General features: G+C 47.8%; 2 protein-coding genes across 2 annotated transcripts; both read left to right on the top strand.

Moving 5' to 3' along the window:
* Window positions 1-976: 976 nt before the first annotated feature.
* On the top strand, window positions 977-18,522 carry ZAP70 (zeta chain of T cell receptor associated protein kinase 70). Its single transcript, XM_021544303.1, has 12 exons — window positions 977-1,421; window positions 4,641-4,801; window positions 7,346-7,484; window positions 9,757-9,835; window positions 10,260-10,300; window positions 12,498-12,546; window positions 13,064-13,244; window positions 14,654-14,860; window positions 15,449-15,641; window positions 16,640-16,780; window positions 17,867-17,979; window positions 18,399-18,522. Exons 1-12 carry the CDS (start codon window positions 1,020-1,022, stop codon window positions 18,520-18,522), a joined length of 1,830 nt encoding a protein of 609 aa, XP_021399978.1. The 5' UTR covers window positions 977-1,019.
* Window positions 18,523-45,402: 26,880 nt separating this feature from the next.
* On the top strand, window positions 45,403-46,308 carry NFILZ (NFIL3 like basic leucine zipper). Its single transcript, XM_077788726.1, has one exon. The coding sequence runs from the start codon at window positions 45,403-45,405 to the stop codon at window positions 46,306-46,308; it is 906 nt and encodes a 301-aa protein (XP_077644852.1).
* Window positions 46,309-60,948: the final 14,640 nt, after the last annotated feature.

Here is a 60,948-nt window from a genome sequence, read left to right as displayed (position 1 = left end):
CTGTGAGTTTGAAACAACCCCATAGAGAGCCAGCAGGAGAACCTCTAGACAGGGAAGTCTGAACCCAAATAAAACCATTTTGCAAAATGATGCTTCAGGGATGAATTTTCCCAGTCAGGCCGGGCCCCAGCAGTGTGCTGTCACGGCGGGCCTTGTTCAGAATGCTGTGACCTTCCCAAAGAAGTGTCTTGAAAAAGACACCTCGGGGGCACAGGCAGGTCTGTGCTCACGCTGGGTGATCCCAGCTCTTCTGTGATCCGGGTGATGCAGAGGGAGAGACGGGGTTTTTGTGTGGGCTCCAAGGAGAACTGGAGAACCTTCATCGAGCTTCTTCCCCAAAGGAATCCAGGGACAAAGAGCCACTCAGGCAGGGAGAAACAGGGGTTTATATAAGGATCTTGAGAGGTGGGACAGAACACCAGGGCCAATGGGATGAGGGCACAGGGGTGGAGCGAGGCAGAAGAGCCAATGGGATACATGGAATCTGCATGTCGCAGCAAGGCATGCTGGGAGAAGCCTTTTTCCTCACCCTAACAAGGGTGGGTACAGCTATGGGGGGTTTTTCCCTCCAGGGGAGGGTTACCATCTGACGTTCCTCCTCTCTCTCAGCCCCTAAATGATCAGGCTAGCCCAGAGATACGCGGCCTTGAGGGGAGGAACATCAGGAGATGGGCAAAGATTCCCAAAAGAGGCTCTCACCCTGATGTAGTTGTCCAGCTCTTTATTGCATGGTCCGAGGGGAAGAGCAAGGGAAAGAGACCAGACAGGAAGGGGCATCGCCTTCTGAACAGGAAGGGTCAGGGGTTTATCCAGGCTCTGGACAGGGAGGACTCTTTTGGCTCTCCACCAACCCTGTTGGGGCTGGAAGGAGGGGTCCAGGCTTATCTTGATCCAAGTCACAGGGGTCCCGGGGAATGGGGGAAAACATGGCCTGAGCGCAATGTAACGCCCAACTTCTTCCCTGTTGGGCCAGCAGCCTCCAGAGCGCGTGAGCCACCGCGGCGAGCAAGGCCGGGGAGATGCCGGACGCCGCCGCCCACCTGCCCTTCTACTACGGCAGCATCGCGCGCTCGGAGGCCGAGGAGCACCTGAAGCTGGGGGGGATGGCGGACGGGCTGTTCCTGCTGCGGCAGTGCCTGCGCAGCCTGGGCGGCTACGTGCTGTCCATGGTGTGCGACCTGCAGTTCTACCACTACCCCATCGAGCGCCAGCTCAACGGCACCTACGCCATCCTGGGGGGCAAGGCCCACTGCGGCCCCGAGGAGCTCTGTGAGTTCTACTCCAAGGATGCTGACGGGCTCTGCTGCCCCCTGCGCAAGCCCTGCAACCGCCCCAGCGGGGTGGAGCCCCAGCCCGGCGTCTTCGACAGCATGAGGGACAACATGGTGCGGGAGTACGTGCGGCAGACGTGGAAACTGGAGGTACTACGGCTTTCTGGAGTGGATTCTTTTTGTTTGCTTTTCGTTTTTTGCTTCTCTTTTATTTTGCCAGGGTCAGGATTAATTGTGCAAGGCAGTAATTCTTGTTTGGACTCAGATGTTTATTAGTACTTATCTATGTTTCAGTCTCACAAACCCTGAGTTTTGCAGCACTTCACTCTAACAAACTACAAAATGGAGCCCCGTCGCTCTCTCTACAAGGCCTTTTAAGGATAAACTGTTCAATTAAGAAATGACACCTAAATTATTTTTTACTTTTAACCCAATAACCAACCACCCATGGCCCACAATAATTTTTATCCAATTACACAAAACCACCCAAACCCATGGAGAAGAAGGAGAAGGACCAGTCTCCACCCTAAAACCCCCATCTTGTTTTAAATATATTGCTGTATTCTAAACCCTTCAACTCTAAGTTTCTCACCCTGTGATATTCCACACTTCAGTTCAGACTCCACACCCACAATCCCAGTTCTGTCATTCCATTTTGGAAGCTTCTCCACTGGCTCAGGTCAATGCAGTGTTCTCCTGGGGGTCAGTGCCTGTCAGCACAGAAAGGCTGAAATTCTCAGTGACCAGGGTTCCAACAGGGTGGAAAGCCGTGACCCCTCTGGCATTGTTGTGTCCCATTTGCAGCACAGCAGAGTGAGGTTCTTCTCCTTGGAAGGTGATGGTGCTGTGAAGGGTTTGAATCCTGCTCTTTCCCAGTTTCTTTTCCGCACACTGGTCTAAACATCTTCCCAAGCCTTCAGACCCATCCTTGGAACAGCTGGAGCTCACTTTGCTGGCCTTCCTCCAAGTGTTCTTCTCCTCTGCAGCCCATGGGATGCTCCCTTAGACCAGAGTGCTGATCCCAAAAGCCAACAACCCATCCCAAACCCCAACAAACCCATCTCAGAACTAAACAACTTATTCCAAACCCCAACAAACCCATCCCAGACCCCAAGAAACCCATCCCAGAACTAAACAAACCCATCCCAAACCCTAACAAACCCACAAACCCCAACAAACCCATCCCAAAACTAAACAAACCCATCCTAAACCCCAATAAACCCATCCCAGAACTAAACAAACCCATCCCAGAACTAAACAAACCCATCCCAAAACTCAACCATGGAGCTCCAGAGGCACATAAAAACATGACCCCCATGCCATGGATGTGTCCCTAGTGCTGCTGGCAGCATAATCTCCATCCCAATCCTGTGACTGGCTCAGTTGGTCAGAACATGGTGCTAATAATGCCGAGGTTTTGGGCTCCATCCCCATATGGGCCCATTTACTTAATAATTGGACTCGATGTTCCTTGTGGGTCCCTTCCAACTCAGAATATTCTGTGATTTCTGGGAATATCTCTCCATATGAGAGGCACCTGTGCCTCCAAACATTGTGCTGAAGATGAAATGAAACCAGATTTAGGCTTCTGCTCTGATTTTTTTCACTCTTTGGAGTGGAATTTTTGCCTCTCTGGAGGGTTTTTTTTGCCAGTGAAGGTTTTACCTATGAGACCAGGGTAGGGGTGCTGGATCAGGTCTGTGTGTTATTTAAATTTAAAAATAGCCCCTAACAGGTTCTTGCATTTTATTGCAGACTGGAATATCTACAATATATACATAAATCAAAAATCTAAATGGTCCCACTGGCAGCCATGGATTTAATTTCTTTCTGCCTGCTGCTACCTTGGCTTCTCAGACACTTCCAGGGGTCATTTTGTTGTTTCCTTGGAAGGGGCTGCAAAGGGAGGTTTGGAGTCCCCATCCCTGGAGGTGTCCAAAGAATTCCTGGATGTGGCACTCAGTGCTCTGGGCTGGGGACAAGGTGGGGATAGGGCACAGCTTGGCCTCGATGACCTTGGAGGTCTTTACCAACCTAAATAATTCTGGGATTCTATATTTTCTTTTAAATCCTTGGAGAAATACGGCTCAGGCAGTGTCCTTATGGAGCCTTTCTAAATGTGGCCTATTTACACCAACGTGTTTGACAGAATGAGGTGTTATATAGGGTGAATGAGGTGTTCTGTAGGGTTTCTATAGCTGAATGAGGCGTTCTCTGCTAAAATGAGGAATTTTGTGGCAGAATTCTCTCCCAGACCGGGGGATTCTGTAGGCTTTCCCCTAGAGCAGATCTGTGGCCACCTGCAGAGAGCACAAAGGACATCGCCACCTCCTGGCAAAGGGACAGTGAGGGTTTGACACCCTCAGCCTGGGGAGAGGAACTCAGGGTCCCTCCCCCGTGATCGCCAAACTGCACCGACCCTGCCAAGTCCTGGTGAGCAGCCAGGAGGGCAGGGGCACCAGAAAGGTTGTGCCCTCAAAAAAATCATGGAGTGATGGAATATCCTGAGCTGGGAGGGACCCCCAGGGATCATCAGCCCAGCCCCTGTCCCTGCCCAGACCCCCCAACAGCCCCACCCTGAGCAGCCCTGAGAGCGCTGTCCAAACGCTCCTGCAGCTCTGGCAGCCTCGGGGCCGGGACCATTCCCTGGGGAGCCTGGGCAGTGCCAGCACCCTCGGGGGGAAGAACCTTTCCCTGAGCTCCATGCCAAGCCCTGGCACAGCTCCAGCCCTCACTGGGCTCCAGGAGCTGTCCCAGAGCAGAGCTCAGCCCCTGCCCCTCTGCCTCCCCTCGGGAGGAGCTGCAGCCCCGAGGAGCCTCCCCTCATCTCCTGTGCTCCAGCTGAACGAGCCAAGTGCCCTCAGCTGCTCCTCAGACCTTCCCCAGCTCCGTGTCCCTCCCTGGGACACTCTCCAACAGCTTTGGCTCCTTCTGACCTTGTGGTGCCCAAAGTGCCCCCAGCACTGGAGCTGAGGCTGCCCCAGGGCAGAGCAGAGTGGGACAATCCCTCCCTGGCCTGCTGCCCCCAGGACAGGGCGGCCCTTTGGGCTGCCAGGACACAGATCCAACTTGCCACCAGCCTGAAACACGAGGCTGAATGACATCCCACAAGCCCAGCATTAAGATTCCCCACATAAACATGTTGCCTTCCCTCTTCCCTCACCAAAGTCAAAGGACTTCAGCTGGGTTTTAAGGATTAGGTCAGTTGAGACAAGCCAGGAATTCTGCTCTGCAGCAGAACAGGATTCAGCCGCTGTTGGGTCTTGAGACGTTCCAAATTTCCTGTGTGATGTGCCCCAAAAGAGCTGTGCTGAAGCCCTCAGCAGAGCAGCAGGATGGCAGCAGGTCTCTTCTCCTGCTCTTTCCCAGGGGGATGCCCTGGAACAGGCCATCATCAGCCAGGCTCCCCAGGTGGAGAAGCTGGTGGCCACCACAGCCCACGAGAGGATGCCCTGGTACCACGGCAATATCAGCCGGGAGGAAGCGGAACGGAGGCTCTACGCGGGGGCACAGCCCGATGGGAAATTCCTGTGAGTACCCAAATCCCTGGAGTTTTGACCATTTCCCACCCCCACTGCCCTGCTGGGACTGGTTTCATGTGACAGAGAAGGTGCAGCTGAATTTTCTCAGAGTGGTTACAGGTATTTCAAAGCCCCAAATCTGTTCTTCCTCACATGGGGCACCATTGTGTGGATTCTTTGGATATTTTTTCTGTTAAGGTTTGGATTAAGTGTCTGAGAAGGTTTTTTTGTTTAGATGCTTCTTAGTTCTTATCTATGTCATAAATTCATAGACTGTGAGTTTTATAGTACTTGAACAAGCTAAAAAATGGAGCTGTATCTCTCTGTCTACAAGGCCTTTTAAGGATAAACTGTCCAATTAAGAAAATACACCTACATTATTTTTACTTTTAACTTAATAACTACTCATGATTTGTAATGTAGACTTTTTTATTTAATTACATGATACTACTCAAACTCATGAAGAAGAAAGTGAAGAAGAAGGTAAAGAAGAAGGATTAGCTTCTGCTTTAAAACTTCTATTTTGCTTTAAATATATTGCTGTATTCTAAATCCTTCAACTCTGTTTTCCACAGTGTGATATTCCACACTTCTATTCAAACCACACACCCACAATCCCAGTTCTGTCATTCCATTCTGGAAGCTTCTCCACGGCCTCAGGTCAATGCAGTGTTCTCCTGGGGGTCAGTGCCTGTCAGCACAGAAAATCTGAAATTCTCAGTGACCAGGGTTCCAACATCTGCCCCACCATGAAGAGCCAATCTGGATTTTTATTTCTTTCTCTTATTTCAATACCTGTATAAAGTTTGGTTGCTGCTGCACAGGATGGTGAGGGATAGAGGGTTCAGTGGGGGAAGATACTGAAAAACACTGACAGGCTGGCAATGTAAGGCCCAGAAAACACAGGAGAAAGTTTTGCTCTGCATCTCTGCCCTGGTGAGGCAGCCTTAAAATAATTTAATTCTCTCCTGGGTGAGTTAGGGAAAGGAAGGATTAGCTGGAGAACAGTTCAACAGGATCTGGAGCAACAGGACAAGGGGGAATGATTTGAAACTAAGAGAAGGTTTAGATGGGAGACTGGGCAGGAATTGTTCCCTGGCAGGGTGGGCAGGCCCTGGCACAGGGTGCCCGGAGCAGCAAAAGCAGCTCATGACAACCTTGTTCCGTGCTGGCTGAGAGTAATTGAAGAATAACACAATATTTATTATTAATACATATACTGGTTGGCATTAACTAATTAAAACAAGTCATTTAAGAGTTAACTAAAATTCTCCGGGGAGTGGATGTCAGAGCTTTCTCCTGGCTAATCTGAGGAACAGCAGCCCCTGGGTCCCTGGCAGTGCCCAGGCCAGGCTGGGCAGGGCTTGGAGCAGCCTGGCACGGAGGAAGGAACGGGGTGACTTTAAAGCCTTTTCAAACCCAAATGCTTCTGAGACTCTCTGGTTCTGTGAGAGGGGCAGAAACCTGGAGGAGAAAGGTCCCTGCTCTCCTCCTCAGAGGCTGTTGGGAGGTGTGAGTCCAGGGAACCCACTGAACGCAGCTTTAGGCTTTGCCTCAGCTCTGCCGGAATCTTTAGAGCGGAGTTTGGGCCCCTGTGGGGGTTTTCACCTTAAGGGAGATTTTTTTTTGCCGAGGTAGCAGGTACTGGATCAGGTCTGGCATTTAAACTTAAAAATAGCTCCAGACAGCCTCTTGCATTTCATTTTGGACTGGAATAGATATAATTTTATAATATATATTAATATATAATATATATAATATATATAATATATAATATATAATATATAATATATAATATATAATATATAATATATAATATATAATATATAATATATAATATATAATATATAATATATAATATATTATATATTATATATTATATATTATATATAATATAGAATATAGAATATAGAATATAGAATATAGAATATTATATATAAGAATTGTTACTATTATATTATAATATTATAATATTATTATATTATTATATTATTACATATTATGGTGCTATAATAACTATATAAAATAATATATAGTATCATATATATATAATATATATATAATGATAAATTATAAATAAAATAATATATATAATTATATAAAATATAATTATAATATTATATATTATATTATGGATAATATAATTATCAATGCTATATATATAATATATTATATATAACATGATATAACATGAATAATTTTATAATATTGATAATTTATCTATTAGATACATTTAGATATATAATACACATTATTTAGTTATATATTTATATATAATAGATATAATTTAATAATATATATTATATTATAGTTCTATTAGATATATTTATTTATATTACATATATAATTTAATAATATATAATATTTTATATATATATATATATATTTATTTATTTATTTATTTATTTATTTATTTATTTAAAATTTTATGTATAATATATACATAATTTTAAACAGGAATTCAGGGACATCTCTCCACATGCACGTGCCCACTGCTCAGAGGAAAGCCACGAGCTGCTTTCAATAATTGAGGAATATTTTCCTTCCTGCCAGGCTGCGGGAAAAGAAGGAGAACCGTGCCTATGCCCTGTCCCTCGTCTACGGCAAGACCGTGTACCACTACCGGGTGGATCACGACAAGTCCGGGAAATATTCCATTCCTGAGGGCACCAAGTTCGACACCCTCTGGCAGGTACCGAGAATCTGCGGCACCTTCTCCTTGCTTGGACGCGTTACCAATCCCTCCAAATCCTCGGGATCAATGAAACCCCTCTAACAGCATCAGTTTAGTGTCAGGGAATAAGGAGTTATTTTATTCATGGGTAGGGTTTGTGTGCATGGCTGAGAAAATTCTGGCCTCCACACAGACCCTGATCCGAAACTTTGTTACTTAATTGTGCATTTATATTTATATAAAATTATATAAACTAGAAATATTTAGATATAATTTATATATTTATTGATATATATATTATATAGAAATATAAACATATATTAAAATATAAATTTATATACATTTTATATAGAAATAGATATTTATATTGTAGAAACTGTATTTATATAAAATTATTTTATTTATTAAACTTACTTATATAGAAAAATAAATTAATGTTCATTAGTTCTAAATGACATCATAACATTTTGCTTGTGGTTTGATCCCATCACTTAATAATTAAGAATCATCACCATTGATTCTCAGGGGTCCCTTCCAATTCAGAATAATCCATGATTCTGTGTTAATTATCTTTCATTAATTACCATTCTATCCTCTTTTGGTTATTAATTTCTCTCTTTTTCTGCTAGTTAGACTGTATTTTTAATCTTTTTAGTCTTTTTTTTCCTCTAGCAGGGACTCTCCAATGCTTAAACTGAATCTTTTTTAGTCTCTTTTTTGTTTCTGGCTTCTCCAAAGCCTCTTTGTGATCCATAAATTCTGCATTCCAGATGTCCAGCCTCAATCCATCTTTCTCTCCCAGGCTTTGTTCATTGCAGTATATCAGAGTCAGTTTATCAAAACTTAAAATTCCAGTCATTTTCCCCAGCTGTGCTCCTGCAAAAGTAGCTCATGACAACCTTGATCCGTGCTGGCTGAGTTTAATTGAAGAATAACACAATATTTATTAATAATACATATACTGGTTGGCATTAATTAATTAAAAGAAGTCATTTAAGAGTTAAACCATTAACTAAAATTCTCCAGGGAGTGGATGTCAGAGCTTTCTCCTGGCTAGGGCTGATTGAGTGACAACAACCCCATTTTGCCTAATTTTCTGATTTCCCGGGGCTGTTTTCACTCGGAATTTTATTGAAAACAAAGATTTTGGGGTATTTTTATGGCAACAGAAGGGTGCCAGGCTCTGACTGCAGCTGAAATCTGAGCCAGGCAGGAGGGGAAGGGACAGCCTGGTGTCCCTGGGCTGGCTGGGTGTCCCCAGGCTGAGTGATGTCCCCATCCCAAAGTGCCTGGGATGCACGGAACAAACCCTGCAGCTCCTCTGGGAAAGGATCTGCTTTAAATCTCAGGATTTACCCCACACATCAGGGCCCAAAATCCTTCCTGGCTGCCCCAACAACAGCGCTGCACTCCACATGCCCTGCTCAGGCTGCAGATTTTGGCTATCCTTGGGCCTCCTTATGGAATTTCCCAGGCTCTTCCCAGCTCTGGCAGATATCCAGGGATGCCATCACACCCTGGGACACCCCGAAGTGCACAAATAGAACACAGAAACAGAAACAGTCTGCCATAAATCTGAAAGGATTCATTGCCCCAAGCCACAAAAGTTGCAAAAAAAAAAAAAACAAAAAAACATAATCATCATCATCATCGTCATCATCATCTTCATCATCATCATAATTATAATTATCATTATAATCATCATAATTATAATTATAATTATGAAAATATGTATAATAATAACGATATATATTATATTAATGATATATAATATATAATGTATAATATAGATAATAATATATATAATTAGATATATTAAAAGCATGACATTAAATATATATAATAGATAATAATATAATAATATATTATTATAATATATAATCGATTATATATTATATATAATAATAGATTAGGTATCATATTAAGTTTTTTTTTATATATTGTATATAACATATAAATATGTAGGCTTATATATTATAATATCAATATATTATATTATATTTATATTTATATTATATTATATTATATTATATTATATTATATTATATTATATTATATTATATTATATTATATTATATTATATTATATTTTACCTATTACCTATTGCATATTACATACTATATATTACATATTACATGTTACATATTACATATTATACCTTATATCTTATATCTTATATCTGATATATGATATCTGATATCTGATACATTATACATTATACATTATATTATATATTGAGGTTTTTTTCCTTCCTCACAATAATCTCTTTTTCCTCCCATCCCTTTCCCAGTTGGTGGAGTACTTAAAACTCAAACCGGACGGGCTGATTTTCTACCTGAGGGAAGCCTGCCCCAACCCCAACATGCCAGGTGAGCTGACACCCCTCGGTGCCACCCTGGCCTTGGTTTGCCACCAGCTGGTGCCAGCTGGAGCAGTGCCAGCCCAAATTTCCCTTTCCGTGAAGGGAATTTTCCTTTGGCTCCACGTGTCACAAATGTCACTTCAGAGCCTGCCCTGTCCTGGGGCTCAGCTCTGCCAGTCTCTGGCCCTGACCCATGGGGTGCTCCAGTGCTGGCACTTGCCCTGCCAGAATTTGGGAGTAACAGCCACATCCAGACACATTTCCACACCTTTTTAGCCTAAAGCTGTGGAAATTTTTCTTTGGGGGGCAGAGGGGACGTGACCAGACCCACAGGGTTCTTCAAGGAACACGGTCTGGTCCTGGTTGGGCAAAGTGCTGATAAAGTGCTGATAACAAAGTGCTGGTAACAAATCCTCTCTCCTGTTTTGCAGCCTCTGCAGCACCAGTTCCACCCACCCACCCCTCCGTGAGCGTAAGTTTGGGGGAGGCTTTGTTTAACTGGGAACTCAGCGGTTTTAATATTGCTGCATTTCAAGCTTGGCTGATCAAACCCTGCTCTTCAAACCCTGCTTTTGTCTAAAAGCTCAGGAACTGCGCTGGACTTTTATTGAGCCCAGCTGGGATGTTGTTCCCTTTCCAGCTTGGATGTGGGTGGGGAATAGCCGGGCACAGCCGCTGGTAGAGCTGAGAAGGGTTTCCAAGGATGCAACATGTGGGGCTGTCCTTGGGGACCCTCCATCCCTGCCCCGCTGGCCAGGCAGGAGCTGCTGGGATTTTGGGAATGCTCAGCCCTGCTGCTCCCACTGGCCCCCGGCCAGGGCTTTGTGCTGGCCCTGCCCTGGGGAATGGCCCTGCTCAGTCCCCAGCGCTGAGCTGTGCTGAAAGCTGCGGCTCTGGGGTCCCAGGGGGGCTGACTGAGGCCCGGGGGCTCGCCCATCACCCCAGGGCGCTTTCAGAACCCACAGTGTCCTCCAGGGTGCTGGGCAATAGACCCTGAAAGGTCCAAAGCTGTTGGAGAGTGTCCCAAGGAGGAACACGGAGCTGGGGAAGGTCTGAGGAGCGGCTGAGGGCACTTGGCTCGTTCAGCTGGAGCACAGGAGATGAGGGGAGGCTCCTCGGGGCTGCAGCTCCTCCCGAGGGGAGGCAGAGGGGCAGGGGCTGAGCTCTGCTCTGGGACAGCTCCTGGAGCCCAGCGAGGGCTGGAGCTGTGCCAGGCCTTGGCATGGAGCTCAGGGAAAGGTTCTTCCCCCCGAGGGTGCTGGCACTGCCCAGGCTCCCCAGGGAATGGTCCCGGCCCCGAGGCTGCCAGAGCTGCAGGAGCGTTTGGACAGCGCTCTCAGGGCTGCTCAGGGTGGGGCTGTTGGGGGGTCTGGGCAGGGGACTGATGATCCCCGAGGGTCTCTCCAAACTCAGGATATTCCATGATCTATGAACCCTCAGATCAACACTTCCAGAGTGACCTTAGAACCAGGATGTGTTTCCCAGCCTGGGAAGGATTTCAGAGCACTTTCTCTCACCCAGAGCAGACCCAGATTTATCCCCTCAGCAGAGCCGCCAGTGGCAGCGGCTGATCCCTCCCCTCCTGAGCTCTCTCTCCCCTCACCCTTTCTCAGCTCTGATTGTCCCTCTGTGCTTTCAGCTCGGGGATGGAACTGTGCCTGAACAACGCTCCTCCCAAATTCTCTCAGGGATGCTCAGGGTGGGGTTGTTGGGGTGTCTGTGCTGATGATCCCTGAGGGTCCCTTCCAGCTCAGCAAATTGTGAGGCTGAGTGATGTCCCCTCTATTTATTTATACACAAAACAATTTATTTATACACTGCTGGATCCAGTGGTGCTGCTATCAGATTTTGGGGCATTTTTATGGCAACAGAATGGTGCCAGGCTCTGACTGCAGCTGAAATCTGAGCCAGGCAGGAGGGGAAGGGACAGCCTGGTGTCCCTGGGCTGGCTGGGTGTCCCCAGGCTGAGTGATGTCCCCATCCCAAAGTGCCTGGGATGCACGGAACAAACCCTGCAGCTCCTCTGGGAAAGGATCTGCTTTAAATCTCAGGATTTACCCCACACATCAGGGCCCAAAATCCTTCCTGGCTGCCCCAACAACAGCGCTGCACTCCACATGCCCTGCTCAGGCTGCAGATTTTGGCTTTCCTTTGGCCTCCTTATGGAATTTCCCAGGCTCTTCCCAGCTCTGGCAAATGTTGTTCTTCCCAATCTCTTCCAGCTCTGGGATTCTGTGACTGCCATTCCAAGCTGTGCCACCCTGTCACTCTCTGCTGTGGAGACAGTGGCTGTGCAGTGTCCCTGTGTGTTCACAAGGCCACTCTCCCTTACTGCCTCCAGGCTTCCCTCCCCTCCCTGGCTCAGTGAGCAGACTGTGAGTCGTGGCTCAGATGGGGACAGCAGAGGGGACAGAGAGCCCTGCACAGCCCTGGAGAAGGGACCTGCTCAGGGTCCCTGGCTCCGATCCCTGCTGTGCCCTGGGGGAACTGGACTGGAACAGAATGTTGGCTCCAGACCACTCCAATCCCACCCCACCAGCTGGGGTTGTGTTGGGGTGCAGTTTCGCTGTCCCTTTCCCCTCCATTTGCATTGAAGCAATTTCTCCTTTATCCACTTTCTCCTTTATCCACTTTCTCCTTTATCCACCTTCTCCTCGTTTCTTTTCCAGAGAAACCTGGGGCCTCTCAATGCAGACGGATACACCCCAGACCCTGTCGGTGAGCAGCTCCAGAGCCCTCTCCTCCTCACAGGGAACAGGACTGGGGATGTCCCAGGAGCCCAGGGCTTCCCTGGAGCCCTGCTACAAAGCCCCTTTCTTACAGAAGCACCCAGGAGCACCCAGACACTTCGGGGCACTGCACCCACATGGGGCTCCCAGGAAATCAAGCCCTACCCCATTCCTTGCCTTAGCCAGGAAGTGAAGCCCTGTCTTATCCCCTTTTTTCACTACAATTTGCACTTTTCAGTGGATTCAACTAAATTTCAGTGGGTAAAGCCCTGCCCAGGGCTGGCAGGGCTGATATGTGGAGTGGGAATGCTCAGACCCCTCTCTCTTTCAACAACCAAGCCTGGGAGGGGCCCTGGGTTGTGAAAGGAAGGGAGATACCCAAGAGGGACCAGAAATGCTGGAGGTGAAGGTGAATTGGCCAAAAGAGCAGAAAAACCCTTCCCAATCCATGAGGGCCAGCGGGATGGGGAAGGACAGGGTTATAACCAAGCGCTCCTCTTGGGAAGGGGCAGGAAAATCCCGCCTGCTGCCCATGGACACCAGTGTCTACGAGAGCCCCTACAGCGACCCCGAGGAGCTGAAGGACAAGAAGCTCTTCCTGAAGAGGGACCACCTGATGATCGATGAGGTGGAGCTGGGTGCAGGAAACTTCGGCTGCGTCAAGAAGGGAGTGTACAAAATGAGGAAGTGAGTGAGGGTGCTGGGGAAGGGGGAAGGAGAGGGAGCTGGCTGGGTGTCGGAATCTGAGGTATTGATGATTCTGAGGTTGTAGAAAGTCTCTGTCTGTCAGCCCCCTGCCAAAGAATCAGCCAGAATTGGTCTGTGCTGGTTTCAAGGTTGTTTATTCTGTTTATCTCTCACATGTTCTGCTGCCCTGCCCAGCTCTGTCCTGCAGGGCAGCGTGTGGGGCTCTGCCCTCAGTGGGATGTTACAAACATTAAATACCAGAAACTCCCTGGGCTGCATTTACAAGAACGTGCCAATATCTGTCACCTACGTTGGACAGTGTGTCCCCAGCCTGAACCAACAGAAAAATGCCAACACCACAGTGAAACATGGAGGGCATGAAGAAGGAGAAAAAGGACAAGGCTCACCCAATTTCCTCCATCTTGTGCCCTTTGGACCCCTCATCTAGAATCCTAAAATTTTACTTTTGCACCCGTGCCACACTTAATTATTACTGATATCAAACACTCAGAGCTGGTAATTCATCCTGCAAGATTGAAAACTCTTTTCCATGGACAGAGATCACAGACAGTGTCTCTGTCCAGGGGGGTTCCTGACCCCTGCCAGGTTCCCAGACCTGCCAGGGCAGCCAGAGGGAAGCTCTGGATTCCCAAAGCTGGGCTTGAGGTATCCCCAGCTTATCTCTAGATGGGCCCCAAAGTGACACTGGAGTGGATTAGAAATGATCTGGAAGGTCAGGGATGATGGATGTGATGGTTGAGGCACCACGCCTGGAAGTGTTCAGAAAATGAGCAGGTTTTGTGGTGGGGTTTAGTGGGGATGGTGGTGTTCTGTCAGGGGTTGGACTTGATGATCTTGCAGGTCATTCCCAACCTCAGTGATCCCAGGATATTATGATGCTGTAATTCCATGGCTTCCCATTGGTTTTTCCCAACAGCTGCATTGCCTCAGGTGTGTAAGCTGCACCACATTCCCAGGCACACAGCTGCCACTTCCAAAGGGACTTGCTGGGCTCAGAGGAACAACTCCACCTTCCTGAGGCCACCTCTGTCCATGTCAGGCCGAAGCAGTGACACTGAGTTGTGCCACCCTTGGCTCTGTTGCTGTTTGTCTGTGATGGTCTTTACCCACTTGTGCCTCTGTTTCCTCCTGGAAAAATGGCACTGATACCCAGATCTCAGTGTGGGAGGGGAGGTGTCTCATCTCCAGATCAGGGATGTGACTTCTGGCTTCACCCACAAGGGTGAGGTGACATTTTCTCTCCATCCTGGGACACAAGGATGGTGCAGAGCCCTGCCAGAACAGGCTGTTGAGAGGGCAAACTGTCACAGGAGAAGGGATTTCCATTCCTGGCTGTGAGCCCTGATTCCAGCTGTGCTCAGCCCATCCCACGCTGTTCCCCTGTGCAGGAAGCAGATCGACGTGGCCATCAAGGTGCTGAAGAGCAACAACGAGAAGACAGTGAAGGATGAGATGATGAAGGAAGCTCAGATCATGCACCAGCTGGACAACCCCTACATTGTCAGAATGATCGGGGTGTGCGAGGCCGAGTCGCTGATGCTCGTGATGGAGATGGCTTCTGGAGGGCCCCTCAACAGGTTCTTGGCTTCCAAGAAGTGAGTGTTGGATAAAACGTGACTGATTTCCTGTGTTTCTTCTCAAAATCTACTTCAAAAGCCCTGCACCCTTGTGTCACCACTGAGTCAGAGATGACACCCAGTCAGATCAGGAAGCAAAGTGGCAAAAACCTCCTTTATTTCATCCTCTCTTATAGCTTAGTTCACTGCAGGTGGACCTGACTGGTCATTTAATCAATACATTTCACATTATTGGCTAATTAACAAGACACCTATTTGTAAACTATCTTATGAGAAAAACCAGAAAAACAGATTATTAGAAAAACACCACCTGCAGATTGTTTTTAATATTTGGCTATCATTGTTTATCTCCAACTCCCTAAAGCTTCCCAGGCTGATTCTGAGAAAACTTCTCTAGCTTTCTCCCTCTCTGGAGAGAAATAATTTATTCACACCCTTGTAGGTGCAGGAAAGCTGAAAAGAGCAGAAGGAAATCTTTCATGTGATGCTCCAGGGGCTGATGCTTCTGGAGCAGAGATCTCCATGCTCCTTCTCCCTTGCAGCTGGAAAAGTCAGAGGGGAGCACAGCAGGTCCTTTATTACTGAGCTCTCCTTTCACCTCCCCAGGGACGAGATTACAACGAGCAACATCGTGGAGCTGATGCACCAGGTGTCCATGGGGATGAAGTACCTGGAGGAGAAGAACTTTGTCCACAGGGACCTAGCAGCCAGGAATGTCCTGCTGGTGAACCAGCACTATGCGAAGATCAGTGACTTTGGGCTCTCCAAGGCTCTGGGAGCTGATGACAGCTACTACAAGGTGGGTGTGAGCACAGCAAAGGGTCTGGAGCAGGAGCCCTCCTGGCTGGGAGGATGAGAGCCACGGAGAGTTGAGGACCTGGGCTGCTCACAGACCCCTCTGCACATCAGGCTGTGCCTCACTGCTGTGACATTAAAAGGGGCTCTGCAGAGCTCTGGTGACAAGGAGGATGCAGAGGCAGCCAGGGGGATAAGAGGAGCCAAGAGAAGAGAAGGTGATGAGGAGTGAGCCAGGGCTGATCTTCCCAGCAGTGCTCAGCTAAAGGAGAAACCCCACCTGGAATTCTGTGTCCAGCTGTGGGGCCACCAGAACAAGAAGGATGAGGATCTCCTGGAATGAGTCCAGACAAATTGGTCACAGGGCTGGAGACCCTCTGCTCTGGAGCCAGGCTGGGAGAGCTGGGGGTGCTCCCCTGGAGAGGAGAAGCTCCAGGGAGAGCTCAGAGCCCCTGGCAGGGCCTGAAGGGGCTCCAGGAGAGCTGGAGAGGGACTGGGGACAAGGCCTGGAGGGACAGGACACAGGGAATGGCTCCCAGTGCCAGAGGGCAGGGCTGGATGGGAGATTGGGCAGGAATTGTTCCCTGGCAGGGTGGGCAGGCCCTGGCACAGGGTGCCCAGAGCAGCTGTGGCTGCCCCTGGATCCCTGGCAGTGCCCAAGGCCAGGCTGGGCAGGGCTGGGAGAAGCCTGGGACAGTGGGAGGTGTCCCTGCCATGGCAGGGGTGGCACTGGGTGGGCTTTGAGGTCCTTTCCCACCCAAACCATTCCATGATTCCATGGTTTAACTGAGTCCTGGGGGCAGGTGGCAGGAGGAAGGTGGCACTGTGGGCATTCAGCACCTGCACAACAGGACAGCAGGGCCTGGACTGGGCTTTGAAGCTCCCATTTCAGGTGTTTTTTTCAGCAAAATGAGGTTTGACACAAACACCAAGCAGAATTCAGGCACAGGTCCCAGCACTCCGTGTCTCAGGCTGCAAATGTTCCTCCTTGCCCTGCTGCAGGCCAGGACAGCAGGGAAGTGGCCCCTGAAGTGGTACGCCCCCGAGTGCATCCTCTTCCACAAGTTCTCCAGCAAGAGTGACGTCTGGAGCTACGGTGTGACCATGTGGGAGGCCTTCAGCTTTGGGCAGAAACCGTACAAGGTGAGACAGAGTCCTTACAGGGTGTGGCAGGGACCCTACAAGGTGTGGCAGGAACCCTGCAAGGTGTGGCAGGGACCCTACAAGATGAGGTAGAAACCCTACAAGATGAGGCAGGGACCCTACAAGGCAAGACAGAGCTGGCTCTGTCACCCATGGGTGATACAACCCCATTCCACTTAGGAAAAGGCACAAATTTGGGTGGATCCTGCAGCTTTGTGCTCATTTTAAGAGAGAAGAAATAAAAAACAAACAAAATTTTGTTTTCTAATCAATTTCAAATTGATTAGAAGATTTTCTAATCTAATCAATTTCAAACCCAATTTCTTCTAATCAAAATTGGGTTTGAATCAAAGCAGAGTTTTTTGATCCTTCTTCTCTTTGATCATTCTGCTCACTTGAGAGATAAAAAAATCACTTTATATCCACTGCTAGGCCCGTGCTTGGGTGGGGTGGGGTCTGCAGGGTGAGTGGGATGGGGTGGGCAGAGTGGGTGGGGTGGAATTGGTAGGACAGGAGGGATGGGGTGAGTAGGGTGGGTGGGATGGGGTCTGCAGGATTGGCAGGATAGGATCTGCAGGGTGGAAGGGGTGGAGGGTGGAGGCTGGGTAGGATGGGGTCTGCAGGGTGGGTGGGATGGAGTCTGGAGGTGGGATGGGATGGGATGGGATGGGATGGGATGGGATGGGATGGGATGGGATGGGATGGGATGGGATGGGATGGGTGGCTGGGATGGGATCTGTGGGATGGGATCTGTGGGGTGGCTGGGATGGGATCTGTGGGATGGGATCTGTGGGGTGGCTGGGATGGGATCTGCAGGGTGGCTGAGATGGGATCTGTGGGATGGGATCTGCAGGGTGGCTGGGATGGGATCTGTGGGATGGGATCTGCAGGGTGGCTGGGATGGGGTCTATGGGATGGCCTGGCACAGTGTGAGACACCCATTCTGCCTGCTGGGGTGGGACAGTGACTGCCAGGTGTGGGGGGTATGGGACAAAGCCCCACCCCAGGCCCAGCTCTAACCTGCCTCCTCTACCCCTGCTGCCAGCTCTGAACACACTAATCCCTTTCCCCTTGCTCCCATCCCAGAAAATGAAGGGCCCTGAGGTGATCAGCTTCATAGAGCAGGGCAAGCGCATGGACTGTCCCCAGGAGTGCCCAGCAGAGATGTACGCCCTGATGCAGCAGTGCTGGACATACAGGTGAGCATTTCACCACGCTGTCAGTTCCATCAGGGTCCCAAATCCCAGAACGGGACTGGAAATTTGGGTTGGACAGGACCTTAATGCCCATCCAGTCCAGCCCTCTGCCACAGGCAGGGACACTTTCACCACACTGTGACAACACAAAGCAAATGGTGCCTCCTGCCTTTGTTTGTGATGATTCCTCAGCTCAAGATGATTTTTTTATTATCAGATCCCCTCATTTGCCTGTGCCAATCCTGGAAGATCCCCAAGGCTCGGTGTCTTTGACCCTCTCTGTCCCTGAAAAGTCTCAGCTGCCTCCTGAGCCCTGGCACAGCCAGGCTGCAGCTCTCCCCCGGGGTCTCTGTGTCCTCTCGTTGCATCAGGCCAGCTTTGTCCTCTCTGATGACTTTATTTGTTCCTCTCTGCCCTTGCAGATGGGAAGAACGTCCAGGATTTGTGGCTGTGGAAAACTCCATCCGCTCCTACTACTACAGCATTGCTGCCAAGCCCGAAAATGGGCCAGACACAGGGGACAGGGCCAAAGCAGCTCTTCCTTGAGACTCCTTCTCCTCTGCTCCACCTGCCCCGAATGGACCTGGAAAGGCTCTTTGTGAAGTTTTGCTTTAATCTCTCAAATGCTCCTTGGCAGCTGCGGAATGAGGATGAGGGGGACGTTGGTGTCCCCACGGACAGGGACACCCGGCTGGGCCCCCCAGCTCCTCCAGCCTGACCCAGCCCAGGAGTCCAGACTGCCAGAGCTCCTTCCCACCCGATTCCAAAGCTGTCCCAGAATCCCAGAGCTTTGTGCCTCCCGGCTCACGGAGGATGAACCGTGTTGGGTCCAGAAAATCAGGATTTTTTTCCAGATGCCTTAACAAAGAATGCTTCCCCAGGAAACCACCAAGTGCACGTTTCTGGTGGGCCTTGCACGGGGTGGGACACAGCACATGGAGCCACCTCGTGGTGGCCTTTTCCCTTTGGATTAGGGCAAGAAGCAGCTGGTTTGCAAGTGGGATGGGGAGGAGCAGTGGGACAGAGCTGGTCCCACTGGTTTGTACCCCTGCACCTCTCAGCAGGTGTCATCCAGCCCTCCAAGGTGGTTCCCAAACAATTCCAGGACCAATTCCTCAGCTCCTGGATCCCACCTGGCCCCTCTGTGCTGACAAAATGTTGTTTTTCAAGCTTAAAAACTGGTCACCCTATAAATAAACTATTCTATGTTCTGAACATCCCATGGCTCGGATCATTGAACTTTGAGAGATGCTGGCAACTGCTTCAGGCTGCCAAAAGCCCCAAACCCCGCGGGATAAGAGAACCCTCCAATGCTGCATTTTTAGTGTTAGAAAATGGCGTTATTCTCAGCTCTGGGTGTGGATGGGGCTGACAAAACCCAGCCTCCACACAGCCCCCGATCTAAAACCTCCTCACCTTTTTATGCATTTTTAGCAAACAAAGCAGTGAATGTTCATTGCAGCATATCAAGGTTAGCTCAACAAACTTTACAGTTTTAGTTGTTCTTCCAGGCTGTGTTCCCACAAAAGGAGCTTTGCTATATGCTAAGGGCAATTTAAGAATAACACATTCTCTATAATTAATATATTGGTTACGATTAACTAACTAAAGCTTATTTTAATAATTTCATCATTTCCAACAGGCTGACAAGAAAATAAATGTAATTTCTCTCTATTAAGCCAGGATTTCCCTCCTTGATGCTCCCCTTGCCCAACCTGGCAATCTTTGGGCTGGTTTTGCTGCACAGCTGGAAGGTTTTTTTGCATGTTTTCTTGCAAAAAAAAATTGCTCAGCTGGGTCTGGGGTGGATCCCACCTGGCCCGGTGCAGGGGATGGCCCGTGGTGGGGGCTGTGCTGCAGAGAACAGAGGCTGTGAAGGTTGGGGCAGCGGAGGAAGGAGGAGGTGGGAGCCCTGCGATGCAGCAACACGAGAATTTATCTCTCACCATCTCCTGGTAGTTACAGCCACAGAGCAGCTCCCCCCCAGCACCTTGTCCTGGGGGAAAACAAACAGCCTCAGGCCAGGGCATAGCCAAAAGCCTCGGTGAGAGTGGGATTTGGGCTGAAAACAAGGAGCATTCAGATGATTAACCTTTCAATATCTGAATTAATCTCTGTCCCAGCAGACACTGAGCCAGGTTTGGTGAAAAACAAGTCCTAAATTTCCTTGCTTAGACAGAAGCCTCCAGCGACACCAACATGGCATTTTCTCTTTCAACCCCATCCCCTTGTCCAGAATGTTGAATTCTGGATGCATTATCCCTCCCAGCAGAGAGGAAAGCAGGTGTCCAGGAGAACCTGCCTTGTTCTCTGTTTGTTCAGTCACTTAGTGCAGACACGGGGAAAAAAATTCTCCTCTCTGTCATGTTTTCCTCCCAGAGAAAGCAGCTCTTTAGCTGGAAAAGAGGAGGCTCAATGTGTTTACTGCTTGAAAGCCACTGCCAAAACATTTTGTTTAGACTTTGTTTTTCAAGCAAATCCATTTTCGGCTTTGAAATGGTTTCTTGCAATAAATTTTCGGTTCACTGGACGCTGCTATTTTTTTTTTTTTTTTTCCAAACAAGGAAGGAAAGCACCAGAGAAGAATTCCCAGAGAAACTGCTGCTTTATCTGGAGACAGTTTTGAGTTTATCCACACCCTGACAGACAGGACACAAATCCCTTGGGATTATGCCAGAGGACCAAGGGAAAGGTTTCTCCTGCCTGAGCTGGGGAGGGTTTGGGCTGGAAGCTCCCTGTTCCAAGAGCATTGAAAAATATCAGGAATTGCTGGAAGGGGAAAAAGGAGTGAGACAAGCTGGACCTGAAGTCACAGGACTCCTGTGAATCTTTGTGATTCCTGCTTTTGGGATGTGCAGGGTCTGACAGTCACCCCTGAGAGAAATTTCCTTGGAATTGAGACCCTGATCATCCCCACTCTGCCATTCCAGAGGGACTCAGCCCCCCTCAGGGGGAACATCTCCAGGTCTCCAGGCGTCCATCCACAGCAGGGATTTATCCAGCCCTGCCTCTCTTCCTCCTTCCTGCTGCAGGTGGAACTCCCTGCTGGACCTGCAGCCCCTTCCCTGTGTGATCCCAGGGCTCTGGGCTTGGATAAGTCACTGATGAAGGCAGCAGTTGGAGAGCACAGATTCAGAGCTCTGTGGCAGCTGCTGCTCTTCCAGAAACTTCCACAAATCCTCTCTTTTCTTCCTCCCTTCCCTTCTTCCCTGCTCTCATCCATCTCCCTCTGTTTTACCCAAATCTTTGGAATTTTCCACTCTCTGTGTCGTGAGGGAAGGGATGAACTTCACCCCTGAACTTCATCTCACAGCGATAACGTGACAGTGTTGGTACCCATCTGATCATCACTGTGACACCTCATCACATCCCCCAGGCTGATCTAGCTCCTCCCAACCTATCTTATCACCAGCACATCTATCTTATCACCAACACACCTATCTTATCACCAGGACTCCTATCCTTTCACCAGGACCCCTATCCTGGTTATCAGTTGTACACAGCACAAGCACAAAGTGACCTTTCCATTCCTCTCAGGTTTTGTTCAGCAGCACAAAAATGGGACCAAAAGCAGCTCTGGGCTCCCTGACCTCTGTTTCAGAGCCCTGAGGAATTCTCTGAACCCACAGAAAAGATTTTCCAAGTGATTTTCCCTTCACCCACTGGGCTGTTCCCTCCTTGGCCAGCAGTGAAATGTTTGGCAACCACGAAGGCACAGAAAGCTTTGGGCCTGTCAAAAATACACCTCCAAATCTCACATTTCTCCATGGAATTCAGGCGAACCTATGATCCTACACTGTTCCCTCTTCTCCCTGCAGCTCAGGAGATCATCTTGTTCCTAAATTGTCGGAATCTGAGCTATTGATGATCCCGAGATTGTAGAAAGCCTCTGTCTTTCAGCCCTGCTGCCAAAGCAGAAGCCAGAATTGGTCTGTGCTGGTTTCCAGGTTGTTTATTCTGTTTATCTCTCACATGTTCTGCTGCCCTGCCCAGCTCTGTCCTGCAGGGCAGCGTGTGGGGCTCTGCCCTCAGTGGGATGTGACAAACATTAAATACCAGAAACTCCCTGGGCTGGATTGACAAGAACGTGCCAATATCTGTCACCTACGTTGGACAGTGTGTCCCCAGCCTGAACCAACAGAAAAATGCCAACACCACAGTGAGACATGGAGGGCATGAAGAAGGAGAAAAAGGACAAGGCACACCCAATTTCCTCCATCTTGTCCCCTTTGGACCCCTAATCTAGAAACCTAAAATTCTACTTTTGCACCTGTGCCACACTTAAATATTACTGATATCAACCACTCAGAGCCTGTAATTCATCCTGTAAGATTGAAAACTTTTCCATGGGTAGAGATCACAGCCAGTGTCTCTGGGGGCTCTGTCCAGGGGGGTTCCTGACCCCTGCCAGGGTCCCAGACCTGCCAGGGCAGCCAGAGGGAAGCTCTGGATTCCCACACTAAATCCATCAGAAGGACATGAGGCAGGAAGGGTCTGACCTCTCAGGGGTTGTCAGTGGCCTGGAAGAAAATCTCCCATCCACTTTTGCTTGTTTTCCTACTTTTCCCCCACTCCTTTTTATATTCCAAGGCTTTCCCAGCTCAGAGCAGTCAAACCACACCCAGCACAACCAGGGACTGAGCCACGGCCACCCCTGCTCTGCTCCCAGGAGATCCCAGCTGGAATTCTCAGCACCGTTCTGGTGCTCCCAGCATGAGAAGGACACAGAACTGTCCTTGGAACAAGTCCAGAGGAAGCCACGAAGCTGACAAGGGGGCTGGAGCACCTCGGGGTGCTGGGGACAGGCGGTGGGACTCTACTGGCAGGTCCTGCAGCGAGCCAGGAGGTGCAGAGAGCACTGATGACACCCATGTCACAAAGAGAGGCTATTTGTGTCCCTAAGTGCCACCAGGCAGCAGCAGCAGTGGCAGTGGTTTCAGCAGCTGATTCTCTGGGCTGGTTCTTGTGGCCATCACCACTGAGCTTGGGCCACTGGAGATGTGCCCAGACGACAGTGCCTGCTGTCCCCCGGCCTCCTCAAGGCCTCTGCTCTGCTGAGGTGGCACTTTTGGGGCCTTGTTCTTACAACCTGGAGGATTTGTGGGTACTCAGTATTGTAAATGCAGGTGAACCCAATGGGAAGAAATGATGATGTCTGACTCAATTTAGAAGGCTGAATTATTTCTTTATTATAACTATGCTAAAATACATTAATATACATAAAATACATATATATATATCTAAATATATATAAAATACATTAATAAATATATATATATTGATATTATATAAAAATACATACATATATATATATAAACTATATAAAACGAGGATACTAAAACTACATACTACTTCCTCTGATTCTAACTCCAACACAGCTCGTGACCCTCTCTGAGAGCCCAGCCCCAGGTGGGTTGGATTGGCCATCGGGCTCAAATAATCCTCACCAGAATCCAACCAAGCACTCACCCCAGGTAAACAATTCTCCAAACACATTCCACATGGGAAAAACAAGGAGCAGAAATAGAAATTGTTTTCTCTTTCATTTCTCTCTGTGCACTTCTGAGAGGGAGAGAAACGTGCTTGCCACACCCAGGAATTTGGTTCTTGATCTGAGGTCCCCTTGGGTCCCATCCTGCTTCTCTCCTCCACTTCTGTGCTCTCCACCCTGTGACCTCCAACTCTCCCTACTTGTGTCTTCCAACTCTTCCCCCTGTGACCTCCAGCTCTCCCTCCTCCAAACCCCAGCCTGGGCTTGTGGCTCTGGGCCAGCATGTGGGATCCTCAGACTGAGCAGAGAAATAATTGGGTGTCAACAGGTTAAACTACACCTTCAGTAAATATATTTTGCTGTCAAATCAATGAATTAAATTAATTTACAAAGTCGTTGCTGAAGGATCTGCTTCTCTTTGCTGTCCTGATTCATCCATCAGCTGGGAGATGCTGTGGCCACAGCTCCAGGATGGCCAGGGCTGTGTGGGGAGGGGGTTGAGGACCTGGCCAGGCCTTGTTTTGTTTCCACCGAAAGTTCTGATGGAATAAAAACCTTCCCCAGAACTCTTTGGTTGGGCCTTGTCAGCTTTCTCAGGTGGAAAACTCTTCTGTTGGAAAATTCCTGTCCAACCCAAGTCATTCATTGCTGGGGTCAGGGAGTGGGTGTAGAGCACGGTCCTGGCAGGGCTGTGGCACTTCCCACATCCTTTGACGTGATGGAAACAGGGATGTGGTGGAGCAGATCCTTCACCTGATCTACAAAATCCACGTGCCACATCACCCTGGGCAGGATTCTGGCCACATGCAAGCAAAATTTTGGGAAATAGATCAGAATGGCAAATAGTCAACAGCCCTTGACCTAAAAAGAATAAAAAACCCTGTCGAGGTGAGAAGCATCTGAGGTGAGAGTTGATGTCTCCTTATCTTCTCCCAGGGATGGGATGAGAGGAAACCACCTCAAGCTGCTCCAGGGGAGGTTTAGATTGGCTATTAGGTGGAATTTCTTCATGGAAAGGGTGATCAGGCATTGGAAGGGGCAGTGGTGGAGTCACCATCCCTGGAAGTGCTCAAAAAACCTTTGAGAGTGGCACTTGGGCACACGGATTAGTGGTGACCATGGTGCTGCTGGGTTGATGGTTGGACTTGTTGATCTTAAAAGTCTTTTCCAACCTCAATTCCATGATTCTGTCTGGAATTCTGTGATCCCCTGATTTATCCCTTTGCTTTTCTTGTTCCCAGAGCTGTGATTCCAGAAATTCACAGTTAATCTTTTGGGAATTTGCCTCTTTGTTGCACAGAAATGCCTCAATGTAAAAGAAATATTTGCATTGATAAATATTAATAAATTAATAAATCAACTAAGAAATAATTTAATAAATAGATTCATTAATTTGCAGGTTTTAGCACATTTTGCTTTAGTGCAGCAAATCTCACAGAAAATTACGATTTTATTTGCTATTAAGAAGTACCTGTGCAAGAGACACCTTCAGGAAGGAACTCAAGGAGTCTGTGGTAAAAATGTAAGGAAATCACAAAAATAAGGGAACCACAAAAACAAGGGAATCACAGAAATAAGGGAATCACAAAGTCTTGCTCCAGATTTTTAAATTGAAAATTTAACTGGTAGATATTCACCAAAACAAAAAGAAAAATGAAAATACCGATTGGAAAAAAAAGTGGTTGCAATGATTAATAAAAGATAAAACATCTCCTCCAACCAGTGGAAAAGCGGAAAGTATTTTCTTTCATGTGCTTTTGCTTCTACAAAGAAGAGAGAAAAGGATGGAAAAAGTGTCTGATGCACCAAAACTGGGTTAAAAACAGACACAGGAAGGCAGATGCCGAATCCTGCCAGCAGATCCCCAAATTCAGCACCCATTTTCCCAAATGTGAAGCAGCAGAGACTCAGCAAAGAGGAGAAAACGCTGCACAGAAGGCTGAGAGCTGCTATTTAGGGCAGCCTGTTCAACACCGCAGGGCTGTGCTGGCACAGGCACAAAAATCACAACTGAACCGACACTGGGAGGAGCTGCAAAGACACAGCAAAGGTGGAAAAGGGGCAGAGCAGCTGCTAGGAAAGAGCAGAAATAATGACACGGGCTCAGGTACTGAAAGTGGAACGAAAGGAGGAATTTTTGGGGTAGAATATAAAAATCGACTCGCAGCAGGGAATTGAGCAAAGGGGCATGGAGCCTCAGCACAGGGAATATTTCAGAGGTTTTTCCAAGTATGAACTACAGGAAGCAGGTTTTAAAGGGGGTATTGAATTTTAGTTTGCCGTGTTTAATTCTGATTTAATGTAAAATCATCTGGTTTATCTCTGTTATTTTAACTTTAGAAATTAACCAAAAACCTGTCCTCTAGGTTTTCTTAAATGGCTTTCCTAAATCAAGGGTTTAATTGTAACCCTTAATCAAGAATTCTTCATTAGGATTTAGAGATTTTTGACCTTTTTTCTCTGGCAGTAGAACAGGCAAAGGCCATTCCCCTGAAATGGGTCACATTTTCCTCCACATCCAACCTGCTTTGCCCTCAGGGCTCAGAGCCCATGAGAGGATGGAGAAATCCAGCTGGACAGGATGGAAATGGGATCTCACTCTGCTGGAGAAGGACACTCCTTCCGCAGTTGTCCCTTTGTCCCTGGAACCAACATGGAGCAAGATGCCTCAACACAGCCCCAGGCTCAGAAAAGCAAATGTAAAGGAAAATCAGATTCACAAGCAGAGTTAAATGAAGAGGGAATGAAGTGATGGGAATTTGTAGAGGTCATTCTTCCCAGCAAGTCAAGGAAGGAGAATGTCAGTGTTCCCTTGGAGCAGTTTCCAAAGGACAATGGCACTTAGGGCAGATTTAATCCTCATTTTCCCTTCTGGCATTTTTGGGTTGGAGCCTTCAGAGTCAGGAATGACATCCCTGGGGTGCCTGGGAATTGTCAGGTGTGTCCTGGTGCGTGTAAGAAAGGTTTTGTGTGTCTGAAGTCACCCAGGGACAGAGATGGGACTCTGCTGGCACAAGTGGTTATTATGGAATCATGGAATGGTTTGGGTTGGGAAGGACCTTAAAGTTCATCCCATTCTACCCCTGCCATGGCAGGGACACCTCCCACTGTCCCAGGCTGCTCCCAGCCCTGTCCAGCCTGGCCTTGGGCACTGCCAGGGATCCAGGGGCAGCCACAGCTGCTCTGGGCACCCTGTGCCAGGGCCTGCCCACCCTGCCATTGTTTGTGCCCCTTCCTGCAGCACCTTCATTCCTGTCTCCCCAAATCCACAGCATCCCTTCTGCTGGGGAATGGCCAAGGGGACTCTGGGAATCCTGTGGGCAGGAATAACCCAGTGAAAACCCCTCTGCTCCCAAAGCTGCTGCAGTCAGGGAGCCACGGGGCTCTTGTGCTGCCCCATTCCCTGTCCAGGGGTGGGAGGGAATCATCCTCCAGTGAGTAACCAAGGAGTAAAGTGCTGGCACGGCCCAGCCCTGGGGTGACACCGCAGATGTCACAGTGGTTCCATCCAGGAGCTGCTGCCAGCCCTCAAACAATGGCTCGGGCGTGACAGAAGGGACCAGGGAGCTTTCCAGCCCCTCAGGCCGGCTGTTCCCCAGGGATGGGTCCTGCCAAAATCCTGAGCAGGCTGTACATGCCAGCAAATCCATCCCAATTCCAAACCCCTCCAAAAGCACAGGAGAGGGAACCCAGCTCAGGGCTGGAGCATCCCTGCAGCCCAAACCCAAATCACCTTCCCTCGCTGTGTGGATGTTGAAGGTCCCTCTCCAGTTCTGACTGAGTTCCTTTTCTCCTGTGGCAGCTTTTTCCTACAGGGCTTTTTCCTCTCCAGAGCTTTTTCCTATAGGGCAGGCTTTGCTTCAGTTAGGATAAAATGTTATTAAAGCCCTGCAGGAATTGGCAGGATGGGCTGAGGAGCTGCAGACAGGCTCTATTCTTCTGGGCAGCTGGGGTGGGTGAGCACTGAAAATGCCATCGTGGCACTTCCTACTCCCTCCCAAAACACAAATATTGCCTTCTTAACTCAGTGAAATGTTAAAATCAAGGTAAAAAATGATAAACCCCAGCTGAACTGGACTCAAGGTGGTGGCAGAGCAGTGATTTGGTTTTGGGGGTTCAGGGCAAGAGGGTGAGGAAGCGCAGAGGGAGGAAAGCCCCTGGTGCTGAGCTGTGGTGGCTCCTGTGGGCACTGGGGGAGCTGAGGCTTTGAAGATGAGGTTCAGATGCAACATCTCAGCAGGAAAGGTGAGAGACCTTGTCGTAGCTGAGACAGAGACAGTAGAAAGCAAAACTCTCCATTTTCAGAAGGCTTCAAACCTGTTTTTATTACAGCATGCATGCTTTTTATACATCCTTACAAAGCTGATAAGTTTACACTTTACTCATTGGTGATGAGACAAACAAAGTGTTTATTGGTACAGACAGCTGCAGGTTGCTCTTATTTATCCTTCTTTCTTTCTTGGTTTCTGTCAATGACCTTGGTAGAAAATTCTGTCCGGGGTAAACATGGATCCTCTTCTCAAACTTTTCTCTGGCTCACAGAAGTCTTTGTAAAACCTCTTCCACAAGTCCTGACCTTGAAAAGGAGCAGCTCTGAGGGGGCTCAACCCTGCCTTGAGTTAGGAGGGGAAATGGAGCAGGACCACAAGATCTGGACCACGAAAATCCCCTGGGGGAGGTGGGAGATGTTTCTGCAGAGAAAAGTCTGGTGGTGCCACAGATTTGTGGAGCTGCTTTGAAATTCTCAGCTCCTGGCAATGATTATGTCAACAGAAAACAGAAAAACGGGTTTGGGTTTGGAGAATTTTTCTTTGCAACTTTTGGAGGGTTTCTTCAAACAATACATCTGGGAAGTAAAGGGCATTTTGGTTTTTTTTTTTTTTTTGGCTGTGATGTTTTGATTGTCCAAGCTGGAAACCACTGGGGAGAGGGAGAACAACTGAGGGTGGTTCCCCAACTGCTATTATGAAACTCAGTTTGAATTGAAAATTGAGGGTTGCTGTGGAAAATTCTCCTTGGTGAAAATTCACATTGCTGTGCAAAAACTGTTTTGAACAAAATATTTAACAGGGCTTTTTTTCATTACAGACTGCCCAGTGAGGAAGTTACCTGATCACTGAAAATCTGAAATGCAGGAAATCTCCTTTTGCAGCTGGATGTCATGGGCTCATCCCTGTTCCCTGCACTTCCTTGAAATCACTGTATTTCCTTAAAAATGCTTTTTATCCCACTTTTCACAACAATTCATATAAAATGTTGAACTTCAACTCCACTTTTTCAAGCTAGCAAGGATCTTGTATGTCACAATCTCATTCCTTCATGGATAAAAACCATTTCTTGCAAAACTGGCATTTTCTGCAGGAAAATTTCTATATTGCCAGACAAAAAACAACAAGAAAACAAAACAAACCAAAAAATGAAACAAAAACAACCCCCCCCCACCCTTAAAGCATTACATTATATCGTATTGTATTGTATTGTATTGCCAATAAAAAGATGACAGGATGTGTTTTTTCTTCTCAAGATAAAAATCTAAAATAGATCAGAACCTTACAGAAGTCTGTTTCTCTCCATTCATTAGAAGGGTGATCTTACAGGATCTTTCCATATGGAGAAACCTTTCAGGAGCAGAAATCTAAAGTCCAATGCAACCAGGAGTCTCCCAATTTCCAATTTTGGGAGCAGTAAGAGAGAGGAGTTACTTCTAGAGCCCAGCCCTGATTTCCTGGGAAGAAAGATCCTCTCTCTCCTTTGCTCACACTCATCCTGCCAGAATCAGTGTAAAATAAAGCAGAATCAAATAAAATAACAAAGAATCAGCTGACACCCACTGCTGTGAACGAAAGTGGAATCTCTGCAGAGATTGGGATCGGGTGTTGGGCAGGAATTGTTCCTGGCAGGGTGGGCACGCCCTGGCACAGGGTGCCCAGAGCAGCTGGGGCTGCCTTGTGAAGGCTGAGCTAGAACAGAGACTGGCCAGAGCTGAAGAATAAAACAGGGATTTATTCAAAGGATCTCCTCCATGGATCCACCTCGGGCAGCACAAGAGCCCAGCCAGGGCTGCACCCAAAATGAACCAAAATGGTCCCAAAATGCACAACTGCTCACAGGGCCTCTCACTTTGATCAGTTCTGCTCCATTTGCACATTGGAGTTCATTGTCCAATTCCAGCTCCAGCCCAGGCAGTCCCATCCTGCTTGTTCTTCTCTCTTCATTCCACGTTGTTTGTGCTCTTGGGCTGAGATTTGGATCATTTGTCCTTGGTCCCCAGCTGGAGCAGGAATTGTTTTGTCTCCCTGCTCTGTGCAGAGAGCTCAGCATCCCCTCATGTGAAGCCCAGACCCACCCACTAAAGCAGCACAGAACCTAAAACATAGAAAAGCTCCAACCTGAGGCAATACCTGGATCCCTGGCAGTGCCCAAGGCCAGGCTGGACAGGGTTGGGAGCAGCCTGGGACAGTCAAGGTGTCCCTGCCATGGCAGGGGTGGCACTGGATGGGCTTTGAGGTCCCTCCCACCCAACCAATCCATGATCCATGATCAATGCAATGAGGCTGATCATTATTCTGTGGCAGATTTTTCCTTGCTGTTCCTGCCTTGGCGTGCTTTTCCATCCTGCAGGAATGCAGGGATGGAAGAGCTGCCAGAAGTGTAAAACCTGTGCACACCTGAGAACAAGGAACTGCTCTGCTGAGGGTTGGGTACAGAGTGGAGAAGAAATTCCCACTGGGCTTTGCTGCCCTTTTCCTTCTTTACACACCAGCCAGGACCTCTGACACCTGCTGGACACCAAACAGGACCTGGGCTGCACCCAGAGTGGGCTGGAAAACAAAGGTGGAATATTTAATACTTGGGTTTGAATTGTCCCAGTTGCAGAGGAAGTTTTTCTTCACAGAATCATGGAATGGTTTGGGTTGGGAGGGAACTTAGGGATCATCCAGTGTCACCCCTGCCATGGCAGGGACACCTTCCACTATCTCAGAGTGCTCCAAGCCCTGTCCAGCCTGGCCTTGGGCACTTCAGGGGCAGCCACAGCTGCTCTGGAGCAGGAGCAGCTCCTCAAGCTGCACAGGAAACTCAGGGAGAGGTGCTGTGACCCTCAGAGCTGAGGGATCAGAGGGGGAATTGACTTGCTTGGAATCAATTCCTGAAGTGGAGCTGTATTGTAAACGCAGGTGAACCCAATGGGGAGAAATGCTGATGTCTGACTCAATTCAGAAGGCTGAATTATTTCTTTATTATAACTATGCTAAAATACATGAATACACTATATAACAGGAAGATACTAAAACTGCATACTATTTTCTCTGACTCTAACACAACTTGTGACCCTGTTTCGAGAGTCCAGCCCCAGGTGGGTTGGATTGGCCATCGGGCTCAAATAATCCTCACCAGAATCCAACCAAACACTCACCCCAGGTAAACAATTCTCCAAACACATTCCACATAGGAAAAACAAGGAGCAGAAATAGAAATTGTTTTCTCTTTAATTTCTCTCTGTGCACCTCTATGAAAAATCCCGAGAGGGAGAGAAATGTGCTTGCCACAGAGCTGTCTTTAGCACAGATTTTGCTGTGTCCCAACAGTTGATTTGTCATCAATGAAACCTCTCAAAACCTCACCCAACCCTGTTTATTCGTGCCACACCTTGTTGCCAATCTCACTTAAATTAAGGCTCAAATTGAGACTTATTTTATTTTTATGGCTTCATCCACCAAGCCTTTCTCACCTTCCCATTCTTCCTCTCTGTGTCCCACCCCATGGGGGTCCCATGTCACCCTCAGGGCGCTGCTGTCACCTCTCTGGGGCTCCTGGGTGGCACAAAGCCAGCACACAATCCTCCCCTTGCTGCCTGCTGCTGCAGATATTGATGGGTGTGGGAATCCAGAGCTTCCCTCTGGCTGCCCTGGCAGGTCTGGGACCCTGGCAGGGGTCAGGAACCCCCTGGACAGAGCCCCCAGAGACACTGGCTGTGATCTCTGCCCATGGAAAAGAGTTTTCAATCTTACAGGATGAATTACAAGCTCTGAATGTTTGATATCACTAATAATTAAGTGTGGCACAGGTGCAAAAGTAAAATTTTGGGGTTCTAGATTAGGGGTTCAAAGGGGACAAGATGGAGGAAATTGGGTGTGCCTTGTCCTTTTTCTCCTTCTTCATGCCCTCCATGTCTCACTGTGGTGTTGGCATTTTTCTGCTGGTTCAGGCTGGGGACACACTGTCCAACGTAGGTGACAGATATTGGCTCGTTCTTGTAAATGCAGCCCAGGGAGTTTCTGGTATTTAATGTTTGTCACATCCCACTGAGGGCAGAGCCCCACACGCTGCCCTGCAGGACAGAGCTGGGCAGGGCAGCAGAACATGTGAGAGATAAACAGAATAAACAACCTTGGAACAGCACAGACCAATTCTGGCTGATTCTTTGGCAGGGGGCTGACAGACAGAGACTTTCTACAATCTCAGGATCATCAATAGCTCAGGTCCCAGCCACGCTGCTGCTGCTGCAGGAGGCACCTGCCACCCCCCTGTCCCCGCATGTCACCGCCTCTTACGCAACCGCGACATCGCTGCAGCCCCGGGGCTGCTCCGGCAGAAACAAACAACAAAAAAAGTGAAAAAAAAAAAAAAAAAAAAAAGAGGAAGAAAAAAACCAAAAAAGGACCCAGGGCCATGTGTGGGGCTGCGGGGCTGTCACAGGGGCGGGAGGTGAGGGACACTTGGGGACACGTCCCCTCCTCGCCCTGCCCGGGCGCTGGCAGGGCTTGGTGCCATCCTCCAGGTAAGTCCTGCCCAGTGGCGCTGGGGAATCCTTGGGATTGGGGATTTTCCAGGTGCTGGGGGGAGAAGAGGAAACCATTGCTGGGCTTGTCCCCAGAGCTCCAGGACCCGCTTGGGATGGGGCTGGCTCGTGGCAGGAAAATCGCTGCTTTGGAAGATTTTGAAATATTCCAAAAATAGATTTATTTGAATAAATGAATTGAAAATATATTTATTTTTCTATTTTTATATTTTATGGTTTTCTATTTTCTATTTTCTATTATATTTTAGTATTTTATATTTTATGTTTTATTTTTACATTTTATATTTTATATTTTAAGTGTTATATTTTACGTGTTATATTTTACGTGTTGTATTTTACGTGTTATATTTTACATGTTATATTTTATATTTTATATTTTATATTTTACATTTTATATTTTATATTTTATATTTTGCATTCTATATTTTATATTTTGCATTTTATATTTTACATTTTACATTTTATATTTATATATTTATATTTTATATTTTATTCAATAGTTAAATATTGATAATATTCTCCATATTTTTCATTTTTCTTTCTTTTAAAACATCTTCTTATTTTCCCCACCCTTTTTCCTTTTCATATTTTGAAATCTTTTTCTAGCCACTTTTTTCTTTTCTTCTTTCTCACGTCTCCCTTTTTTTTTCTCTTTCCCTTTTTCTTTTACTTTTTTCATCCACCTTTTCCCTCTCTCCCTCCTCTTTGTATTATCTCTTTGCATTCTCTGCTTTGCCCTGCCTGTCCCTGAATTTCTGTCTCTAAACTGGCCCCCAGCACCGTCCCTCCCTGCTGGCACCTGGATACACAAACATTCCCTGTTCTGCCATGTCCAATATCTTCATCCCTAATTCCATTTCCATCCTCAGATGGAAGTGCTGAGATTTGTAGATTTTTTTTTTGTATTATTCCTCTTTATTTTCCTCGTTGTCAAAGCTAGACACTTTTGCTGCCTCTTCTTTCCACTGTGCTTATTTGAGCAGCTAGCATTGTTTTGGATTTCAAAGAAGTTGGAGATTAAATAATTAGTCTGTTGATAAAAAAAACTGTAAAAATTGACATTTCTTGGGTCTTCCCAGACTAAAAAGTCTTAACTGGGCACCCACCCGAAGGTTGGAACCTCCAGTTCCACAGGTGACAAAAGCCCTTGGTTGTAGCAGAGGGAATAAAAGACTTAATTAAAAAAAATATTAAGTTTTATTAATTTTTGGCCATTCTAAAATTGAATTTGGTTGTGCTCTGGCTTCTCACTGGCTGGATTTTTTGGGGGCAGCCAAGGATTTGTTGGGATAAAGGAAATCCAGTTCCTAAGAGTCCCACGTGCCAGTTCTCCCATATTAGAACCCTGCTTATAATAATTATTGCAGTAATTAACTATAGGGTGACTTCTATGCCAGCACAAGTGGAAGGACCTGCAGATATGAGGCAGAAAATATGAATTCCTCCAATTTCTGGCATTTCTGGTTGCCAAATGCAGCAGGTTTCACTTCAAAAACACCGCTTTCAAAATCCTGGCGTCTTTAAGGTTCCTCAGAACTTCAGTTCCCTTATAAAGAGTCTAAACCATCAACTGTACCCAGAAAATATTCCAATCCAATTTGAATTTCTTTACAGTGTGCCCTTAAAAGTTAAATTCAAATGATCCTGGTGTAGGAAATCAAATGTGAACAAGTTTTGGTGGTTTTTTTTTTTTTTTTTCTTTTTTTTTTTTTTTTTGTTGTTTTGTTTTGTTTTTTTTTTGTGGGGTCAGGTTTTTGCTGTTGTTTTCTGCCCATCTGATTTTTAAATCCCCACATTTTTCTTTAATTAAAAGGTGAGACTTCTATAATGAGGCGCCTTTAGCTCACAGAGGCTTCCAGAAAAACAGCAGATATTGGGAAAATCTTATAAATTCCAGATTTTTTTTTCCTGAGCAGCTGTAAAACACCTTGGAAACAATGACACCGTGCCCCAGCCCTGCCCTTGGGGTCCCCACCCTGATTTTTCCTGAGGCAGAAACCTCTAGAACACAGCTCAATTTCTGCTGTTCACAAACTGTTTCTCGCTCTAATTAAGTAATTAATAATTGATCTTTCAGCTTGCCTTGGCTGTAGGGGTGTTTTCACTGGATTTGTTTGAGGGTGGCTCTTACTGTGCTGCCACATCAGTGTGCCCTCAGCAACTGGGGGTGAAATGTCCCCTTAAATTTGGATTTTGGGGAGTTGGGGACTCATCCCATCTCCTGGGGTTCCCTCAGACCTAAAATATGGGGTGGGCGAAATCCTTTTGGTGAAAAACCTGCCCTGAGTCTGCTGAAATTGGTGACAGGCCACAGCTCTCTCCTTTTCCAAAGCTGTGCAATAATCCAGGTAATTAAAATGAGTCAGGTAAGGTGTAATTAATAGCAGAAAATCAGGTAAGGGGTGATTAATAGCAGAAAATCAGGTAAGGTGGAGTTAAGGGCAGATTTTGCCTTTGTGTCTTGAAAAGGAAAAGTATCTTTATTTTCTTGTGGAGTCAAGAAACTCCTCCTGCTTCTGCCTTGTGCATTTTTACTGTGATTCTTAACATTGCAGTAATTGGAATATTGCAAAGATTGGAATAAGCAGGGGATGGAAGAGAGAATTCATTGGTTTTTGCATTTTTCTGTCATGGCCTGGCTTTTTATTTCTGCTGTTAGGGTGCAAACCTGGAAGGAGTTGAGCAGCTTTAGTTGAAACACTCCAGATTTAGCTCGAGTGCACTTTCAGACAAAACCCAAATACTAATTTAGAGCCTTGACTTTATTTAGCCAGCATTTTGAGACTGATAAAGCCCTGATAAGGAGCCTGCTGCCTTGGGCACAGAGGCACCAAGATTTGGGGTTGAAAGGAGAGATTTCAGCTTTCGTGGGTTGCCAGCAGCTCTGTGTGTTACGGAAACTCAGCAGCGCTGACTGTGCCTGAAAAATCTTCAGAAGTTTCATTTATTTCCTGTGATAGAGTGAAAGGGAAACCTCTGTGAGAAGATCTTGATATTAGCAATTAATGAGTGAGAGATGTGATCAGGCTGGGCTGAGGGTGCCTTTGGCACGTGCAGGAGTGGAGGAGGCCTGGCAGCCTCCAGGCCAGGCTGGTGGGGATGATTTGCTTCCTTTCAAAAGGAAGAAGAAAGTTTTTAGAGCACTTCAGGACCTGTGACAGGATTTCTGCAAAAGAACTAAAGGATTGGAGTGTTCATGCTAGAAAAAGATCATAAAATCACAGAATCTCAAAATGAATTGGGTTGGAAAGGACCTTAAAGCTCATCCAGTGCCAACCTTGCCATGGCAGGGACACCTTCCACTGTCCCAGGCTGCTCCAAGCCCTGCCCAGCCTGGCCCTGGGCACTGCCAGGGATCCAGGGGCAGCCCCAGTTTGTAACCATAAGGAGACAATGACAAAGATGCCATCTGCAGAAATTTGTGGTCCTTGAGATGTTCCAGTCCCAATGTGCTGAACATTCAGCACCTCTCAGTGGGAATCAGACAGAGAAGCAAAGAAAGGAGTTTTATTTAATTCCTGCAGAAACTTTTGTAAATGGGACCCTCTAGCCCTGAATTCTGGAAGTGTTTGGCTGGATTAGGCACAGGAAAAGACTGGGAGAAAGACAGGGAGAGCTGGACTTGGTTTCAGTTTGTCTGCTTAAAGCTAAATAATTTCTTAGGGCTGGAATCTGGCTGGGTTTGCAAAATCCCGTGGGATTCACTGCCTGTGTGCGTCTCTGGGGCTCAGGGACAAGGTCAGGGCCTGGCTCAGTTTGGTAAATCAAGAAGAATTTGCAGTAGCTGCTGTGAGGAGCCACTCAAAGAGCAGGAGGATGGGGATCCTGAACATTTTGTGGGCTGTACAAAATATTTTGGGTTGGGCATTGTGGAAGAGATTCATGGAAAGATGAAAGAAGGAAATGGGAAGATCAAATATAGGAGACGGCTCTTTCCTGACTGGTGTTCGCTGGATAGATTTGGAAAACGAGGGGAAGTCCTTGTTTTTATAAGGATTTCTTCTGCTTTTCCTCTGGAAGTGTTGTCATGGACTTGGTGACAGTGGCACTTTTTCAGCTTCTGCAGATCATTTGTCATTTTCAGATGATAAAAAATGACCAAAATGACAGAATTCCATGCTGCTTTTAAATAGGGATTTCTTGTGCCCTCAAGACCTGCTGGCCAGGTATGGTTGCACCTCCAAAAGAGTAGAAATGTAGTTAATTATTTCCTGGTGGTTCTTGACTTCTGAATTGGAGTTCTGGGAATTCCAAGACAGAAACCCCCGACTTCATAGAATCACAGAATAATGAGGTTGGAAGAGACCTCTAAGATCATCAAGTCCAACCCATGCTCTAACACCACAACTAGACTATAGCACCAAGTGCCAAGTCCAGTCTTTTTTTAAACATATCCAGAGATGGTGATTCCACCACCTCCCTAGGAAGATAATTCTAGTATTTTATTATTCTTTCATGGAAAATTTTTTTCCTAATATCCAACCTAAACCTTCCCTGACGTAGCTGAGACTGTGTCCTCTTGTTAAGGCTGATGGCAATTCTTGCTTGAGCCAGCATTTCTGGCCTTGTCTCAGAAAAAAAAACACCTCTTAGGCTATGCTTAATTTTAGATTTCAGTTTAGGCCTCCTGGATTTCAGGGCCTGCAGTGACGTTCTGTGGGGAGGAAGGGACTTACCTTGGGCTCGTGGCCGCCTCTCACTTCTTCCTCCTGCCAAAGCATCACCGTAACCTGTGGGGTAGCCTTCAGATAATAATGAGCTTTATCTCTGCCCATCGATCTTCACTTTTTAAAAAAACCCTATTGTGACAGCACTTTTGGTCACATTCAGAATGAAGCAGATGGAATTTTCCATCCCTCTGGGTAGGCAGAGAGTGGAGGAGGGCGGAAGCCGGGCTGCACTCGCTGCACGTCGCTCGTGGGCATCCAACTGCTCCTCCAAGGAGCTCCTGAAGCTCCTGGGCTCCTTCTCATCTCCTCCCATCGTGAGAGTGAAGATCCAGTGCCAGCAAAAGCTTTCCTGCAGTGCCATCAAGGTAAATGCAGCCACACCCTGCAGGTTCCTGTCTGCAGCCCTAGAGCAGCTGCTGGAAATATCCCAGGAGTTGCCAGGTTCATCCCTGCCCTCTGTGAGGGGCACAAAGGCTTTGTGTGTTCTTTCCTTTCTTGTAGAGGATATCGTGGATGATATCACAGATGATATTTTGAATGAGACAGGTCTGATATGGAGGGGCTGCTCCTGCAATCTGGTCCCTGTGACTGTGCTCGAGTGTGATCTCAGTGAGAGGCAGTGGCAGGAGCTCTTGCACAGGTTGGGTTGGTTGGCATTAGTCAGCTCAGGGGAATTCCAGCCTCTCTCAGCAGCATTTGATGTGAATGAAAGAGCTCAGCTATCTCAAAGAAATGGCCAGGGGAAAAAGAATAATTCCGTTATTCATGCTGTGTGCTCCAGGGGCAGGGTTCAACAAATGGGTGCTGAAGCTGAAGGAAGAGCTAAAGATGTTTGTAAAATGCTCTGTAGCATCCAGGTTGTTTTTCTGATATAATTGTCTTCCAAGGAGAGTTTTAGCTCTTTAAAAAAATAAGCAGAAATTATAGGAAAGTAGCGAGATCTGAATTGTTTTGAGTTTTCATAGATTCATGGAATGATGGAATGGTTTGGGCTGGAAGGGACATTAAATTCCATCTTATTCCATCCCCTGCCATGGCAGGGACACCTTCCACCATCCCAGGCTGCTCCCAGCCCTGTCCAGCCTGGCCTTGGGCACTGCCAGGGATCCAGGGTGGGCACCCTGTGCCAGGGCCTGTCCACCCTGCCAGGAACAATTCCTGCCCAATCTCCCATCCAGCCCTGCCCTCTGGCACTGGGAGCCATTCCCTGTGTCCTGTTCCTCCAGGCCTTGGAAATATTGACTCTCCATCTTTCTTGGAGCTCCGTCAGGTCCTGGAAGTCCATTATTATTTTACCTTCTCTTCTCCAGGCTGAACATTCCCAGTTCTCTCAGCCTCTCCTCCCAGAGCTGCTCCAGCCCTCTGATTATCCTGGCACCTTCTCTGGACTCACTCCAGCAGCTCCATGTCCATCCTATCCTGAGGACTCCAGAGCTCATTTCAGATTTTGGCTGAAATACTTGAATCTCTGATTCCTACATTCTATTGAATCTTGAATCTCTATTTCTAAATTGTCCCAAAGTTAATGCTATCCATCCAAATGATGACATAAAACAGGGGAATAAAAAAGGATTTCTTGAAAATCCTTTCTCAGAAGAAAATAAAACCCCCACATTTATGGATATCTTGCATTGAACATGTGACAGGTCAACTTTCTCGAGCACAGAAGCAACTGAAATGGAGCAAACACTGTGAAAATGTAATTATTTTCTGATTCTGTGATTATTCAGCAGCTCTCACTGAGGCATTTGCAGACCAAGAAATGCAAAACTTGGCCACTTGTAAATGTTCAGCAGCACCTTGGGGCTTTTCAGGGTTTTGCAGCCTTATGGTCTGTCACAGACCCACAGGCAAATTTAGAGGTCAGATTGTTCCAACCTGAGGAATACCTGAGCTGCTTTTGAGGCTTCTTACCCCGAGCAGAGCAGCCTCAGAGCTGTGGCCTTGACCACAGAGCCTGGGGAATCAAGGAGGCAGCTGCTTTGGTAATTTGGGGTGGGTTCCCCGGCTTTAAACTCTCTTACCTCAAGACCAAAAATGCACATTTTATTCTACTGAGCTTCCAACAAACCACCTGTTGTGATTACACCATGGAGAAGGTGTTTAATAGCTCAGAGCTTAAAATTTTAGTACATCAGGAAGTTCATCGTGTCCTCCTGACCTGGAATCTGTAGAGGAAAAGGTGATTTTGGGGATTTCAGCATCCATGGTTAAAGTAATAGCAATAGTAATAGTAATAGTAATAGTAATAGTAATTGATAGTAATTGAATTCTGATCCAGAGAATCTTTCTGGGATCTTGAAATCTGAATTTCCAAGAAACCAATGCAAAGCTTGAGTGATTTTAGAAAAGCTGAAGGTGAAAATGCTTAATTTTGGAAATTAAAAGCCCTGCAATCCATTGCCAGACCTGCAGCAATATTTAATACTTATGGCCAACAATAATTTTGTGTTTTTAAAATAGACACGCATCAAACCGGGGCTTTGGCAGACTGGGCTTGTTTCTGAGTAAGTTTTGGTTTGAGTTTGAGTTTAAAGCTTCCAGTCCTCCAGCAGTAGCTGCCACGGGTCACTGGGTTCTGCTTTTTGCTCCTTTTGTGCCTCTTTTCATCACCAGACCACGTTATTTCCCACTGAGACATAAGAAGTGAGTAAGAGGTGTTCCTCAACAGCTCCTGTTAACCGCTGTGCCGTGTGAATGTCAAATACTCAGGAATATGAGTAATTCGAGTGGAGCCCTTTTATCTTAAACAGGCTGGGAGCTTTAAAGAGCACCCTGAGATACCACCAAACCACAGGGTTAATTTTTTTTCTTACTACTCAGGTGAAGGAGCAGCAGCAGGGATCAAAAGTTGGTTGCTGCTTGCAGTGTTTGTACAGCTCAGTGTCCCCAGGAGAAGTTTTCAGAGGTTTCTGATGTAAATCAGCACCTGGGCCTCATCTTATCACTGTAAGTTCTCATATCAGTGAAAAATATCAGAGTTATCTCATTTTATCAGAGCAAATTCTCAATAACTCCTGTGGGTTTGACATTGATGTGCTGGAGTGACTTGAGATTAAGAGCTGAATTTTGATTTAGTTTAGGAGGAGATAATTTAAAAGACAAAAAATAGGCAGCTCTCAAGCTCCTTTATATTGGTGAGAAACAAGGGCAACTTGGCTCAAACTGAGCAATTTAAACTCCAAATTCCAGATTCTGAGCCCAGTTTAATAAAGGTAAATTCCAGTGATATTCCCATGGATTGGTGCTTATATATCTGGGTGATGAAACCATTGGCATCGGGCAATGAAAATTTGATCCAAAGATTGTCGGTGGGGCAGTGAATTTCATAATGGAATTGTGTGTTTTATGAAAAATAATTGGAATTTTCCTTCCTTTTGCTTGTTTAAAGTCGACCATTTTCACTTCAGAGCCAAGAACAGAAATCTCCAGCTCAGGGAAGTTCTGCCAAGTCACTCTGTGCCTTTTTATATTACATTGATTGTCTGATTTAATTAAAATATATGTAGACTTATGCTTGGATTTTTATTTTTAATGTTTTAGTGATGAATGCTCCTATCAGCTGTGCTTTTAAATGAGGCTTCAAACATCAAATTTTTATTGATTGTTATAGACATAATTTTTAAATTTAAGGATAAACAGGTGCGAAGATTTAAGAAAAATTTTGCAGCTTAGAGAAGACATCAAGAGATGTAGCAAAATTTAGAGTCACACATTAAAAATGGAGGAAACTGAGAATAATAAAATACAGATATGATACTACAGGGATTGAATTTTGTATTTAATCCACGTCATCCTTTCTAATCCCAAGGTAAGACCAGTGGCTCAGCTGTATATCAATAACCACTTGCTGCTGAACAAGGCCTGATCTTTGTCCCTTTTTCGATGACTACATTATCCTGAGGCAAAGAACTCCAAATTTTAGTTGTCTATAAAGATTTTAGTGCTGTATGAAGATTCCCTTTGTTTCTTTGAAATCCACTCTGTGATAATCCCAGTTCATTTTCTTTACTCCTGAGAAATAATGAGTTCAAATTTCTGTTTGGAGAAACTGTTCTGGTTGCCCTTCGCAGGATTTATTTTCATTTTCCTGCATCTTTGAAACAAAAAAGAATAATCTGAAGGTTGAGGGCTTGCCTTGGGCTCGGAGCAAAGGGAGATTCAGCAGCTGATTTCGGGGTAGTTTGATTGCGTATCAGCTCGGGGCGCAGCACTGAATCAGTTCCGCTGAGATCTCGAGCTTTTCCTGGAGGGTTTCGCACACTCTGCTGGAAAGTCCAACTCATCAGAGTCCCCTCTGCTCTGTGGCTCGGGGGAGATAAGGGAAAGGAGGGGAGATAGTGCTGAGCCGAATCTCTGAAGCTGAGCCCTCAAGAGCATTCTTTTAGTGGGAGGAAAAGTTTTTTAGCAAGGATGAGGATCTTTTGAGCAGGGCGATGGAGAGCAAATGCAAACCTCTGATGCAGCACGTCCTCACCCTCACAGAGGTGCAAATTAAAGCAGGGCATTGCACATTTAGCCCTTCCCAGCTGATCAGAGGCATCGTAGAAGTGATCAGGATGGGTTTTACTGCTTATCTTCATGCATTTAACAATCTTTATGTAAATACCATGCCTTGCTTTCGGCCTGCTCGGAGGTGAAGCTCAAAGGCTGCTCTCTAGAGAAGCAGAGCTTCTGAGAGATGCTCTGTGTGAAAAATGCGTATTTTATGATTGGCTTTTCGCAAATGTTACAATGAATGTTATATGTGTAATGTTAAAAAGTGATGCTGTATTAATTCTCTTAAGTAGTGTGTTAAATAGAGTTTTAGGTTCCAGCATAATGTTAAAATAGAGACTATGTATGTGGGGAAAGTTTTTTTAGGAATGAGATACTTGCTTTGAAGAACACATAAATCTTCCAAAGGAGAAGAATTTATGGCTTCTTATCAGAAGAAACTAATTTCTTCAGGCCTTGCTCAGACTCAAAATGATTAAAAAAACAATTGGCATACAACAAAGTTTCTTGTTTTAAATAGAATGTATGCATAACCATAAAAGATATATAAATATACAAGTGTAGTTTTTTTAAAGTAATTCCTTTGCTCACAAGTCATGCTTTTAATAACTTAGTGTCCAAGAACATTCAGGCATCCATAATTCTTTACTTTTTATTGTCTTATAATTATCCTAACTCTAAACTTTATTACTCTAATTATATTACTATTTTTATAACAGGTTTATTATTATTAAACTTAAAAACCAAGTGATTAGCGTTTTTCACACTCTGTCTGAACAGAACCAGCAGACACAGTGCAAAAAAGAGGTGAAAACCAAAGAAACAGCATCATTTTACAAATATTTTGGTGCTTTCTCTCTGGGATGCAGCTAACACAGAGCTCAGCCTGTATTCAGGCAAGACACTGGTAAATCTCTTTTATACTTCCAGCTGCAGAAACAACAGACACCAAAGCACCTTAGAAACTCTTGGTTGCATAATTCACCTGACCAAAGTGCTCTAGTGCCACTGCAAATATTAATATTTCCACCGGAGCCTGTGGGGACGGGCTCGGCGTCACTTTGTGCTCTCTGCTGCTGGAGGCCGCGCTCGCCACGAGCCCCGAGGCTCGTGTGGGCACAGGTGTGACTCTGTGGGCTGCAGATAAAAATAACAGGTGGAGGTGACACTCGGTGGCCCAAACCTTGATGCTTTCACACACCGGCCCCGCTCAGGCTTCATTCCTTGACCTTAAAAGGCCAGACCCTGCCTCTGATAAGAGCTCCTTCCCCTGCCTCCCACTTCACCCCCAGCCTCCTTCCCGGCCTTCCCCAGCGCCAAGGAGGTGGAAATGTTTGATTCTTCCCTTTCCCCCTGGGTTCAGCCCTCACTTCTCATTTTTTCATGTCCATGCGTTTCAAGCATGAGTACTGAAGGGAAGTCCCACCTTGGCATTGTCACTTGGATTAATGTGAGGAAAGTTCAAGAAAATTGGTTTTCAGGAAGGTTCATTGCTCAGGCTCTGTGTCACAACTGCCTATTTTGGGTTCCTTTTCCCCCAGTGCTTTCCAGGGTGACTGAACAGGTAATACTGGGAGCAGTAATCCTGAAATTTCACATAGGATCCCCTTGGGATGGGCACCAGGAGCAAGGGAAGGATGGTGAGAGAACAACTTGCTCTTCCCACTGTGGGTGAGGAGTTTATGAAAAAGCCACCTGTAGATTTTTGACTCATTCAACAAACAACTCACGTCACCTCCAAACCTGAAACATTCCTGCTAAGTGATTAAGCCCTGAAAAAAATGCATTTCTGCCTCCTGACACTGTGAAAAACCACAAATCCACTTGCTGAAAGTCTCCTTTTGATGCTTTTAGGTCAGCAGTAATTCTGATCGAAAGCTGGAGGAATTACCCCAAACTTATTCATGCTAAAGGACATTCTTTGTTTTGATTTGGTTTTGTTCATTCTGAGTTATGCTCAGAACCTTTGTGTACTCTTTGAGATCTCCAGGGCATAAGGAGAAATGAAAATAAATGCATTCCAAATGTATTTAATTACAAAATCTCACTGATTTCTGCAGAGAGCACTGTGGTGGGATTTGTCCTGTTTAAACCAGAACAAAACTCTGATCAAACTGGGCAAACTGGGAGAGGGAACAGATGTGAATTGGTCAGATTTGCAGGTCTGAGTTGTGCAGAGGTCACTGGTGATTACAACTAGTCAGTATTGAAGGTTTCTAAACCTGAATAAATAAATATTTCATCAACAAGCAGTGGAACACTGAATCAAAGGCCTTGAGCAGCATTTTAGGGTCAGTGCTCACCTTTCTGCTGTAGAGTATTTGTGTAACTCTGTGTATGTATGATGGAGCTTATTTAATCCATTCTCAAATTGTTTGATCCTCAAAATCCTCCAGAGATCTTTCCTGCTTCATTTGTTGGGTGCTTGGGATACCTTAAAAAGAGATCTGATTTTCTGAAATACCTTTAAATGGACACTGAGTAAGTTTAGATGGGAGATTGGGCAGGAATTGTTCCCTGGCAGGGTGGGCAGGCCCTGGCACAGGTGCCCAGAGCAGCTGTGGCTGCCCTGGATCCCTGGCAGTGCCCAAGGCCAGGCTGGACAGGGCTGGGAGCAGCCTGGGATGGTGGAAGGTGTCCCTGCTCGTAGCTGGGGGTGGGATGGGATGGGCTTTAAGGTCCCTTCCAACCTAAATCATCCCATGATAGCAAAGCTGTTTCGTAACCCTGCTTCAGCTCCTACCCAAATCCGTGACTGAGGTAAATCAGTTCTTCTCCCTGTGCCTTCCTTATCTCCCAAACAGAGCTAACGTGTCTTATTTCCTCTGTAAGGCAGCTTGAGATGAGTAGGAGATCACTACTAATTTTTATCATCTCGACTGAAGTTACTTAGATAAAGTGTGACTGTTCACCGAGTTGACAAAATGTGTGGGTTTGCTCGGTCGTGCGCAGTTTTTGGATATCCTGGGTGAGATGTGATTGATTGATTGATTCATTCATTCATTGTTGTGCTGACACATCAGAACCTGAATATTTTGAAAACACTAGATAATCTGAATATTTTGAAAAGGTGACTCCAAAATGACAGGAATAAACAGGAGAAGCTGTCCTCACTCACGTGTATGTAACAGAGTGTCTTTGGAAAGTCAGGTGTCTGCTAAGGAAGGCAACAGCCTCCCCTAAATGGAAAATGTAAACCCCCTCCCTCTGAGTTATTATAACTTTGAAATTAAGGGGCTCTCAGGCAAAGATATGGGAGTAGGAATAACAGTTCTTTATTAGGGAAATAATAATAATAAAAAAGATAAAATAAAAATGCAGCAATACAAAACAACCCTGACAGAATCAGAGCAGCCCTGTCAGCCCGTGGGTCAGGGAGGTGGCTCAGCCCCATCCCAGGGGGGCTCAGCCCTCCTGCAGTGCCAGCTGTGCTTCTGCTGGAGCAGGATCCTGCACAAGGGGGGAGTTTTCCTCTGGAGCTCCAGGGCTGGGGGAGATGGGCCTGGGCTCCTCTGGGAATGCAGGGGGGAGAAAGCTGCTCCTCTGGGAATGCAGGGGGCAAAGGCTGCTGTGCTGTTCCCAGGTCAGATTGGATCCAGGTAGGAATGCTTGGCTCCTCTCCTGGGCGGAGCCTCTCCCAGTGGGATGATGGAATTTTATCAGCCATGCAGGGACACTCACTGGCCCATGAACAGAAGATAATTAATAATTAATGGCTCATTAACAGAAGATATCTCCTGGAGGGAGGATTGGCTGTAGGAGAGATAAAGAAACCTGCCCAATGAACAGAAGAGAACTGCCCCACCTCTGACAGATGGGAATAGAATACACACCCCCATTTCCAACCTAAGACACAGAGACAAAAAAAAACCAAAACATTCCGATATTAATTTACCCAATGGCACTAATTAGAGGTAACTAATGAACGTTCTCATTCCAGCAGAACCCCAGCTGCCTTCTCCACTACCATGGAGAACTTCCTGGCCACTCGCAGCGAGCAGGTGCTGCAGCGGGGCCGGGCCCAGCTGCTCCTGGGGAAGGCGGGCGGACACTCCCGGCGGAAGAGGGAATTCATGCCGGACGACAAGAAGGACACCATGTACTGGGAGAAGAGGCGCAAGAACAACGAGGCCGCCAAGCGCTCGCGGGAGAAGCGGCGCCTCAACGACGTGGCCATGGAGAGCCAGCTGGCAGCGCTGAGCCGCGAGAACGCCATGCTCAGGACCGAGCTGCTCTCCCTCAAGCTGCGCTTCGGGCTCCTCAGCCCCGCGCCCAGCCCCTACCCGGGCCGCCCCCTCGGGCTCTACCTCAGGGGGCACCGGGCAGCCTCACCCCTGCTGGGTGTGGAGCCCTTTGCTGGTGACTCCTGCTGCCCTGCCCAGAAGAGTTTTGTGCCCAAGGTGCTGGAGCCAGCTGAGTTTCCTTGCGAAACCTTCAACCCCTCCACAAACATCCTCGGCTGCGACTCCAAACCCATTCCCATGGACACAGGTGGCCTCCAGCAACCCAAAAGGTTTGAGGAATCCTTCAGCCTCAAAAGGTTTGATGCATCCTTCAGCCCCACAGTTTGCTCTCCATTCCTCAGCTACCCCTGCTCAGACAAACACCCCTTCCCCTGCCCTTGGCTGGGCAGTGCCTGGTTCTTGTGCCCATCCTCTGGCACTGCTGAGGCCAGGAAGGAGAGCAGCACCGCGGTGTCGGATGAAGATGACGAGCAACAAGTGCCCAAAACTTCTCCTGCACCCTCCTGCAGCCTGCCCTGCCCCTCAGAAGAGCAGCTGAAGGGCCGGAGCTTTGCTGCCCTCCCGCACAAGCTCCGGATTAAGAGCAAAGCCCTGGGCACTCTGGAGGAGACTGGGCTGGACTCACACTGAGGCAGCACAGGAATGCCTGCTAGGGGGCCAGAGTGAGACATTCCAAGGAAACGAAGGGTTTGGAAGGACCAGGTGAGAGGGAAATGCCTTTTTCTCCAAAGATGGACATAATTTTCCCTGCTCAGTGTAGACGCTGAGGGAGTTTCTGGGGCTGCGTCACTACAGCACAACTGCAGCTGGCCAGGACCCTGTGGTCAGCCCGTGGTCTCACTGGTGGCTCTGCTACCACAGCAAGCTCAAACTGGAGGTGTGAAGGGGCAGGAAGAGGCCAAGACAGGGGGGATGGTCACGCAATGTGACACCACTACAGCTGGTGGGGTTATCAACTACTGTAGTGACCTTTGCTTCATCAACGCCTTCATGCTCACCAAAGTGCCTGAAGGCAGAATTACCTGACACAGGAAACTGTTGATGGAACCAGTTTCAGAGCCCTCAACTGTCTGGAGAAGATAAAAAGAGGTTGTGACTCTGGGAGTTTGGATTTACACTGGCATGAAATGAAAGCAGGACCTCCTGCACTGTATTCCAGTTTACCATAATTTATCTCCAGAGGGAACGAACTCTTTCTCTGTGACCAGACATGCTGTGGTCCAGAAGATTTCATTTATCTTTGTAACTGTTATTATGGAAGACTAAATATTATTTTATTATTATTATTGAAATGCAAAAAATATTTTATTTTTGCTTCTTTCTTTTAAAAAAGGCATTTTCAAACCTGATCTTTGTCTATTTGGAAATTCTTTATCAAACAGGCACAAGCTGCACATGGTGTTTGTAATTCCTGCCTCTGCTGGGACCCTGTCCCTGTCCATCCTGACATCCTTACTTTTCTTTTGGGAAAGCCTCAGGGAGAGCAGCCTCCTGCAGGGCTCTGGAGCCTCTTGGAGCTGTTCCTCAGTTTTCAAGCCAAAGAGAATTCTCAGGGATGCACTCCAGGTACAGTTGTGACTTCCTCTCCTTAGATCTTTCCTGCTTTGTCTCTTTTCCCAAGATGAGGATGATCCTGCAGTTCTGATGTTGCTGTGTCTGTCAGCCCCATATGTTTTTTGACTTGTTGGATAAGACCAGTCCAATCTGATGATTCCATCAGCCCCAATCTGATGGAAGAAGATCTCAAAGTGAGAAAGCAACTTCAAGCTGAACTCCTTTCACCAGCCACACATTTTCAGTCCGTGTCCTATGTCCCAAAAGACAGAAGAGCTGCAGGGCCCTGCTGGGAACCAGAGCTGACAGTGGAGCTCAACATCCCAGCTCAGATCCCCTGGGAGTCTCCATCTCATCAGTTCCAGTTCAAGGGATTCTCCTGTTCCTTTGTGTTTCTGTCCCTGTGTCCCTCAGGTGAGACCCCACCTGCAGAGCTGCCCCAGCCCTGGGGCCCAGCACAGGGAGGGGCTGGAGCTGCTGCAGAAAATCCAGAGGAGGCACCAGGATGATTAGAGGGATGGAGCAGCTCTGCTGGGAGGAAAGGCTGGGAGAGCTGAGATTGTTCAGCTGGAGAAGAAAAAACTCTGGCATGACCTCACTGTGGCCTTCCAGGACCTGAAGGAGCCTGCAGGAAACATGGAAAGAGACAATTCACAAGGACAAGGGGGAATGGCTTCTACTGCCAGAGGGCGGGGATGGATGGGAGATTGGGCAGGAATTGTTCCCTGGCAGGGTGGGCAGGCCCTGGCACAGGGTGCCCAGAGCAGCTGTGGCTGCCCCTGGATCCCTGGCAGTGCCCAAGGCCAGGCTGGATAGGGCTTGGAGCAGCCTGGGATGGTGGAAGGTGTCCCTGCCATGGCAGGGGTGGCACTGGATGGGCTTTAAGGTCCCTCCAGCCCAAACCATCCCACGATCCATGGAAACTTCAGGCTCTGGAGAATAAGGACAATTGTCAAGAGCGTTTTTCTAGGAATCATTTCATAGCAAATAAAGGAATGCAGCAATAATAGGTTCCACACTGCCTGACAGAGGATGGAACAATCCCTCAAAGTGGCTGGAAAAGAGGGCCCTGAGTGGGAGCTGTAGAAGGGATCTGAACTGGGGAGGGACCTTCATGTGCCAAATACAACTCTGTTTGCAGGAGCTGCAAAAGGCGCCTTGGTTTGACTGTTGGGACTGGATCTGCCTCTTTCCCCCTCAGGAGCAGCCAGCATGCTAAATCCATCCAGTGAGAACAAGTGGGAACAAGCAAGGAGCTGTGGGCACCCACCTTCCCCACTCCTCTGTCCATGAAGGTGTTTTCCATCTGGCTGAGCCTGTGTTCCCACAGCAGGACCCCAGCTGCCAGCACAGACCCTGCAGCACTGGGGTGTGGCGCTCTGTCCCAGCTCACCACTGTTTATAGGGACACCCCACAAGGATCAGCCCCCGCTGTCCCGCTGTTCTGGGCCAGGATCAGTGCAGACAAATGGGCAGAGCTTCCTGGCACAGCTGCCAGGGCACAAGGGAGGCTCTCCTGTACCCCTGGCATGAGGAGAAACCAGACCTGCAGCCGCTGCTCAGGGTGAAACTCGAGGCAGTGATGCTCTGCAGATTAAAGGAAACCACACGTGGTTCCATTTCCTGTCCCATTCCGGCTGTCCCCTCTTCCCCTCACAAGTGGCAGGGACAACCCACGGCAAGGAGGCAACAGAGAAACTATTTTACTGAAGGAAATCACCTCCCTCCCAATTCCTGCTGTTCCCAGTCCCTGGGGAATCAGCTTTTTTCCCCACTGGGCCGGCTCTGTGTACTTGCCAAGAATTCGGGATGCAGCAAGGGGTGGGAGGGAGCTCAGTTTAACCTGTAGGATGGATTTGAGGTTCACAGGTTGCCTCCAGGACCTGCTGTCCCTCCTAACCCTGCTGCACCTCCTAATCCTGCTGTCCCTCCTAACCCTCCTGTCCCTCCCAACCCTCCAGCCTTTGGCCCAGTGATTCAACCCCGAGAGATTTAACCCTGCAGGTGCCCAAAGGTGATTTTTTGTAGGGTGTTGAGAGCGCTGAAGAAATTAGTAACATTTCCTGCCTGCTGTGTCCCTGATCTGGCACAAGCCAGGGGCCAAACCCAGTTTGGAGTCGGGGCTGGTGGCACTGGGAGCTGTTGGGTGCCTGTGGAGGGAGGGGAGGGTGGGACAGCAGCAGAAGATGGAGACAGGGTATGCAGTGAGCCAGCCCTGGTCCCACATCCACTCCCACACCCACTCCCCTCTTTCCCCTGCTCCACGTTTTCCTTTACTCCCCTCCAGGGTCACTCACCTGGAGGAGATGCAGGTGCCGATGGTTCCCCCCCTCCTTCCACACCTTCACTGCTCCTTTGCTGCTTTGTCATAGAAAATTTCCTGTGTGGGGATATCCATCCATCCATCCATCCATCCATCCATCCATCCATCCATCATCCATCCATCCATCCATCCATCCATCCATCCATCCATCCATCCAACCATGATTCCATCCATCCATCATCCATCCATCCATCCATCATCCATCATCCATCCATCCATCCATCATCCATCCATCCATCCATCCATCCATCCATCCATCCATCCATCCATTCATCCATCCATCCATCCATCATCCATCCATCCATCCATCCATCCATCCATCCATCCATCCATCCATGATTCCATCCATCCATCCATCCATCCATCCATCCATCCATCCATCCATCCATCCATCCATCCCTATCCATTATCCCAAATTCCACATCCAGTAACACCCTCAGGAAAGAGCCATTGTCGTACCAATTGTGAGGCTGGGCTGGAAGTGAGCTGAGCTGCTCCTGCTTCTACTTAGGCTTAGTTAATTCTTTAATTAGTCTTTGTTCCAAAGTAATTTCAAGCAGTTTTCAAGCTGATTAATTACCGAGCTGGGCATTATAGAATAAAAATTCCTGTGTGTGTCCTCAGAGGGGGAGACAAGGGAGATGTTTGCTCTTTGGAAAACTCTTCCAGTGTTTTTTATCTGTCTGCCAGGACAGGGAGGTTTTGCCTCTGTGCTGGCAAGAGGTACCTGAGAGGGACACACTGCAGACACCTAAATCTGCTTCGAGGGAGCCCTGGAGAACGTGAGCAGGGGAAAATTGCTCAGTGCTGGCACCCAGGGAAAGTGGGCAGAGGCTCTGCGAAAGCTGCAGGATGGTTTTTTTTCATGCAGCTCGTGACTAAACCCTGCAGCAAGGGACCACAGGGGTCAAAAAACAAGGAGAAGATTTCAGGAAGGATAAGTCTGCCGGGAGGAATTGGAGACTGAGCTGGGGGAGGCTCTGGCTCAGGGGAGCTGGGGGTGGGTGATGTTGCTGCTGCTCTCCCTGGGGTTTGCTGAGCACCCCCCAGCTTTGGGGACAAGCCTGGCTGAAGCTAAAGATCATCCAAAAGCTTCTCCATGCCCGAGTCTCAGAAAGGGGAATTTGTCTGTTGCCAGACACAGTGAACTCCAAAAAAATCCAACAAATCCCACCCATTTCAGGCACGGTGTGTTGCACACTGCAGAGCTGGGCTGAGAGATGAGAACAGAGCCCTCCCTTCAGAGCATGAGTTAATGCTGACCTTTAGCTTAGGCTCAGGCCCCAAACTGAATCATTGCTGAGGCATGAAATGTGAGCAATGACTTCTGGAAAGACGTGCTGCCCTCACAGTGCCCTGCTTACACACTGGGGAGTCCCTGGGACAGCAATGCTGATTCAAAAATCAATTTTAAATTGCATTTGGGTTCTGTTTCTAGCATTATAAAATAAACAGAAGGGAAAATTCCAACCCATGCAGCACAAGCAGCATTAACCATCTCCCTGCATTGCACCCTGGCTCCTCTCACCCAGGAGAGCAGCCACTGCATGGGCAGCTTAGCTTCAGATCAAACTGAATTTCCCCATTCCCATCGCATAGAATCCTTTCCATTTAATGTTTCATTACTCCAGAAGCATTTCTAGAGAAGTGGGTTGGTCTCTTTGTGGAAAAGAAAATCATCATCACGTCCTGGGTTGGCGTTTGCACCATGAGATCCCGGGGAGCTTGGCAGGGTTGGGCCTGACCTGCAGCTCGGGGGAGCTGCTGGGGTCCCTGCAGGGCAGAGGGTTGGGGTCTCCCCAAATCCCAGCCTGGGGGGCTGCAGTGGGAAGGGGAGGAAATGCAGCATCACTTCTCTGAGGTCCTGGTGAACCTGCTCTGACCCTGGGGTGAGTCACAGCCTCTGGACCAGGGTTTAGGCTGGGCTTTGCTGTTTCCTACACAGAGATCATTTGGGGTTTGGCTGAGTGCTGCCCACGGGCAGCTTTTCTGCCCCTTATCTCCTGCTGGCCTTATCAGCTGCTCCCTGCCTGCTGGGCCGGCTCTCCTGGACCTGTCCCTTTCCTGCTGAGCCTTGTCCCCCCTGTATCTCCCTTGAAGGAATTTAATAAACTAAGTTGTTAACGAAGTAAACAATTACTACTATTTCTCTTGCACTGAACAATTTGTTAACTAATATTCAAAGTGTAAGGCATGCAACTCTACCAAACAAAACAACAATTAATTTTCTTTTGTTAGTACATAGCCATAAGTATAAAGACTTTGATAAAATACATTGTGTGAATCTCTCCAACCATTCAATATCTATACAAAAGAATATACAACAGTTGCAAGGAAATATAACCAAACTCAAAGTCAAAAGAAGATCACAGTTAAATAATCTATTTGATCCACTAAACCTCATGCCAATTTAAAGTAAACTTTTAAAAATAAGCATATATGTACTAATGGTCATCATAGTTATCATAATATTTATACCTTATCTACTTCAGTGTATCCAACAGAAGTTCAACAAAGCAATCAAAATATTATTCATAATTCAAACCAGAGGGGGATATATATATATTTCAAACTGGGTACCTCCTTCACACCCTCCCCATTTGAAAATCCTCTCTTTTGTGCAAACTGGTCCCAGTTCCCTGCCTGGCTCAGTCACCCCAGGCTGTTCAGGCACTGTTTGGGCAAACTCGGAAAAGTGTTTGGAAAAGCTGGGGTTTGAAGGTATTTTAAAGGTATTTGGAGGGGGCTCTAAGGGTAGTTGAGGATTTTTATGAAAAATCTGGGATTTTCATGCCCACCCACATCCCTGGTGTTGGAAGGGACACAACTTGAGGATCAGCACCTCAGGAGCTGCTGGGTGCAGAGGAAATTGCACAGGACAAGGTTTTGGTGCCTGTTGGACATCCATGGCTGGAGATGTGCATGACCATGGAGTTCTTGGCCTGATTTATCCAGTGGGGATTTCGTGATGATAAACCTCAAAATGTCTGTGAAGTCCATCCATCCTTCCACAGCAGGGTCAGACTGGGACAGAAATGGGGCAATGTTCTGGAGACAGCCCCTGACCATCCCCTGGCCAGGGTGACCTCAGCCTCCTGTGTCCCCTCAACTGCTGCTCCATCCTTTGGCTTGCAAAAAGGAAAAAGCAGATTTTGCAATTTGGTGCAAAAAGCTGGGAGTTGCTGCCTAAATTCCTTATTCCCCCCAACATCCTTGTCCACATGCAGTAATTCACAGCAAGGTATTGGGATGAAATTTGGGCAAATTTGGGCTCAGGACACTCAGATTTATGGAGTTGCCTCCCAGCTTCAATCTTTTTCTTGTCACATCTTATAAGTTCCTGTTCCTGTTGCAGAAAACGAAGAGAAACAGAGAGATTTCTCCAGGAACCTGCTGAATGCTGCAACCAAGTTGTTCATGCCCAGTTTGTGGTCTCAGTTCTCCTGAAGACCACACATTCTCATTTCTCACAGCTTTACTCAAACCTGGAGAGTGTTAAAACATCAGAGGGAGCAGGGGAGGTTTGGCAACTCCCTGACCTCAAAACTGGTCAGAGAGCAGCACCCCAGGGTGAATTGAGCTGGCCTGGTTCTGATTTTGTTCTTTTCAGGTATTAAAATCATCCCAGCTGGGAGGTGTTCGGGCTGGGTGGGGCAAAGGAACAGCTAAAAATTGCTCCCAGCTCCACCTCAGTCCCCAGTCCTCTCACAAAGTGGCCCAAGTGTCTCCATCCCAATTCTCCAAGGCCTGGTGCAGCCCTGGAGCAGACACAGCCCCAGTGCCCTGCTCAGGAGCGGTTTTTTCCTGACTTTCCTCCTCTCTGTTTTGCAGGAGGCTGTGGCAGAGCTGTGCTGAACTCCCCAGACCCTGCTCAGGCTTGTGTGGTCTTTATTTCTGCTTTTATTTCTGCCCAAACTCCCTCAATTATTGATGGCTTGGCCTGAAAGGTGAACCAAATCTACCTACAACCCCAAATGTGACTTTTCTGGGTAAAAATCGTCTGTCTCCCCAGAATTCTCGGTTTACTGTGTTTAAACCTGGGAATTGTCTGCTCTTCCTGCTGGTTGATCCCTCCCTTTGCACAGAGCCAGAGCTCCGGGGCTGGCTCAGCCCTGGGGCATGCAGAGATCAACACCCCCCACACATCTGGTGCACAGCTGGAAGGGTCACCGAGGTCTGGGGGACAATGTTGGATGCTTGAGGGTTGCAGCTGGATGAACTTTAAGGTCCCTTCCAACTTTTCTGTGTGCAAGTGCTGCTCTGGCCCAACAAAGCCCAGATTTTGGGAATTCCAGCCGAATTCTCTGCCCCCTGGGAGAGAGGGAAGTGCTGCCCAGGCAGAGGGGAAGATTTTTCCTTACAGATGAAGCAGTGGCAAGAAGTGTGAGGAGTTTGTTGTGTCTCTGAGACCCTCCCCTCCCCGTGCTCCCCACAGCCACCAAACCCTGCAGAGGAGGCTCTGCTGATCAGGAATTTGAGCTCCAGGATTGTCCCTTCCCATGGCTGGGATGTCCTGAGCCTCCCTCTGCTCTGCCATCTCTTTTTGGTTGTCATGTCAAAAATCCTGAATATTTTCTGCTGACACAAAGTTGCTGCTTCATCTGCCGGAGGTTCCTCTTCTGGAAGAGATCAGAGGAAAAAAAAAAAAAAAGGTTTTTATTGATCCCCCCAGATTTCCTCTGGAATGCAGCCACAGGATGTCAGAGCAGCCATCCAGATGTGGCCTCCTTGTCACCCCCAGCTCCAGATGTGCTGCCTTTGCTCTCTTTGCTCCCCAGCTGAAGGGCAGGAAGATCCTTCCCGGGAAGTTTTCCTGCTCCTCAGCAATTACAGCTGCTCAGGGAATTCCTTTTTTCCTCTCTGGCAGGTGAAAGAAGCATGATAGGATCCTGCTTTTCTTATTTCCCTCCCTCCACCCCGCTGAATGTCAAAGGTTTAGATTTTAAGTTGCACTTTTGGTCCTTATTTCTGTGACCAAAATGAAAGCAGAGGAATCTCTGTACTGGAATTTACTTGAGAAAATTTGGGTTATTTTTCACGATAAAATAACCTTTCTAGGAAATGTTTGGAGCTGGCTGGCATGATTTTATTAATTCCCTAATTCCCACTGTCTCCTTGGAGCAAATGGGAATGCATCCATGGGAGGGAGACACAGCTGAGGGGCTCTGGGACTCATCCCCAATCTGACCTGGTCCCACAAATTAGACAAAATTAGAAGGTTTTCATACAACCCAGGCAATTTTCCTACTTGTTTGTGCATTTTCCTGTAGGAATTTTTCCTGAATTCCTCAGTGTTTGAGAGTTTTGGGAAAAAAAAAAAAAAAAAAAAAGCTTGAAAATGAGGAGAAAAATGAAGAGCATAACTCAAAATCCAGAAGGGGATGGAAATGCTGTTGCATTATTTATGCCATGCCTTGAAGAAACAGCAGCAAAATAATCCTTTTTGGTGAGCACCACTGTGAAATCTCAAATTTTAGCGTGGAAGAGAAGTGGGGGAGTTGTGTTTGAGCCCTGAAATTTTCTGCACAACTTCACAGGAACAGAAAAAGGCCACAGGTCTGTCACTGGATGATTCATTGTGGGAGCAGCACAAGCACAGGGCTGAACATCCTGAGCCCCTCGCTGTGGGAACAAGGACTCTCTGTGCCAAACTGGGCAGAATTTGGGAGATTTCAGTTAAAAGGTGTTGTTTTCTCAGTGGTTGGAGGATGCTGGTGGTGCTCAGAGGATGCTGAGTGTGGCCGCCCTGGGGAGGGGCTGAGGTGGGACCTGTCACAGCACCTCACTGACCACATCCCCACAGCTTGGATGTCACCTGGGAGTTGGGGTTTGCCTCCTGTAAACACTCTGAGCTTGGGTTTCATTTAGTACCATTTATTATTTATTATTTATTATTATTTCATTTCTGAATCTCACTCCAAGCCCAGGTGTCCCTTGCAGGGTGCTGCTGTTCAGACTTTGCTGCCAAAGTTCAGAAGCTGAGCTGGATTTAGGGGGCAAATATTGATGCTCTGCCCTGCCTGGGGCTATGAAATCAAACACTGGAGGATTGAAATGGTTTAATTTTTAATAATCTTTTTGACCCAAATCCTGAAGAGCTGGGGATTGCTCCATTGGGTGGGACAGGGGAGTCTTTGGGGACATTTGGTGACAAGTGCTGAGAGCTGAGCCTCCCTCAGCAGTTTCCTCTCTCATTTTCCGAGATACTTGGCCCTAAAGCAGCAGTTGAGAACTCTCAGTGAGTCAGGCACTTTCATCAGAAAAAAACTATTTTTGTTCTTAATGCCTTTGAAGCAGAAGCTGCAACTTCAGCATTAAAAGGCAATTTAATCACTAAATCCTCTTATTCCAAATAAACAGAGAGCTGGATGCCCGGAGAGTGGGAGTGGGAGGATGAGGAGCAGCACAGAGGTTCCTCCTGGCTTGGGGGGTTTGCACATCCCCCTCCACCCCTGCACACCCCCCTTCCTCCCTCGGGAAGCAGAGTTGGGATGTGAGAAGTTGCACAATTCCCTTCGGTATCCCTGGTGTGAGAAATGATACTCACTTCCAAAAATGTAAAAGGCTTATTAAAACCTTATCAAAAATACAGCAGCAGACTGAATAGAGAAAATATTACGGCACCAGGAGCAGAGGATTTTCCCACCATGGGCTCACGCACACAATGGAGGTTTTGCCTTTTAACCCTTTGGTCCCTCCCAAATTCTGTCCATCAGCTCCTCCTTCTCTGTCCCATGGTGGAGATCACTGCCTTAAATCTCCATTGGAGGTCAGGTGCTGCCATAGTAACAACTGACCCTCCCAAATGTCCCAAACCCAGGGCACCCCTGATAACAACACAAGGGGGGTAAAACACAACTATAAATCTATAAAACTTCCCTTAACACATATACAGGATATTTGCCCCTTAATGGTGAGAATCAAATATTACATTACTCATCTATCACACAGGGATCCTCCAGCTGGGGTTTTCTCCACCTTCCCCAAGCACCTCTTGTCCTTCCCCAGGCTCAGCCCCCCAACCCTGCCTGGCCCTGGGGAGCTGCTGGATGCAGGAGGAGGCTCAGCCTCATCCCACTTCTCCTGAACTGCTGCAGGTTGGGCACAGGATGTGCAAAGGAACTTTCATTTCCCCTAAACAGAGATGCTCTGGGTGGAAAATTGGGGCAGGGCTCCCAGTAGCCATCCCCAGCTGGTGCTGGAGCCTGACTGGGAAAACCCTGTGGCCCAGTGGTTCAACCCCAAGAGATTTAACCCTGCAGGTGCCCAAAGGTGATTTTCTGTGGGCTATTGAGAGTGCTGAAGAAATGAGCCAACTTTCCTGGACAGCAGAGCCTGTGGGTCACAGGGCCCTGTGTTCTCCAGACCTGCCTCAGCACCTGAACTGGGAGCACTGGGGAAGATGGGATGCCAGGAGAGTTAAAACAATCCACAGAATCCCAGATATCCTCAGCTGGAAGGGACCCTCAGGGATCACCACAAACTCCTGTCCCTGCCCAGACCCCCCAACAGCCCCACCCTGCCCAGCCCTGAGAGCGCTGTCCAAACGCTCCTGCAGCTCTGGCAGCCTCGGGGCCGGGACCATTCCCTGGGGAGCCTGGGCAGTGCCAGCACCCTCGGGGGGAAGAACCTTTCCCTGAGCTCCATGCCAAGGCCTGGCACAGCTCCAGCCCTCGCTGGGCTCCTGTCCCTGCCCACCACAGAGATCAAAGCTGCTCCTGACCAGCTCCCCTTGGTAGAGCTGGGGAGTTTGAGCTCCAGCCACATCTCTGGGAGAATTGGCCCGGGAAGGACAAGAAATGAGGCTGATGTGCAAGTCCTGGGTGCCACAGGGAGATTTTGCTGCTGGAAAAGCTTGTGGCAGCACAGGGATGGGGTGTGAGGGGTGTGGATGGAGCAGCTCCTGGCACATGACAACCACGAGCTCTCAATGGGGAACCTGAAGTGATTTTGGCAAGTGGGGAGCAGGGGGAGGAAAAGAGCTTGAAAATGAGGAGAAAAAGGAAGAGCAAACCACAAATCTACAAGGGAATGGAAATGCTGTTGCATTATTTATGCCATGCCTTGAAGGAGCAGGGGCAAAGTAATCCTTTTTGCTGTGCACCACTGTGAAATCTGGAGTTTCAGCATGGAAGAGAAGTGGGGAACTGTGTTTGAGGCCCAAAATTCTGCGCAACTTCACAGGAACAGAAAAAGAGCCCCAGAGTCCATGAGTGAAAGGGAAGGGAGTGCAAAGGCTGCATTTAAAGGTTAACACTTGTCCTGGGAGAAAGGAGGTGAGTGTCTGTGCTCTGAAATAGCATCTGCTGACGCCGGTGTCTCACAGCTCTTTCTTAAAAGACCAATTATGTCCCTTTTTTTCCACTGCACTCGCTCACAGTCCTGTTGAGGAGGGAGCCTGATGTGCATCATTGTGAGATCTTCGGTCGTCACCACCTTCCCAGTGCGGTAACATTAATTCACACCTCCCACACGCGCTGCCTTTCTCTAATACAGCAGCAGCAAGCTGGCATGGAGAGAGAGATTACAGCAGAAAAAGACTTTCCACTGAATTACCTCAATGTTTTGGGTGATCTCAAAAATCACACCATGCCTTTCTCCCCTCTCCCTCCCATCCCTGTTGGATCTGGGGGTTTGCATCCCACTAAAAACACACCCAGTGTTTCTGGGAGCGAGGAGTGAAGGGCTCTGAGCATCCCAGGCCCTGCAGCTCTGGGCCAGGAGGTGCTGCAGGGGGATGTGTTCAGGGTGTGTTTGCTTTTCATCACCAAAAAGGGCTGGGGGTAGCCTGGGAGATGCTGCCAGCTCAGAGCCAGACTAATCCCTGCGGCACAGAGCTGTCCCTGATGGGAACCTGAGCTGGCATGAGATGCCAGCTGGCATCCTGCTGGGCTGTGCCCATTCCTCAGCCCCTGGCATCCTGCTGGGCTGTGCCCTTGTCCCCAAATTCCCATCTGCACGATGTCACCACTGATGTGCAGGACCCAGAGCACTGTTGGAACCCTGGCTGCTGAGAATTTCAGCCTTTCTGTGCTGACAGGCACTGACCCCCAGGAGAACACTGCATTGACCTGAGGCTGTGGAGAAGCTTCCAAAATGGAATGACAGAACTGGGATTGTGGGGGTGGAGTTTGAATTGAAGTGTGGAATATCACAGGGTAGAAAACTTAGAGTTGAAGGGTTTAGAATATAGAACATATTATAAACAAGATGGAGGTTTTAGGGTGGAGACTGGTCCTTGTCCTTGTCCTTGTCCTTGTCCTTGTCCTTGTCCTTGTCCTTGTCCTTGTCCTTGTCCTTCTCCTTCTCCTTCTCCTTCTCCTTCTCCTTCTCCTTCTCCTTCTCCTTCTCCTCCATGGGTTTAGGTGATTTTTGTAATTGGACAGAAAGATCCACATTGTGGACTTTGAGTGATTAGTTATTGGGTCAAAAGTGAAAATAATTTAGGTGTCATTTCTTAATTGGACAGTTTATCCTTAAAAGACCTTGCAGAAAGAGAGAGATGGGGCTTCATTTTTAGTTTGTTGGAGTGAAGTGCTGCAGAACTCAGGGTCTGTGAGACTGTGACATGGATAAGAACTAATAAACGAGTCTGAACATTAATTACCCTCTCATGATTTAATTCTGACCCTGGCAAAAAAAAATTAAGACACCACAGAGCACCAGGTGAGTGTTTCTGTGCAGGTTTTACCACAGGAGCTGCCCCAGTGATGGCACAGGGGACAGGGCACAGAGGTCTGGGTGGGGTCTGACTCTGCTTTAATTCACAGTCCCCCAAAAGCCCCATGGCAATCACTGCTGCCGTGAAACCTTTTCCCAAATACTCAAAGGAGCCATCCTCCTCCACGGGAAAGGGAAGATAAAGAGGTGGTGGAGGTGTTTGATCACTGCAGGGTTGGCAGTACCCAGGCACCCACAGGAGATGTGACAGAGGGGGCAGAGGAGCTGCTCCAAGGGCACTCCCAGCTCGTGGGGATGGAGAGGAGGAAGCAGAGGTGAATTCCCTGCTCCTGCCTCCATCCCCACGGGGCTGGGGGTGGATCTGCAGGGAAAGGAGCTGCTGCTGCTGCAGGAGAAGAAGGAAAAAGGGGTTTGTGGGGCTGTAGCTGTGCATGCTGTGGTGTAAATGCAGCAGTGCAGCTGTGCCTGCTCAGGGCTGTGGTCACGGCAGGGATGACCAGGGTGCAAGAAAAGCACTGACCATGATAAGCATTTACCAGAAAAAGGAAGAGCCTGAAAAACAAAGGTGTGACTCCCGAGCTGACCCCAGGGATGCGCAGCGGTGTGTGCCTGGTCCCACCCGTGGCTCACAGGAAACAAATTGCAGCTCTGGGGCCGTGGTTTGTGTGCCACGGTGCCAGAGCTCAGCCACGGGCACAGCCCTGGGCAGGCAGCAGCAGGGGCTCAGTGGGGCTGGCAGTGGCTCTGGAGGATCCCAGGAGCTGCTCCTTCCTCCAGAGGGCTCAGACTGGGGCTGGCTGTGTGTGGGTCTCAGATTCAGTCAAAGGAAGAAACTGAGAGTTTCTAGCCAGGCAAAAAGCCTGGGGAAGAGCTGGGAAAGAATGTAAATAATTCTTTATCTCTCTTGTTTTTCACATTGTTTATAGTTAAGTTCTATCACTGTGCATCAAGCACTCTGCACCAATGGTGTGGATTGTTTTCACTTCAGGACCAATGGATTTGACCCTTGCGCAGCTCTGTATAGAAGAGCAGTGTATTTTGAATAAACTGGAGTTTTACTCTCACAGCCTTCTGAATCAGAGTCTTCTTCATTCCTGTCCTGCCTCGACAGCGACAGCTGTGTAAGGAGAGATGAGCTGCTGTTCTCTGGAAGTTTCAGGGGTACTGGAGTTACCAGTATCAGGAACGGGATGAGCCTTGGCTTGTCTGGGCCCTGCAGCTGGACCAAATAGAGGCAACTGTGGTGTTTCAGCCCAGAGACACTTTTGGCAAGCTGGATGTTGCAGCTGGGCACGTGGAGCCAAGTCCAGGCGTGCCAGAGCTCAGGTGGCAGCAGGATGGAGCTTCCCTCGCAGAGGTTCTGCTCCTCAGGTTTCCTGCTGTTGGAGAAGCTTTTAAGGCGACAGTGAAGGAAAGGAGTCGGTTCTGATGGAAGGTTTAATCCAGAGTTTTTATTCTGGCCTGCAGGCCTCTGAATCCAGCAACCCCTCCAGCAGAACTCCCGGCCCTCGTGGTTCCCCTCTCTTTTACCTGGGGGAGAGGGGAGGGGAAGGGACAGGGAGCCACCAAGGTATGGAGAAGAAGTCTCAGGGGACAAAGGACACCTGGATGGCCCAGTGCCCTCCGGGGGTGGAGGGCATCTTTTGAATCTGCCCAATCACTTCTGGAATGCCAGGAGTGGCAGACAGTGCTGGCAGGGGTCAGGGTGGGGA

This window comes from Lonchura striata, chromosome 28 (assembly GCF_046129695.1).
Source record: "Lonchura striata isolate bLonStr1 chromosome 28, bLonStr1.mat, whole genome shotgun sequence".
In the NCBI taxonomy this organism is placed as follows: Eukaryota; Metazoa; Chordata; class Aves; order Passeriformes; family Estrildidae; genus Lonchura; species Lonchura striata.
The sequence above is the reverse complement of the archived record's forward strand: the minus strand, read 5'-3'. Positions and strand labels throughout refer to the sequence as shown.

Excerpts from the sequence above, each read along its gene's own strand:
- ZAP70 (XM_021544303.1), top strand. The coding sequence starts at position 1,020 with ATGCCGGACGCCGCCGCCCACCTGCCCTTCTACTACGGCAGCATCGCG. Across the intron at positions 1,422-4,640 it reads GGCAGACGTGGAAACTGGAG|GGGGATGCCCTGGAACAGGC; the intron begins GTACTACGGCTT and ends GCTCTTTCCCAG. Across the intron at positions 7,485-9,756 it reads AGTTCGACACCCTCTGGCAG|TTGGTGGAGTACTTAAAACT; the intron begins GTACCGAGAATC and ends TCCCTTTCCCAG.
- NFILZ (XM_077788726.1), top strand. The coding sequence starts at position 45,403 with ATGGAGAACTTCCTGGCCACTCGCAGCGAGCAGGTGCTGCAGCGGGGC.